The sequence below is a fragment of the Rhinopithecus roxellana genome, chromosome 15 (genome assembly GCF_007565055.1).
Source record: "Rhinopithecus roxellana isolate Shanxi Qingling chromosome 15, ASM756505v1, whole genome shotgun sequence".
Classification (NCBI taxonomy): domain Eukaryota; kingdom Metazoa; phylum Chordata; class Mammalia; order Primates; family Cercopithecidae; genus Rhinopithecus; species Rhinopithecus roxellana.
Window position 1 is genome coordinate 72,887,634 of NC_044563.1, and position 68,495 is coordinate 72,956,128.

General features: G+C 38.4%; 4 protein-coding genes across 10 annotated transcripts; 2 read left to right on the forward strand and 2 right to left on the reverse strand.

Annotated features, from left to right (window-relative positions):
* Positions 1-1,127: 1,127 nt before the first annotated feature.
* LOC104656372 (olfactory receptor 149-like) lies at positions 1,128-2,064 on the reverse strand. Its single transcript, XM_010355973.2, is given in 2 exon segments — positions 1,128-1,898; positions 1,900-2,064. Coding segments are annotated over 2 exon segments (936 nt in total).
* Positions 2,065-14,999: 12,935 nt separating this feature from the next.
* VWA5A (von Willebrand factor A domain containing 5A) lies at positions 15,000-41,943 on the reverse strand. 7 transcript variants are annotated; one of them, XM_010355972.2, is made up of 19 exons: positions 41,823-41,895; positions 40,621-40,735; positions 39,751-39,808; positions 39,430-39,632; positions 38,895-39,117; positions 38,599-38,774; positions 38,217-38,331; positions 34,198-34,367; positions 33,877-33,965; positions 33,527-33,671; positions 33,016-33,095; positions 26,820-26,934; positions 25,878-26,042; positions 25,503-25,603; positions 24,876-25,129; positions 20,300-20,443; positions 19,469-19,599; positions 15,709-15,835; positions 15,000-15,214 (listed from the first exon to the last, which is right to left on the reverse strand). In XM_010355972.2, the coding sequence occupies exons 3-19, from the start codon at positions 39,791-39,793 to the stop codon at positions 15,135-15,137; spliced, it is 2,361 nt and encodes a 786-aa protein (XP_010354274.1). In that variant the 5' UTR covers positions 39,794-39,808; positions 40,621-40,735; positions 41,823-41,895; the 3' UTR covers positions 15,000-15,134. The 7 variants fall into 7 exon arrangements, 6 of the variants coding, with proteins under 6 accessions (XP_010354274.1, XP_010354273.1, XP_030774246.1 ...); XM_010355971.2 differs by lacking the exon at positions 40,621-40,735 and having other exon boundaries at positions 41,823-41,901; XM_030918386.1 differs by lacking the exon at positions 15,000-15,214 and having other exon boundaries at positions 15,222-15,835; positions 41,823-41,943.
* Positions 41,944-47,316: 5,373 nt separating this feature from the next.
* On the forward strand, positions 47,317-48,249 carry LOC104656388 (olfactory receptor 148-like). Its single transcript, XM_030918637.1, is given in 1 exon segment — positions 47,317-48,249. A coding segment is annotated over 1 exon segment (933 nt).
* Positions 48,250-59,110: 10,861 nt separating this feature from the next.
* Positions 59,111-60,497, forward strand: LOC104656387 (putative olfactory receptor 10D4). Its single transcript, XM_030918638.1, has 3 exons — positions 59,111-59,136; positions 59,234-59,865; positions 60,157-60,497. The coding sequence occupies exons 1-3, from the start codon at positions 59,111-59,113 to the stop codon at positions 60,495-60,497; spliced, it is 999 nt and encodes a 332-aa protein (XP_030774498.1).
* Positions 60,498-68,495: the final 7,998 nt, after the last annotated feature.

The window sequence follows — 68,495 nt, forward strand, 5'->3', positions numbered from 1 at the left end:
CCTTTGCATCTCACTCACATGCTGCATCTTCACAGCCAGGGCCTGTTTCCAGGTCTAAGCCCGGCAGGCAGGGTTTGGAAGTGATACAGCACACTAGTATTTCTGCTTTACCCATAGGAGACTGCCTCAGGTCCCAACCAGAAGCCTTTCTCTTTATACAACTTCCTTATGGTTCAGAAGTAACAGGATTCTATTTAAATCAATTGGGATGCACCACCACCACCACCACCACCACCAACAACAACAACAACAAAAGAAACCCCACTTTTTCTTTTCTTTCTTTTTTTTTGAGAGAGTGATTTTTTAAATTGAGGTATAATTTACATAACAAAAAATGAATTATTTTAAAATGAACAAATCAGCGAAATTGTGTACATTCACATTCATATTGTACATAGCACGTTCACAGAGTTGTGCAATCATCACCTCTACCTAGTTCCAAAACATTTTCATCACCCCACAATCAAACTAAAAAAAAAAAAAAAAAAATCAGTTTCCTCTGTTTTAATGGATTTACCTGCTCTGGATATTTAATAGGAATGGAATCATACAATATGTGACCTGTTGTGTCTGGCTTTTTTTTCCACTGAGCATTAGCTTTTCAAGTTCATCCATATTGTAGGAGACATTCCTCATTCCTTTTGGACTGAATAACATTTTTAACAACTTGTAGATGAATAAAAATAAGGGCTTATCCAATGCAGGCATTTGAGGATATAGTCACTGCAGTCAAGATGAATAAATGTCACAGTGGGAGGGAAATGAAGAGGAGGAGGGGATGTAGGAGGATGAAGAAAATACAGATTGAGAAGCAGAAGCTCCAGGCTGTTCTGCCTGCTGAGAAGAGTTTCTCTCTCTTTCTCTCTCACTGTCTCTCTCTCTTTCTCCCTCAGTATGATTTTCTCAAGAGAGCACAGGCCCCAGAGTCACAAAACCAGCTCTAGAGTCCTCATTCTGCCATTCACTCCTTACATGTCCCTGGACAAGTTACTTTGAGTGTTAGTCTCCACGTTGTAAAATGGAAATAATAATACCTGTGCCCTCAATTTCAAAAATATTTGTGAGAACCAAATAAAAATTGTTATAAGCTATGAAGTGTGGCTGAAGTGGTAGTTACTTATTTCTCTCTATAACTGCTCAGGAAGGAAGCCCAGCTGATGTAGGACCCTCCTTAGTGATGATTTCACCTCCTTATTCCTGAGACTGTAGATTAAGGGGTTCAGCATGGGGGTGACCAGGTTATTCAGAATCTGAACAGTTGCATCCAACCAGGGGCTGGGGGTTGGTCTCAGGTAAATGAGGACCACTGGCATATAAAAAAGCAGGATGGCAGTGAAGTGGGCACTGCAGGTGGAGAAGGCATGGCGTCGGCCCTCGGCAGAGTGAATCTGCAGGATGGAGAAGATGATGCGACTATAAGAGGTGAGGATGAGAAGGAAACAGCTGAGGGGCATGAGGCCCACACTGATGAACCCCACCATCTCCGGGGCTGAGGTATCTGCACAAGCCAGCTTCAGCATGACTGGGATATCACAGAAATAATAGTCCACCTCGTTGGGGCCACAGTAAGGCAATTGGAAGGTGAGAGTGGTCAGAAAGGTGGCCTGAATGCAGCCAAAGAATGAGGTCCCCATGGCTAGGATGACGCACGCTCTGTGGCTCATGATTATGATGTAGCGTAGAGGGTGACAAATGGCAACAAAGCGGTCGTAGGCCATCACCGTGTACAGGAAACACTCAGTGCAGCCCAGGAAATGGTAGAAGAAGAGCTGGGATGCACAGCCTGCATAGGAGATGGCTCGACTATTCCCTGAAAGATAGCACAACATCTTAGGGGAACTCACAGAAGGGAAAAATATGTCAAAAATAGACAGCTTGCCCAGGAAGAAGTACATGGGCATTGTGAAGCCGAGTGGAGGAGACAATAGCCAGCAAGATGAGCAGGTTCCCCATAAGGGTGAAGATGTAGAAGGACAAAAACAGGACCAAGAGCACAGTCTCCAGACCCTCTGTGTGCGGGATGCCCAGCAGGATGAATTCGGACACCACCGAGAGATTCTTCATGACTGTGAAAACATCTAACCTTGAAAAGGTACCCAAGACACTGAAGTCTAAATACCAATGTCAAGTTCTCAAGCTTTTTGCTGATGAGTGCTTTGGCTATGTTTTTAACAAGGAACAATCTGTCTTCTTAGGAAAGGCAAGAGAGAGATCCATGTAAAAAAAATGTCAGATAGTAAGGAAATGCCTATTTTAGAGTCAGTCTCTTCAACTCATAGAAGGAATGCTTTGTAAAGGCAGATGGTTGTCTTCTACAGGATGAGAAGTTTAGAGGCATATTTAAAACACTTCAACTTAGGTTAGAAGCCTATGTACCACAGATTTATTCTTTTTGAGCATATTTACTATTTGAACTCTTGTGATGTCTTTACATAAGAAACTTCCACTATCCATTGTCCTCTGCAACGTAACAGAAAAATAATTATGTTAGAAACTGGAAAACTTAATATGAATCCTGGCCTTTCCATTTATTAGCTATACTTGTTAAAACAATCTACATGACATCTTTCATAGACTTAGTTTCATCATCTGCCAAATGGAAATCATACTTATTATAACATCGGTAACACAAATATCCTAGTATTAAAGTTTATGAAGTATCTGCTAAAATGTCTGGCAAAACTATGAACCCTAATGAAAAGTTTTTTCCTTTCTTCCATAAGTTATTGAGGTACAGGTAGTTTTTAGTCACATAAGTACGTGATTTAGTGGTGATTTGTGAGATTTTGGTGCACCCATGACCTGAGCAGTATACACTGCACCATATTTGTAGTATTTTACCCCTTGCCCCCCTCCCACTCTTCCCCCCAAGTCCACAAAGTCCATTGTATCATTCTTATGCCTTTGCATCTTCATAGCTTAGTTCCCTTTATTTTATATATCTTAAACTTAATTATTAAGTACCTTCCTTTAATGTTTGAATCCTGTAATTATTTGCAAAAAATATTTTATTAAATAACATCATTGAATAGATTTAAGATTACATACTCTTCAGACTACATCTTTCTAGACTTGAAAGGTCAAAGATCTCCAACTCTAATAAGAGATGCTGTTCTGGTTCTTCTGTTTCTAAGCCGACTTAAGATGACTGAAATATTGAGAAGCAGTATCAGCAAGGAAAGCATCCAATTCATGTTCCCGTAATGAAGTAAGAAATACAGTGATCCATGTAAAGAAAGAAAAAGAACAGCGCTAATGAGGTAGGTTACATAAGTTAAGAGCAGAGTATAGCACCTGAAAGATTCAGGGATCTCTCATTACTCAGTAATAATAATGGTAATACACACACACACACACACACACAGACACACACACACACACACAGACACACACACACACACACAGACACACACACACAGACACACACACACACACACACACACAGCACACACACACACACAGACACACACACACAGACACACACACAGACACACCACACACAGACACACACACACAGACACACACACACACAGACACACACACACACACAGACACACACACACACACACACAGACACACACACACACACACAGACACACACACACACACACCATTTAATGAATACTTACTATGTTCCAAGGCCAGGCTCAGCATTTTAAAATTTATTATTTATTTTTAAAGTTTACCTATAAAAAGAAATTACTATTATTACTACTGTTCTTAACTATAGATAGGAAAGTGAAGCTTTGAAAAATCAAGCACATTTCTTATGCTTAAAAAGCTAGTATGTGACAGATTTGTTTAATTCCATTTCCTGTGTCCTCAATCATCAGGAAATTGTGCCCTCTGTTTGCCTCTGCTTTCTAAGACAGCCTTGCTTGGAAAGGTACCCATTGCTTGGCAAGGACACTCTTTCCAGATACATTCACATCATTGCTTTATATTAAGGTAGGAAAAGTCTTCATGTCCTATTTCCTCCTGGTCATTTCCAGTCTTGACTTTAGAGCCCAATTGATAAATACCTCATTTAGTTTTAGAGATCACATAACAGGTGTTTTCTATCCCTTTAACACTAGACCTTAGTATCAGTTCCAATTTAGGAGCTTTCAAGTTGTGAAGCCACATTCAACATAGGGATCCCAATCATAAGCTGTGGCAAGTATCATGGAAAAGCACCTCTAAAGAGAATGACCAAGCCAAAATGAGTCACCCACATATTACCCAAGAACTGGGCAAAGTAAAGACAGTATAGAAACAGTGACATTCTGGGGAAGAAATGCTTCTGCAGTCTGCCCCTTGTTATTAATTCTAGCCACACCTGAATCGTCTCTCTGAGCAACACAGATTCTTGTGAGCTTTCATCTCTTTGGTCAGCAAAGGCAAGAGGGAGAGCATCTGGTTCTTGCCTATGATCAGAAACCATGATATCCTGTGATTCCATAATTTGATTTTTAAGTCCATTTCAGAAAGAAGTCACCAAAGACAAGGAAGATCTCCATGTGTGAACCCATTAGTGTGTGAGGGGAAGACGCTAACAGTGAGACATAGGTAGAAGTTTGAACACTCACACTGTCCACCTGAGAACACAGTCAAGTTTTCCAACTCTTATAACAAGATCTCACATTTACTTTTTCTCAGCAGAGCACAGTGTGCTCCAGCCAAAGGAGCCTTAATTCTCCTATTTATAAAGATCAAATCTCATAGGATTTGTACAATCAAGACCTGTACACACTCACTCTCTCTGGATTGCTTTCTTGAAATTTCTTTTCAGAACCCCTTAAGCCCTACTTGGGACTCAGTGATAGCTCTGAGGGAGCAATTAGTTTGTCAGTAACATTCATCATCCAATCATGAGATAACAATAATAATATCATTGGAAAGGGATGCTCTAAAGTGGGAAATATGTTCCCCCAAGACTATTTGCATAGTAGAAAAACACTAGTTTAACATTAGATCACTTGCATTGCTATCCCTTTGTTTGGTTGTCTGTTACACCTTCAAGTCTTTGCTCCAGTTCAGATCAATATCATAAGCTCACGATCTCATGAGAGTTTGTGTTACCACTTGCCTCATCACTTTTCAAATTATCTATATATGCATGTGACTATATAGCTAGCTCTAATAAACAACACTATTCAAGACAGAAGCCTAATCAGTAGTTATTTATTATGCATCTACTATCACGATGTATCTTCAGGTCATTACTCCTACAGAAAAAGTCTCACATACTGGACACATTGCTGGGAAGATGACCAGTATAAATAGAGGAGCTATAAACCAAAAAACAATCAACTAAACTATTATTATTTAATTAACAATCCACTGTAAGTACTTACCATAAACTGTCATGCTAATTTGTTTAATTCATTGTTACATTTAATCTCCAAATGAAACTTTAGGAAGTAGATGGTATTATTTGACAAAGAAACTGAACAACAGATTAAATAATCTAGAGATTGCACAACTAGAAAGTAAATGAGCTGAGACTGTAATTTCAAAGCCAATTCTTTTAAGCACTAAGCTATGCTGAATTGCAGAGATTTGAGTCTTGCACCAAAAGAAGAGAAAGAGATTTAATGTGGTCTTCAAATGCTTGCAAAGCTGGTGGGTAGACTTGATAGAAGTTGTTTTACACAGACTCAAGAACCATGGGCAGATGTAGTAGAAAGATAGATTTATTTTCAATGTAAAAAAGAATTGTTTAATTATTAGAAATTTTACATCAATGAAATAAGCAGCATTTTGATGTAATGATCTCATCACTGGAAGTATTCAAGAAAAGGTAAAGAGAACCATCTTTCAGGTATACCATTAAGGATATTCTCAATTTGAATGAATAACATGAATTCAAAAACCTTAAAGTTTTTTCTTTGTATGAAATTATTTGATTTTATTTCCACCATAAAAATTTTCAATGATTCTGACCTAACACAATACAAGTGGAGCTTTAAATTAATGATGATGATTCAACTAACCCCTAAAGCAAAAGCAATCATGAATATGACCATAGCAGTTACAAAAGTAGTTACAAAGGTTACAAAACTATTACCATTGTAATACCAAAGCTGTTGCTGAAGCATTTTTAAAAGAGGGGAAAAAGCAGGTTGTGGAGGGTGTACAGACACTGCTCAGATAGAGGCTCAGAGGATGAACGTGGTTTGTTGGGATGTCTTAGTAAGTACATCACATTTTAAATAATAGCTAACATTTTCTGTGGATTTGTTGTATACTGGAATTGTGATGAGGGCTCTGTATTTAATATCTCTCAATATTTACCAAAAATTTATTTCTATCTATTTTTTATAGTAGAAAACTTAATCTCAAAGACTTTAATTAACATAACCAAGGTAACAGAGTGGGTTGATGATAGAGTTGTATCTCAAATCCAGAATAATATGGCTTCTCCCTTTGTGTTATAAAGACAAATAAGTTTATTACTAATTTTGATTTTCAAATACTCATTAATAATTAATAGCACCTAACATTTGCAGTTGTTCTAGTTTTCCAATACTTTTATGTAGTTTTAATGAATTCTTAAGAGCTGTGTAAGGTGGATTTTCTTAACTCCACTTTACAAATAAGGACATTAAACCTCAGAGCAATTCTGGCTTTTCTAAAGTTAGATAGTAGAAGAGCCCAGGCATTCCCAGGTTTAGCTGTCTTTCCACTACATCATCACTGCTTCCCAAAGTGACTCTATACAGAAAGCAGCTGTCTCTGGATGACAGACAAATTATTAATAGATTCATTTGGATATTTGGTTAAGCCTTCTGTATAACCTTATGGTTATTACTGTTTTTATCGTGGATTCCCTGACAAGATTATGGCATCAAAATATAATGAGATAGGCTGGGCATGGTGGCTCATGCTTGTAATCCCAGCACTTTGGAAGGATGAGGCAGGTGGGTCACTTGAGGTCAGGAGTTCAAGACTAGCCTGGCCAACATGGTGAAACCCCACCTCTGCTAAAAATGCAAAAATTAGCTGGGCATGGTGGCACATGCCTGTAATGCCAGCTACTCAGAGGCTGAGGTGGCAAAATTGCTTAAACTAGGTGGGTAGAGGTTGCAGTGAGCCGAGATCATACCACTGCACTCCAGCCTGGTGACAGAGCGAGAGTCTGTCTCAACAATAACAATAAGAATAAGATAAAGCGTCAGAGAAACAAACAGAGAGAGTGAGGGAAACTTATTTAGCTCATGTTCTGTTTCCTAGGGAAAAAGTCCCACTAGAAAGTTTACTACATATTTCTCAGAAGAGGTCTCTTGCCATGGTATGACTTGTGGGGAAATTTGCATTATATTTCCATCATCTTTGTTTAAGTCTGCTTAATTTAATTCCTTTTTTTCCTACTCCAGGTATTCAAGTAAGTCAAGACATAGTCTAGCAACAACTGATTCCTCAACTAATCCTTCAGCAAAATTTTCTGTTTATAAATAGCAAGCTTAAGTCTAGGCGTTCTTGATCCAATGACAGGTGCTTTGTTGTTTCTTGGCAGGATAAGAGTCTGCGGTGAATTGTCAATCATGTTTCTTCCTTTATCTGCGACAACCCAATGGAGAAGAAGTAGGCTGCAAGCCCCAAATGGAAAGGAGTATAATGATGGCTATTTATTGGGTGACACATATCTGAAGCTGCTCTTTCCTTTTCTTCCTTTTGTTCTTCCTCCCTTCCTATCTTTTTCTTTTCCTGGTGGAAAAGTTCTTGGCATCCTAAAAATTTGATGGTTTCTATGGAAGAGGTGTGATCTATCTAGTGGAGGAATACAGAACTGAAAATTTTCTGCATTTTTACTGGGGAGAGATGGGAATGAAAGCAGTATCAGGGACTTGAATCCTTGGAAACTCTCTTGAATGATTTGGAATCCTCAATCATCACTAATTCCTAAACAAATTTCATGCTTCTATCTGATCCCACTCCCACTTTCAAAGCCTATAACCTGTTGGGATATAAGTCAGGTAACCATAACAGGTTAGAATACTAGACCAGTCCTTGGAATCAGATAGAGCAGTTCAATGTCTAAAATGAATCACTAGTTTACATCTCTTAATGGAAACGTAAGCCTGAAAGTATTTGGTGTCTCAATCAATATTAAGGCCATTTGGAACCAACTATCAGTTATTGGAGCTTCAGAAATTATTGAACCAAAATTCAGAATCTATGCCTTTAAACGTCACACCATGTCCTTTGATCATGCATTCTAATAGATATAGTTATAAGAGAATATTTCGATATATTCCTCAGATAAATCTGATCCGCCTGAACTACAGCTTCATTTTACAATATCTTCTGTGTTTAATGTGTGTCTATTTAGCCATGGACATTAAGAAATCACAACAGTAGATGTGCTAATTTTTAGTCTATCATAACCGATAGGGTTGTTTTGAATGTGTGCAACTCTATGTATCTTGGACCAGGGTGGTAGTGTCATTCATATATTTATTTACACCTGAACATTATGATAAGATGATTATTGTTTAGAGTAAAGATTTGGTACAAAAGTGGAAAATATATAGCTGTGTATTAATTATATCTGTAACATTCATTTTAATAGTTTTATGTAATAGTGATTACAGATTCTCCCAAAACCAGATAATTCAGCTAATTTATTAATAAAGTATTATAATTTTTGTTCTTAATATTCAAAACAAGTAGCTATTCATATTTTTATTTTTAAAAGTAAAAAATAATAATACTTTCAATCATAGAGTCTTTGTATGCAGTTGTAATTGCTATTAACTTAAAACAGATGGTTTTAACTACAAGATATTTTTATGAAAGTCTTAAGATAACCACAAAGAAAAGTCTCAAAAGATAAAGGGAAAATAATCAAACAAACAAACAAAAAAAATCAAATAAAGGAAGAAAGCAAGAGAAGAACAAGCTCACTGCAAAACAAACATAAATAATTAAAATGGCAGTGATAAGTCTTCACTTATCAATAGTTATTTTAAATGTAAATGAAATAAATTCTCCAATCAAAAGACACAGACTGATCATTTTTATTTGTCTATCATACCTCAGTAAAGCAGAAAACATGCTTGTAAACTTAAGTGTTTTTACCCTAAAAATCTACTGAATATTATAATACTTCAAAAAATGACTAAAGTGAATGAATGGATTTTACAGTATATGAACTACACTTCATTAAGCTTTTTTTAAAAAGGTAAAATAAAGGCTTAAAAAAGCATGGATTCCAAACTCCATACAGAGCTTGATATCTGACAAAGGTTTTAAATATATATATATATATATATAATCTCATGAAGCCTGACTGTATTCCTATACAATTCCACTTTCAGCTTTATGACTATGCTTACTATTATTTAAGAAGAATTGCCTAACATTATACCCTCATCCCTCCCTGAGACTCTGTCTATTTACAGACTCTCACTGCATTACTGAGCTCTTCCCCACACCTCACCTCATTTTCACATCTCACCATTAAAGATGCCTGTTTGTTATATCACTTAGTAATAAAAACTGGTTTATGTGCAAAACAAACACAAACTTTTAGCTTTAGATAGACAATAGAAAAAAAATGTTTTCTACCTTGTAAGTTCCAAAAAGTACAATTCTGTAAATGAAGGGTCAGTAAAGTGTGGAGATTTGGTAGATCAGACTACATGGAGGCCAGTTTCAACTATAACGTGCAAAGAGTTTGGAAATCACCACTTTCTTCATTACCACAAGAAAAAGCTGGACGAACATGATATGGTTTGGATTTGTGTCCCCGCCCAAATCTCAGGTGGAACTGTAATCCCCAGTGTGGGAGATAGGCCTGGTGGGAGGTGACTGGATGATGGGGGTGGATTTCCCCATTTGGTGCTGTTCTTGTGATAGAGTTCTCATGAGATCTGGTTGTTTAAAAGTGTGTAGCACCTCCCTCCTCTTTCTCTTCTTCCTACTTCGGCCATGTGAAGACACCTTCTGCTTTGCCTTCCACCGTGATTCTAATTTTCCTGAGGCCTCTCCAGAAGCTGCTATGCTTTTGGTATAGCCTGCAGAACTGTGGACCAATTACACCTTTTATTTATAAATCACCCAGTCTCAGGTTTTCTTTTTATAGCAATGCAAGAATGGAATAATACAAAACTCATTTCTTTGTACCCTTTAGAAACTGAGAACACAGGCACATAGTCATCCCGAAATCCTGAGAGAGAGGTGACTTCAGAGTCACTGTTGACATTTACAAACCTGGAAGAGAATCTTTGGAATGGAAGACAGACAAATAGAAACTTCCTAAATTTAAATGTAAAGATAGATACAAAACCAAATTAGAAATAGACACATTCACATGGCTATATAAAGAATCTTTGGAATGGAAGATAGACCAATTGAAACTTCCAAAAATTAAATGTAAAGATGAAAACAAACAAAAAATAAAAAACAACACCTAGGAAAAACAGAGCAGAACATTCAAAACTTACAGGATAATTTCAAAAGGTGTAACATGTGTAATTGAAATACAAGAAAAAACTAAGCAGAAAAACAGTTGAAGTAATAGCCAAAACTTTTCCAAAATTAATGAAAAGCACAAAATTACAGATTCAGGATGTTTAAATAACACCAAAAGGATAAATACAAAAGACCCTACATTTACTACTATAATATTCAAACTGCAGAAAACAAAAGACAAAGAGAAAATCCTGAAAGAAGTCTGCGGGGCTAAAGAACACTTTACCTATAGAGGAAAAAGAATAACAGCATATTTCTTGCCAAAAACTATTCATGCTAAAAGAGATTGAAGTAAAATACTCGAAGTGTTAAAAGACAAGACGGCTGGATGCGGTGGCTCACGCCTGTAATCGTAGCACTTTAGGAGGTCAAGGCAGGTGGATCACAAGGTCAGGAGATCGAGATCATTCTTGCTAACATGGTGAAACCCTGTCTCTACTAAAAATACAAAAAATTAGCCAGGTGTGGTGGTGTGTGCCTGTAGTCCCAGTTACTCGGGAGGCTGAGGCAGGAAAATCACTTGAACCCAGGAGGTGGAAGTTGCAGTGAGCCAAGATCGTGCCATTGCACTCCAGCCTGGGTGACAGAGCAAGACTCTGTCTCAAAAAAAAAAAAAAAAAAAAAAAAAAAAAAAAAAAAAAAATTGACACACACACACACACACACGGAGCTATATGTTCAGCACAATTAAGCTTCAAAAGTGAAGAAGAAATAAGAACTTTCCCAGACAAAAAGAAAAACTAAGGGAATCCATTGTCCACAGATCTGTTCTACAAGAAGTATTAAGACAAATTCTTCAGAAAAAAGAAAAAGGATACAGGTAAGAAACTCAGATCTATGTAAAGAAAGGAAATGTCAGCGAAGAAATAAATAAAAGTGAAATGCATATTTTCATTTTCTTATTAATTGATCTGAAAGATAACTGTTTAAAGTTATAATAGTAACGATTGGGTAGTTAAAATGCAGACATAAGTGACATTAATGGCAGTGATGTCACAGTGGATGGGAAGAAGGACTTAGGAATGCTCTGTTATAAGGTAACTGCACTACATGTAAAGTGATATAGCGTAACTTGAAGGTGGGCTTAAATTAGTGATAAATGCGTATTGCAAACTCCAGAGCCACAGCTAAAAGTATTCTTAAGAAATACGATGGATATATTGAGTGGAGATAAAATGAAATCGCATAAAATGCCTGGTTAAAGTGAGAAAAGACAAAAATAAAAGTCAAAGCAAAAAATGCAATAAATAGTAAACAGTGGACAAACATGGTAGATATTAACCTAATTTTATCAATAATTACTCTAAATATAAATGATATGGGTAGATAATTTAAAAGTAGTGATTGCCAAAGTGGATTAAAAACAAACAAAAGGGCCGGGCCCGGTGGCTCAAGCCTGGAATCCCAGCACTTTGGGAGGCCGAGACGGGCGGATCACGAGGTCAGGAGATCGAGACCATCCTGGCTAACACGGTGAAACCCCGTCTCTACTAAAAAATACAAAAAAAAACTAGCCGGGCGAGGTGGCGGCGCCTGTAGTCCCAGCTACTCAGGAGGCTGAGGCAGGAGAATGGCGTAAACCCGGGAGGCGGAGTTTGCAGTGAGCTGAGATCTGACCACTGCACTCCAGCCTGGGTGACAGAGCGAGACTCCTTCCCAAAAAAAAAAAAAAAAAAAAAAAACAAAAAAAACAAATAAATAAGACCCAACCATATCTTGTTTCCAAAAATCCACTTTAAATAAAAAGACTCATATAGGCTAAAAGTGAAGGGATGGAGAAAGATATACCCTGCCACAACCAAACAGCAGAAATCTGCAGTAGTTATGTAAATTTCAGACAAAGCCAACTTCAGAACAAGAACAACAATCAGGGATAAAGTTGAGCATTAAATAATGATAAAAGAGTCAACTTTCCAAGGATGTATAATAATTTTAAATGTGTGTGCACTTAGGAGAATATCAAAATATATGAGGCAAAAACTGATAAAATACGTAGTTCATTGCATGGGTTTTGTTTTGTTTTTTTTTCTTGGTTTTCTCCTGGTCAGTCGATACTCCAGAAAGCAGATGGACTGTTTTTAAGGAAGCAACTGATGTGAGTTGGCAGAGGAAGAGAAGACGCTTAGTGACCCTGAGTGGGACTGTGTTCGAGTTGGGGAAGACAGGGGATGAATTTCATTAATAAGTCTGTGTAGACCAGAGAAGCCTCCAGGGGAGCTCCTGGGCTGTTTGAGTGGAAGAATCTTGAGGGAATGGTATCTGCCACCTTTCCTGTGCCAAGTCTGCTGCTGTGGGGAAACAAGTCCTAGATAAAGGCAACCAATGGGAGATGAGAACAGCTTCTCTCCTGGGCTCCTTGCCTGGACCACCAGTTTCTGAAATTCCAGATGGTTCTTCATACTTTCCCAAAACATAAAGCATCAGGCTTGAAATGCGGTTTCAACAAATGTGCCAAAATGCCATTTGCTGATTATGAAGACTGACACTTGTTTAGATTCGAGGAATTTACAGTTGGCACAACATTTCATTGTGCAGGAGCCCAAGTGGAAAAATAAAACCATGCCACTTTAGAACTGTAGTTGTCTTATTTTAAAGAGGACAAAAGACAGGTTGATAATTTTTTTTGTTGTTTCTTTTGGTTCATTTTGTTTTTTGTTTTAGAAGGCCCTGCACTAAGTCCTCAAGCCCCAGTCTGGAAGCTGAAGGGTGAGAAAAAAGGAGATAAACAATAAATGCTCTGCATAATAAATGTAAAGTTGCAGCACTGCGTACACAGAGGTTAACTATACAAGTTTCATGGTCCTTAGGAAACTATTTTCTGAGATTGCATAGGTAGGGTCTATCTAGATGGCAGACTTGGACACAAGCCTATTTCATGAAAATACTAAGCCTTTACTTGTCAAACTTCAATGTGCACGCATGCTATCTGGGAGCCTTGTTAAATAAAGTAGTTTCTGGTATTGACTAAAATTCTGCATTTCTAACAAGCTTCTAGGTGGTGCTACAACCCTGTTCCACAGATCACATTCAGCATAAACAAACTTGACGAAAGACTGAGAGATTAGATTCCACTGTGCTAGTCACACAAGTCTTCCTAATACCAGGTAACTCAACAACTTAAAGAAACTCAGGCCTAGTCTACCCATTTTCTGAGTGAAAAGGCACTGATGTTCCTCTAGGAATTCTGAGTGGAATTCAAAAGTGTTAATAAAGTTCTAGTTTAATCCCTTAGTTTTACAGATGAGGATATTAAGTGCCTGAGGGTGAAATCATTTGCCCATCATCACATAACTATTTAAGGGTATGGTCAGGATTCTACAGTGGTTTTCTCATTAGTATCCTTTACTTGCTTCATGTAAGAGAAGTCAGCCTACAACAGAAGAATAGAGGGACAGGATACCATGGGAACAGTAGAGGCATCAGAAAAGCTGGGACAGAAAACAAGGGATAATAAAACTAACGTAAGTTCAATAAATGAATCTATGGAAGAGTAGACCTCTTACTAAGCTTTTTTTCCCGACTCTTTAAAGTTGTATTTCACTAACTTCAGGTGAAATTTCCACGACTGTGTTCTGGTCAATTTACTATCCTAGCTTAGCTTCCCAAAATGGCAGTAGCAAAAGATTTGTGGGGTAGGGAGACGAGACCACTTTAAGAACCACAGAATTTACTCATCAAAGGGTAGAAATAGTCATTTTAATATTGATACAAGTTATTTTAAGGGACAGCATTGATATGAGTTATTTTAAGGGACAGCATATCAAATAGGATCATTTCCACTAGGATAGGGTATATGAGACATAAGGGTCAGGAGCGATCATGGGGAGTTCCTTTCTTCCTAATGTGATAAGTGCTCCAGGTTCAGGTCCCAGGCAAAGCTCCCATTAAGCCCACCCTTCCCTTTACTGCACTAGATCAGGGCCTGACTTAGAGGACTCATAGGTTCAGGGTAGGACTAAGGATTGCATTATAGACTTCTTCCTAAGGTGTTTCATGATTAAGGAGGAACATTTCTCTCCAACAATTATAGTTCAACCCAAGTCTTTCAGGCAGTGGAAGAAAAGGCAGGTAGGTTGTGCAGTCTAGCAAAGCCCAGGCAGAATGAATCAGGAAGGTCCCCAACAGTGCCACCTCTCACAGTGGACCCCTGGAATGTCTCTCTTTGTGATCTTGACATTACATTGATCCAGATGTTGGCTTTCAACTTCCCTCTAACTCCTCCTACACATAGAAAACTTCAAAGCTTACCAGTATGGTCCTGACAAGCATATAAGATAGAAAGTGAACAGACGAAGATAATGCAGAAAATTCTCTAATTCAGGCATTCCCTAACATCAAGGCTGCAATCTAGTCTGTAGTTCATGTCACCTGTTTTTCATGTTGTTTCCCTGGAAACCCTGGGAGGAACATTACAAGCCTATGCATGGTTTGAACTCCTTCAAGAAAGGGAATAGGTTCTGGGACCACTGTCACTTTTCTGAGGGGATATGTTGGGAAAAGAAAGATCATATCCAAAGTGAACCTGGAGCAGAGAAGCAAAGTGGAGTAAGCATCCTTTACTTCTATGGCAAAAAATAAAGAGTTATAAAACACAAGAACACATTATCACAGAAGAAGTGATGATAGAGGAAATGACAGTAGCAAATTAAAGGCACTTCTTTTCCTGAATGGTATCTTCAAAAGGCAAAGATAGCAGGATCCACAGATGACTTCAGGAAAGTAATAGCAGCTTTCACAACCAAAGGCATGGTGGAGCCTGTGGTGAGGAAAAACAAGAATCAGGGATGAAGGATCGCAGTGAGAGGCTCCTCCAAACCTCCCAGATCATCTACGCTGAGTTGTGCTTTTCTCTGTCCTCAATATCCCTGCTTTTTCTCCTCTTACTGCCCAGATTCTCCTTGAATCTTCTCTGGCCCCAGATACACTCAGCTGCAGTGAGGTAACAAACAGACGGGAGAAAACGCTCCAAGTCTAGTCTTCTACTCAGCTTGGTACTGAGACAGTAAGGAGAATCAATGCCACTTATCCTTCTCACAGTTCACACTCCCCATTCGTGTCCCTCTCCCTCCCTACTCACCCGCCTACCTTGTCCCCAATTTAAGATTTCACCCTTGTCCTCCCAAGAAAATAACTAGCAGGAAGATTAGTAAAGCAGGATGGTGGAGACAGGTGACAATGGGACTCTCTTGTGGTAACCTTCTGCCAGGCCAGGGAAGGGGAAGGAGACAGGCCTTAGGATTGTGCTCCTACCTGCATGGACACGCATCCAGGCCATGGCCTTCCTTTCCAGAAGCTCCCATTCACACTTCAAGTCCTTACCATTGCCATGCAGCCAGATCACGGCCAGGATGGTGGCCCAGCCTGAGGAATCCACAAGCTGCACAGTAGACAGAGAGCTCCAGTTGGCGCAGGAAGTCCCTCAAAAGGACGCAAAAAGATTCACTCCCTCCTCACTTAGTATCCTTCTAAATGCTACTAGATGGAGTTACCTGGTCTCTCTTTACCTCCAGATACTACTTGCAAGGCATAATGCCGGGCTTTAAACCTCAGGGCAGCAATCCACTGAGTCTCGAAATAGAAAATCCTAAGTTTTAAATCCAGTGTAACCACCAGGACAGTTCTGGAAACCCTTAAGACAAGGCTTACCCAGCTCTAGTAAGAGAAACATAGGCAAAATTATTTTATAGTTTATAAAGTACCTTCATAAGTCTTTTTTTTTTTTTTTTTTTTTTTGAGACGGAGTCTCGCTCTGTTGCCCAGGCTGGAGCGCGGTGGCCGGATCTCAGCTCACTGCAAGCTCCGCCTTCCGGGTTCCCGCCATTCTTCTGCCTCAGCCTCCTGAGTAGCTGGGACTACAGGCGCCCGCCACCTCGCCCAGCTAGTTTTTTGTATTTAGTTTTAGTAGAGACGGGGTTTCACCGTGTTAGCCAGGATGGTCTCGATCTCCTGACCTCGTGATCCGCCCGTCTCGGCCTCCCAAAGTGCTGGGATTACAGGCTTGAGCCACCGCGCCCGGCCCATAAGTCTTTTTAATTGTAACCCTTATACCCCCCCCAAAAAGTCATGAAAAAATATCAATAAACATTTTTAAGAAAGAAAACTGATTTCATACAGAAGTATTAACAAAATGGTTTGCCCAAACTTAGCCATCTAGCAAATGACAGAAGTGAGACTAAAGGCCAAATATTCTGATTCTAGTTGTATTGCTCTTATTTCTCAATAGAAAATCTCAGCCATACAGTAGAAAATTGTCTCCCATGAGTTTACACCCACTGCTCCCAGCTTCAGTTTTTAGAGTCAGGAGATCAAGGGAAATTCCTATTTTATATCATGACCTTTAAAACTTGGAAATGGGGCCGGGTGCAGTGGTTCACAACTGTAATCCCAGCACTCTGGGAGGCCGAAGGGAGCGGATCACTAGGTCAGGAGATGGAGATCATCCTGGCTAACATGGTGAAACCCTGCCTCTACTAAAACACAAAAACAAAAAATTAGCCGGGCTTGGTGGCAGGCACCTGTAGTCCCAGCTACTTGGGAGGCTGAGGCAGGAGAATGGCGAGAACCCGGGAGGTGGAGCTTGCAGTGAGCCGAGATCGTGCCACTGCACTCCAGCCCGGGCGACAGAGCGAGACTCCATCTCGAAAATAAATAAATAAGGCCGGGCACGGTGGCTCAAGCCTGTAATCCCAGCACTTTGGGAGGCCGAGACGGGGGATCACGAGGTCAGGAGATCGAGACCATCCTGGCTAACACGGTGAAACCCCGTCTCTACTAAAAATACAAAAACTAGCCGGGCGAGGTGGCGGGCGCCTGTAGTCCCAGCTACTCGGGAGGCTGAGGCAGGAGAATGGCGTAAACCCAGGAGGCGGAGCTTGCAGTGAGCTGAGATCTGGCCACTGCACTCCAGTCCGGGCGACAGAGCAAGACTCCGCCTCAAAATAAATAAACAAACAAACAAACAAACAAACAAACAAACTTGGAAATGGTTATCATGTCCTCTCTGATTGGTCATATTTCACATTAGAATTCTCAATTACTCCATTTCTTCCTTAAGAGGACTGCTTAAGTCAAAGCAGTAAACATCCCCACGCTTGTTCTCCTAGTCTAAAAACAAACAGCATAATGATTTCAAAAACGTATCTCCTTAAACGGTCTATATGGAGGTAAATGTACTTATAGAATTCTACAATCACAGCCCAAGAATACGGTAGCATTTCAGGTAATCCTGCTGTCCTCCATTACTTAGTTAAATATTCTGACTCATATAGTTGTAGTCATCTAAAACCTCTGATTTTCATGTGCAAATGTTCTCTTCTCTACCTGTAGAGTTGGGAATTTGCAACTCAAAACAGTACTTAGCTTTTGTTCCTACTATGTTGTTTTTCTTTTTTTTTTTAATGAAAAATTGCAACTCATTATTCAGAGCTTTTTTGGGATCCTGATTCTTTTGACTGATAGTTTATCTCCCAGTTTTGTCATCTACAAATAGGAAAGCCTTGGTCTTTATCTTCATCTAAATCTTCATTGAAACTGTGGATCTCCAGAGAATTCAGAGCCTGGTGGGTCTAAAAATCTGTTTCAAGTTTGAAATCAATTCATCATTCAGTGCCATGGGTTTTCAACTAGTTTGTACTTGGTCCATGTTCTCCTCATTAAAAAAAAAAAAAATCAAATTCCTTACTGAAATTCAGACATACCAGGTCTGTTGGTTCACTTGATTCCATTGGCCTGGATACCATTCCAAAGAAGGAAATGTCAGTCTGATGTTTTTTTGTTCCCAGTGCATCTAAATAATCCCTGTATCCTCTTCCAAGTGTGTATGAATTATCATCTTAATTACTTTTTCTAGAACAGCATTTTCCAATAAAAATATAATGCTAGACACATATGTAATTTTAAATTTTCTAGTAGCCAAATTTTAAAAAGTAAAAATAAAGAGGTATAATTACTTTACTGATATATTTTATTTAACCCAATCTATTAAAAAGTCATCATTTTAACATGCAATCAATATACAAATAATTATTGATAAAATGTTTTATTCCTTTTTATATAAAGTCTTTGCAATTAGTATGGATTTCCCACCATAGCACCCCTCTATTCAATTAAAAATTTAGTTCCTTATTTGTATTAACCACGTTTCAAAGGCACAATAGCCACATGTGACTAGTGGACACTGCATTGGACAGTGGAATTGCAGAATATCTTAAATTTATTTGATCTCTTTCCACATTTTGAAAGTTTAGAATGATATTTGTCCTTCAGGCTTTTTGCATCTGTCTCATGCCTAACAACTTCTCAATGAGTGTTAGAAGATTTTGCAAGTTACCTTGAAATTCTGGAATGCAATTTATCCTCATCAGCATACTTAAATACATCTGAAACAACTAGGTGGTTCCTATTAACAACACTTCATGTATCCTGACTTCAGTTAACTCTGCCAATGTCTGGACCACTTTCATCAGTATGAAGAGAAGCAATAACGAGGTTATTATTGGGAGTTCTCAAGACAGTCTTAGAACTGAATCTGGCTCTGCCACTGATGGGCTAGGTAAACTCAGACACCTTTTTAGACCTCCCTAAACTTCAGTTTCATCTATAAACAGCAACACAAATGGGATCTACTTTATTAAATTAATGTGTGAAATAAATAAGCTCACAAATATTAATTGCTTAGTACAGTGCTTGGCACAGAGTAATTGCTCACTAAATATTAGTTATATAACCAAGATGATTGGCTGGGAATACGATTAAAGTGGAGGAGGATGTTGCTTTCCCTTTGTCATCCATGAACAAAAAACCATCAATTCCTACTAGCTTCCCCATTAATCCCTTGCTCTTTCCGCTCTAACATGACCAGAAAAACCTTCAGCCTCTATTTATTACAAATTAATTTACTCTATGGCCCCCTATATTTTCCTTCCTCAGATAGGTCCTGAATCACCTCAATTCTCAATGACGACCTCTCTCTCTCAAAAACATACATACTCTTTTTTCCATTGAATCTTACCTCAGCAGGGTGTGCAGCCGTTATTTCTTCCAAACTCACACCTAGGACCTTGGCTAGATCTTCATTCAGATCCCAGGAACCATTTGCATTTTGGTGGTAAATCAGCTGCACAAGATGATTCTCTCCAAAGCCTTTGAGGAGAAAGAAAAGGGGAGGATGAGAAATTATGGAGCTATTGGCCCCTCAGCATACTTGAATTTAGGGCTGCGAAATTCAGAGACAGGCCATAGCAAGAATGCAATAGAAAGAAAGTCATCAGACAACATCCAGAAGATCGGTCTTCAAACCCTACTTGTGAAAGGATGACCAGTGGAACAGGGGTTCACAGAGGGTGGCAGCAGGGCTCTGCCGGGGGGCGGGGGCAGCCTGCAGGCAAGCCGTGTGAGCTGAGATCGTCAAGGGAGTTTGTTCAACTAGGGGTCACCCTAGACTCCACTGAGATAGCAGGTTTCAGGGTCCTATATGATACACTAATGAAGCTACCTGGGCTGACCCTGGGAAACATAGGGGTGGAACAAATCTGACCATCTGCCCAGTGCTTTTCAAACAGATGACCTCCTGGGTAAAGAAAGCCAGAGGCAGCAGAACATTGAAGGTTAGTTTGTCAGTCCCGATAGATGGGAGGGGTGAACCAAGGCCTGCCTCACCTGCATGGTAAGTTTCCAAGTTGGTTCTGTGGGTGGAGGAATGAGTCTTTTCCAACAGACAGGGCAACTTTTCGAGAGACATCCATGGCTTGTCATAGCTGTAACTACAAGCTTTTAGCTTGCCTAGTCCTATATGTGTGACAGAAAAACACTGTTGAGAAAATGTTCCTCTTAAGGTACTCACCTGGACTGTGCCGGTCCTTGTGATTTATCAACCCACAGAGACTGTAATTGTCCATCTGGAATGAGACGGCCTCACAACACATAACTCCCCTTCTGGGCTGAGATGCAGATGGAGGATGGTCGGAGGATAAGGCCTTTCGAAAACCTGAAAAAATCCATACAAACATTAAGACGGTGGCACTCCCTGCTCTCTGCAGTGGACGAAGGACCCTGACAATTCGAGATACCCTCCCATCCACATGGGCTTCAGTCACCACCCCTACTGTGCTATTTTTCTCTCACATGTCCACCTCCTGTACAAACCCTCACCCTCTTTCTACTGTGTCCTCTGGAACTCCTGACACATGCTAAACAATTTTTCCTGCATCTTTAGTTTTACTACAGGAGGCTTCTGCCAGCTAAGTCTCAACTTAAAACTGAATTTGTCCTCCCAAAAGACCATTCTCCCTCCATCACTCTCAAATGGTTGTTGCTCAATGTACCACACTTCAAGTAGGGAGGCAGGGTTGGCAACGTCTTCAGTCCCTCATGCTGCATCCAGATCATTAAATGTGGCTTACCTTCCACATGTCGTCACTATTGTCTACTTCTAATTCCTTTGTTACTTCCAATCATTCACTAAAGTATCTGAAAACTAGACCATAGACTTCCACTCCATTGAAAGGCCTACCATCATCTTGAGAGATTTCATCATCCATGTAGATAGCCTATCCGATACCCTAATGCAAAGTTTCTTTGACTTCATCACATCCAATGACTTCCACTTCATTCTACTACTGCCACTTCCTCCCAAACCATGAAGATCTTGTTATTAGAATTGTCCCACTCATAGAAAATAAACTGAAAAATTGAAGCTGGGTACAGTGGTTCACGCTTGTAATCCTGACCTTTTGGGAGGCTGAGGTGGGAGGATCACTTGCGCCTACAAGCTTGATACCAGCCTGGACAAGGTAGCAAGGTCCCATCTTTGTAAAAAGTTTTAAGAATTATCTGGGCATGGTGACATATGCCTACAGTCCCAGGCAGAAGGATCACACAAGGCCAAAAGTTTGAGACCAGCCTAGGCAATGTAGTGAGAGACCTCATCTCTAAACAATATAAAAATTAAAAATTAGCCAGGCATGGTGGTGCATGTCTAGAGTCCTACCTACACGAGAGGCTGATGTGGGAGAATCACTTTAGCCCAAGAGATCGCGGCTGCAGTGAACTACAATCACACCACTGCACTCCAACCTGGGCAGCAGAGTGAGATCCTGACTCAAAAAAAAATTTTTTTTTTTAAATTCCTAGTTTTAAATACAATATCTGATTTTTCTAGTTTTCTAACTTAGAGATTTCTGTTTTACCTGATCTTTGACCTCATCTGGACTAGTAAGTTCTTGACTTCTCTACTTTTTTTCCTATAAGTCAGCTTGCTTCCATCAAGCTCTCTAGTGTTACCCTAAAAACAAGCTTCCTAGCATTACCCTGATACCAAAACCAGATAAAACAACAAAAGTAAAATTACAGGCCAATATCCTTGATTAACACAGACGCACAATCCTCAACAAAATACTAGCAAACCACATTCAGCAGTACATTAAAATGATCATGCATCATTATCAAATGGGATTCATCCAAGAGATGAAAAGTTGGTTCAATAAACATAAATTGATAAACATGGATCGCACTAACAGAAAAAAGGACAAAAACATATGATCATTTCAATAGATGCAGAAAAAGTATTAAACAAATTCAACATCCCTTCATGATAAAAACTCTCAGCAAATTAGGTACAGATGAAATGTACCTCAACATAATAAAGACAGTTATGGCAAACTCACAGCTAATATACTGAAGAGGGAAAAGTTAAAAGCATTTCCTCTAAAATCAGAAACAAGACAAGGATGCCCACTTTCACCACTTCTATTCAATATAGTACTGGAAGTGCTAGCCAGTGCAATGAGGCAAGAGAAATAAATAAAAAGAATCTAGATTGGAAAAGAGGAAGTTAAACTACCCCTGTTTGCAGATGACATGATCTTATACATAGAAAACCGTGAAGACTCTATTAAAAAAAAAAAACTGTTAAATATAATAAACAAACTCAGCAAAGTTGAAGGATATAAAGTCAACATACAAAAGTCATTAGTGTTTCTGTACACAAATAGCAAGCTCTCTGAAACAGAAATCAAGAAAACAATCTCATTTGCAATGGCTACAAAATAATTAAAACATTTAGGAATAAATTAACTGAGGAGGTAAAACATCTCTATACTGAAAATTGTAAGATATTGATGAAGGAAATTGAAGAAGACACAAATAAATGTAAAGATATCTCACATTCATGGATTGACAGAATAAATATTGCTAAAATGGCCATAATACCCAAAGCAATTTACAGATTCAATGCAATCCCTATGAAAATATCAAAGACATTCTTCACAGAATTAAAAAATTGTAAATTTGTATGAAATTATAAAAAAATAGTCAAAGTAACCTTGAGAAAACACACACACACACACACACACACACACACACACAAACAAAATGCTGGACGCATCACACTATCTGACTTTAGAATATACTACAAAGCTATAGTAATCAAAACAGCCTAGTACTTGCATAAAAACAGACACAGACCAATGGAACAGAAATTGAGAGCCCAGAAATAAATCCACACATGTACAGCCAACTAATTTTTGACAAAAGTGCTAAGAATACAATAGGTGAAAGACAGTCTCTTCAATAAATGGCATTGAGAAAACTGGATATGCACATATGAAAGAATAACATTAGACCCTTATCTCTCATCACATAGAAAAACCAACTCAAATGAACTAAAGGCTTAAATGTAAGAGGTGAAACTATGAAACAACTAGAAGAAACCATAAAAGAAAATATCTATGACATTGGTCTGGGCAATTATTTTTGGATATGAGCTCAAAAGCATGGGTGACAAAAGCAAAAATAGATAAATGAGGTTACCTCTTGTGTATAGCAAAGAAAACAACAGGGTGAAGAGACAACCTATAGAATGGGAGAAAATATTTGCAAACCAAACATCTGATAAGCGTTTAATATATGCAAAATACACAAGGAATTTAACTCAAAACCAAGAAAGCAAATAACCCTATTTAAAAATGGACAAAAGATTTGAATAGACCATTTCTCAAAAGAAGACACACAAATGGCCAATAGGTATATGAAAAAATGTTCAGCATTACCAGTCATCAGGAAATTGCAAATCAAAACCACAATGAGCTACCACCTCATACCTGTCAGAATGACTACCACCAAAAAGACAAAAAATAACAAGTACTGGTGAGGACATGGGGAAAAGGGAATGCTTGCACACCATTGGTGAGAATGTAAATTAGTATAGCCATTGTGGAAAACTGTGGCTCCTTAAAACATTAAAAATGGAGCTACTATATGATCCAGCAATCCCACTGCTGGATATATAGCCAAAAGAAAGGAAATCAGTAATATCAAAGAGATATCAGCACTATTCACAACAGTTAAGTCATGGAATCAACCTAGGTATCCATCAGTGGATGAATGAATGATGAAAATGTACTATATATACATAATGTCACATTATTCAGCCATAACAAAGAACAAAATTCTGTTATTTGCGACAACATAGATGAACTTGGAGAACATTATGTTAAGTGAAATAAGCCAGCCACAGCCTGGGTAAAATGGCAAAACCCCATCTCTACGAAAAATACAAAAAATTAGCTGGGCATGGTGGCATGGTAATCCCAGCCACTCAGAAGGCTGAGGTGGGAGGATTGCTTGAGCCTGGGAGGTTGAGGCTACAGTAAGCCATGGCTACAGCAAGCCAGTAAGCCATGATTGTGCCACTACACTCCAGCCTGGGCAACAAAGCAAGACCCTGTCTCAAAAACAAAGAAGGAAAATAAGTCCAGAACAAATATATAGAGACAGGATAGGCAAATATATAGAGATAGAAAGTAGGTAAGTGATTACTGGGACTGGTGGGGAGGGGAGTGGAGGAGAAGATAGGTGGGGTCAGGGAGAGAAATGGGAAATGTCTGTTAATAGTTATGAAGTTTATTTCTTAGTGATGAAAATGCTCTAAAATCGATTGTGGCAATCAACGGTTGCACAACTCTGTGAACATACTAAAACCCATTGTATTGTACACTTTAAATGAGTGAATTGTATGATATTTGAATTATATCTCAATAAAAAAGATATCTATATATATAACTCAAAACCAAGAAAGCAAATAACCTTATTTAAAAGTGGACAAAAGACTTGAATAGACATTTCTCAAAAAAAGACACACAGATTAGGCAGTTTGGTTACTCAGTGTTTACCTGCACTTTCTACATTTTAATGTTTGTTTTTTTGTTTTCTCTTGGATTATTTTAAATCTCCTTGCCAATGTGATGCATTCTAGTTCCCTGGGACAGAAAAGTTTAACACTAACCAGAAATCCTAGATGTGGAGGTAGAAGGAAAACAAAGCAACTAAAGAACATTTCACAGCCTTTTCCTTTAAATAGTGTGCTCAGATAGTCAGAACCTTTTATTCTATACGAGTTTGGATGCAATAAAACTCATTACCTGATTGGCATCTTATCTTCAATGGGGCAGAAGCACGCAACAGCATTGGCCTTGGGATGTCCCTATGAGCCAGAGGCCCCTGAACTGGCTTGTTGAGCTCCTTATTGATAGCAATGAAAGCTGTGAAGGAGCTTATGATACCAGACTCAAGGCTAAGGTTCAATGCATCTTTTTTATCACTTGCTGGAGTATCCCTGAGGCCCATGTCCTTGGTCTGGAGCAAGGACTTGGCAGCAAGGCGGTGAATGGTGAAGCTGAAAGGAAAAAATTAAAAAGTACTGAAATGTAGGGAAAGACACCCATATACCAGTTTCTCAGGGCTCCTAAAAGTTAGGAATAGAAGAGTTAAGATAAAGTCAGATAAGGGGAGAGATAAGACTTGGGTGGTTTAGAAATAAAAAATGATTGTAGGGAAACAATTACAATGAAGCCCAGAATTAAGAGAAGAAATCTAATCCCCAAAGATGGCAGAGGAAAGAAGGAAGGAAGGAGGGAGGGAAGGAGAGAGGGAGAAAAAGAAGAAAGGAAGGAAGGAAGGAAGGAAGGAAGGAAGGAAGGAAGGAAGGAAGGAAGGAAGGAAGGAAGGAAGGAAGGAAGGGAGGGAGGGAGGGAAAACTGAATTCTCACTTGACATCAGGCTTGGGTTGTACAGGAAATGTCACTTTATCCTCAAAAGTCTTGCCCTGGAGTGTGTATTTAAGGCATACTTTTCCTGTTGTCTCTGCTGCCTGCAAATTAGAGATGAGTAGAAATGATGGAAGAAAGAGATCATCCATGGAAGGATCAGAACAGGGGCAGGTACCCAAAACAATGAATTAAAATATCTGATGAAGAATCAGGTAGCCTAGGAAACCAGAGACTTGAAACGATGGGAAGGAAGTAGGCTAGCTCCACTTGGCAAGTGCCATCTCTGGCTGAGATTGAAATCCACCTACCAGCTTTAGTGAAATGGTCAGTGTGGTAGCTCTGTGACTAGAGGAACAAACAAGAATGGGAACTCACTGGCATCCTCCCGGTCAGTTGGGCATAGATGATTAATCTCTGACCCCTAAAGATGACGGTCTGTTCTGGGGAAAGCATTTTAGCAGACAGACCAGAAGGCAAATGCCAGCTCAGAGAGACATCCTCTACCACAGGCTGCAGAGAGCGTTTCAGAGTCCTGAGAGCCTAATGGAGGGAAGAGAACAGAATAAACACAAATTATACAGACAATGGCAGCTACAATTAACTGAACAATTATGTATCAGATGTGATACAATATAATACATGTCATGTCTACTCCTCAATACTATTCCAGGAGATGGGCTTTATATATGAAGAAGCTTTACATATGAATAAGCCAAAGCTGAAATATTTAGTAACATAAATGTAAATAAAGGAAATGTTTGAGTAACGAGACTCTTGGAGAAGGGGATTAGATAACAGGTGGCACCAACTGGGAAAGAGGAGCTTAGAAATACCACCAGAGGGGTCTTCTCCTTGTGCAGAAAGATGAAATGGAATAGCAATTTACTACCTCTTCCAATCCATTAGACATATCACAATTATTCCTTCTCCTTTTCTTTGTATAGTTTGCGCAGGATGCAGGTAGTACAAAAAGAGGTTCTAAAGCACAGACCTAGAATCTCAGTCACAAATGACAGTCAAAGCTCTTAGTTTGTCTGTGTCTGGTCTTAAATGCAAAGGCCCCGATCCCTTTCAGCATCTTGTCTCTGAGCTTGCAGCTATTGGGACCAGATGTCATATTTCCAGATACTACAGCGGGCTTCTCTTACATGAGGCCAAAAGTAGCCTGACTAAGTATACAGCCTAAGGCCTTGGGGATATAGGAACAGGTATCCTGGAGGAAAGTTGCTACCCCTGCCCTTGCACAGTGTCCCCCACCCCATTCCACTTTGGTCTGGATTGCCACCTCCGGACAGACACAGCCAGTCTGTCCCTCACCTTGGACTGCATCCTGTCTTTGCCTGTGATAAATTCTGAGGTGCCGCCTGATGCCCGGGCAATACCTTTTATTAGGCTGGTGGAGGCACCTTCTCCGATACCGAATGAGAAACACCTGCAATTGTAAAAGGACAGAGGTTAGACGCAAGCATTAAAGAGTAAAAATAGAAAATTAATACATAATGGCCAAAAATACATAAGGAAATAGTCTACTTTCTTGACCAAAAGTGTAATAGCTACCATTTACTGAGTATATTCTATATTTTAGGAGGTATAAAAATGCCTTAAATCAATGATTCAATTTAATCATCACAAAACCCCTAAAAAGCAGGCTTCTGCTTCACTTTGCGGATAAGAAACTGAGGCCCAGAAAGTTTAAGAAATCTTTCCAAGATCATGCAACTACTAAATGATAGCAACGTCACAGGAGCACTGATCTATCTTACTGCAAGATCCCTCTGGCAAACTAACAGAAAGATAGAAACTAACACCAGTTCCTACCTAATGATGTGCTGGTGCCGTATCTCCCCTAGCAAGATCATTCTTAGGGAAAGGAAGTGTGCCTCCTGCTCTTCTAACTGGAGAGTTCTTGCCCTGCCTTAGTCCATGTGCACCAAGTAACTTCTTAAACATAATGTGATTTCCCAAATAGAATTATATATAAACAAAGAATATATTGGTAGTACTAGCACAGGTGCTTTTGGAAGGCATGTCAGATAGAGTTTTCATTGCAAATTAATACCCTGCAATTTTGGTTTATGTATCAATCTCTCTTAGATTAGTGTGAGTCATCATCTCCAAGTCTAGTGGCATCAGCATTAGGATCAATGCTCTATACTTGTAAGACTCAGGAACAGACTTCTAACTGGACCTACCTGTAAGGAGACCTCCTAAATACTATGACTTGACAGCATCTTCATATCACAACCTTTACATTTCTAACATGATCTTTGAATTGTAGCCTATGTTATAAAGTGCTGTTTTTTTTTTAAGGTCTTTTGTATAAAATCAAAACTCAACAATTTTGGCTGGGTGTGGTGGCTCACAATTTGGGAGGCCAGTGCCAAGAGTTCAAGAGCAACCTAGGCAACAAAGTGACAGACCCTATCTCTAAACAATCAAACCACAAAAAGTTGATGACTAACTAGAACTCACGACAGTGCTACATGTGGATGATAATAAAAATCAAAATATTACAATAATAGCAAAAGTTTATATAGCACTTACTTTTTGTCTAGCCCAGTTCCTAATACTTTCCCTAACATTCTCTTTTAACCATAACAATAAATCTGTAAAGTGAGTACTATTAGCATCCTAATTTTCATGTGAGGAAACTAAGGCATAGAGAGATTAGTTGATTTATCTTCTGCAGGCAAGCAGAAGACCTGTAACTTAAATCAATAACTTCTGACTTAAAATACAACACCCTAGGAAAGTTCTGCTCACAGCAATGCCACTGTAAATTGTTTCAGGCCAGCAGAGAACGAGGAAAGCTGTATACAATATTTACAACAATTTGTTTGAGAACATCAAAGGTCTACCAAGATAAAAATCTATGGGCCAAGACCTGGGAGAGGAGAGAAGCCGAGAGAAATGAGCCCAGCATCTGATGTTCCTTGACCCTTTGAAGCAAGAGCCAAGTACAAAGACAGATGACTTAAAACCCAAGCAGTTACACGCAGGCGGGAGGAACAAAATAGCAATTTGCGCTTTTCATAGCAAAGGTATTCTTGTAAACACCTAAGAATTGAGGATACAACCCTAAAGGACTACATCCCAGAGGTAGAGGTGAATCCGAAATAGACCAGCCATCACTGTGACTGAAGTTCATCAGACCCTCACTGGATTAAGATTATCTGTTCCCAGTCTATCCAGTGACCATTCAGAAGCAAAGAATGAAAAGAATGGATCCTCTCAGAGGGAAGATGTCATCTAGAGGATCATCTAATTTCTATAATTTTTTATTTGACAACTAACAAAAATACAAAATCCTCAAATATTGGGAAATTAGGCACTGTACTTATGAATTATACAAGCTTAAAAATCATAATGATAATTGGAAAATATTCTTAAGTGGATGACAATGGCAAATGGCATATCCACATTTAAAATTCAGCTACAGATGTGCTTAGATCTATGGCTCTGAATACACAATTAGAAAAGAAAGTCTAAAAATCAACTATCAAGCATCTTTCTCAAGATGTTAAAAAAGGATGGCCAATAAACCCAAGGAATGTAAAAGAGAGAAAATAATAAAGATAGACAGGAGTAGATATTAATGAAGTAGAAAACACTTATATGATAGAAAGTACCAACAAACACAAAGGTGCTGGTGTTTTGAAATTATTATTAAAACTGATAAATATTCAGTGCAAGGAAAGAAATATTAATAGAAAAGGCACAAATAACCAACATTAGAAAAGAAAAGGTAATATCACTACATATTCTACAAAATTTAATAATATTATTAGGCAATATAATAGACAATTTAATGCAAACAAGTTCAGTAAAATATACAAACTTTTATAAAAAAGAACACATAAAATATGAATAGTTCAAAACAAATACTTTCTCAAAAAAATATCCAGGCCAAGAGAGCTTTGCTGGCAAATTATAATAAATAGTTATGAAAGAAAATCTTTTGGAGCAAGGAAAAAAGGCAACCTTTACAGCTCATTTTATGATACTAGCATAAAATTGATATCAAAACCTGACAAGACAATATATGTCAATATTTCCCATGAAAATAGATTCAAAATCCTAAAAAATGTATTATCCAAAGGAATCAAAAAATATATGAAAGAGATTAATATATCACAACTACTTTGGGTTTATTCCAGAAATTCAAGGTTGGTCTAACATTTAAGAATTATCATTAGAATACAGACTTTAATTTTGAAGAAAGGATAAAATCATACATTCATCTAAACAGATGCATAAAATACATTTGATGAAATTCAACAATCATTCATTATTCAAAACAAAACAAAGAAAAGAGAGAAAAGAACCCTCAAAACAGAAACAAAAGGGAATTTCCTTAATCATAGAAAGGATAACTAAAAAAAAAAAAAACCCTTACAGCAAACACCATACTTAATTGTGCAAAGTTGAAATATTCCCTTTGAAGTCCAAAATGAAATAAGGATATGATCATTTTGATTCAGATTTCTACTAGAGGTTCTCTCCAGACTAATCCAGAAGAGAAGAAAAAATTTTTAAAAAACAAGAAAAAGAGAAAATTTTTAAAAATAAGAAAAATAAAACTGATATTTTTTGCAAATGTGATTCTTCATAGAATATCTAAAAGAGCCTGCAAATATATTATATTTGCAGACTCTTAAATTAAAATATAATTTAATTAATATCTAAATTAATTAACATCATTAAATACAAGTCAAGTAAAACAAGCTATAGAAATTCATTTCTAAATAGAAATAAACAACCAGTAAATAAAATTATTAAAAAATACTATTTAAAATAGCATCAAACACCTAGGGAAACAATTTAATAAAAAAATGCATGAAGCCCTCTACACAGAGAATTATAAAATATTACAGAGAGATTTTGTGTGTACAGAAGGCTTCCCTTATCTGCAGTTTTATATTCTATAGTTTTAGTTACCTGCGGTCCACTGCAGTCCAAGCATATTAAATAAAAAATTCCAAAAACAGACAATTCATACATTTTAAATTGCATTCCATTCTAAGTCGCATGATGACATCTTGTGCCATGCTGCTCAATCCCACCCTGGACATGAATCCTCTATGTCCAGCGTCTCCATGCTGTCTATATGACCGTTAGTCACTTAGTAGCAGTCTCAGGTATCAGACAGATACATGTGGTATCGCAGTACTTACGCTCAAGTGACCTTTATTTTACTTAACTGTTCATTTTATTATTAGTTATTGCTAATCTCTTCCTGTACGTAATTTATAAGTTTAATTTTATCATAGGTATGTATGTATAGACAAAAAACATAGCTGAAACAAATGTGGTAAAAGGTTGACAACTGGTAGACCCGGGTGAAGGGTATATGGTGTCCATTGTATTTTTTTTTTTTAAGATGGATTCTCGCTGTGTCACCCAGGCTGGAGTACAGTGGTGGGATCTCAGCTCACTGCAACCTCCATCTCCCGGGTTCAAGCAATTCTCCAGCTTCAGCCTCCTGAATAGCTGGGATTACAGGCACACACTACCATGCCCTGGCTAATTTTTGTATTTTCAGTAGAGATAGGGTTTCACCATGTTGGCCAGACTGGTCTCAAACTCCTGACCTCATGGTCTGCCCGCCTCGGCCTCCTAAAGGGCTGGGATTACAGGCATGAATCACTGCAGCTAGCCCATGCCATTGTTCTCCATTGTTCTATTTTTGCAACACCTCTATATGTTTAAGGTTTCTTAATAAAATGTTGGAAACAAACACTTCGAGAAATCAGAGACCAAAGTAAATGAAAGGATATACTATGTAAATAGATTGGAATGCTCAATATAGTAAATAGTCAGTATTGCTTAAATAGATCTAGTCAATGCAATTCTGGCCAATATACCAATAAGTTTCCTTTTTTGGTAAAAACTGACAAGCTAATGCTAAAATACAAATACTAACAGTCAAGTGTAACCAAGACAGTCTTGGTTATGAAATGAACAAAACTGAGGGCTTATCACTATTGGAAATCAAGATTTATCATGAACTTGTACTCATTCATATGGTGTAGTTCTAGCACACATCTAGATGAATAGACCAATGTAATGGAACAGAGGATCCAGAAACAATGTACATGTGCATAGATGCTTATTGCTGACAGAGATGACACTGGGCATTAGTGAGGAAAGGACAAACATGTCCATAAATGGAATAGGGTCAATTTGATATCCACATTACAAAAATACAAAACCTTGGATAGGGAAAGACTTTTTAACAGGACACAGAAAACACTAACCATAAGGGAAAAGACTAAAAAGTATCGAACTACATTAAAATTAACAACTATTACTTGAATACATTCTGAAGCTAAGAGCAAACTATAGAGTATTTCTAGAACATACAATCAACAAAGAGCTTGTATCCAGACTACAGAATGAACTATAGATCAATAAGAAAATCAACCTAATAGGAATAAATAAGTAACAGGAAAAAGACTTGAAAACACATCACAAAAGAGGACATACAACTGGTGAACAAATACGAAGTAGTGCTAAACTTCATTCATCGGCAGGAAAATGTAAATTAAAACCATAATAAGACACCACGACACACACACAAAACTAAAATTTAAAGACAATATCATGTTTTGGATAGGAAATGAGGCAATTGGAACACTCCTACAATAAAGAATTAAATTAGTACAATCATTTGGAAAAATGTTTGGCATTCCCTAGAAACTCCATAACTCTGTCTACTCAGAGAAAAATCTACATATATAAATATGTATGTATGCATATACACGTGTGTGCAAACCAATAATGTACAAGAATACAAAACTGTTCACAGCAGCATCATTTCTAACAGCCAAATCAAAGTCCTACAGCATTAAAATCAATAGATAAATTATGGCATAGTCATTTTATGGAATACTATACATCAGTGAAAATTAACTACGGCTATACTCAAAATATATATGAATTTCTCAACATATTGCTGAAAGAAAAGAAACAATATACACAGAAACAAAAACATATTGTATAACTCATTTATTTTCACTCAAAAACAAGCACGAATAACGCATGATGTTGTAAGTCAGGAAAGTTTTAGTGTGTAGTGACAGGGAATAAGACGTGATGGAAAAGGGTACAGATGGAGAGGCCTACTACCATTCCAGGTTTTACCTATGTGGCGATGACACAGTGCATTCACTGTGATAATTTATCCAGTTGTATACTTATAATTTTTGTAGTTTTCTGCATGTTTTACTTCCCTAAAAATGTTTATAGTAAAAAAAATTAACATCTTACTATTCAATTCTCGTGTCCATTGTAGTTTAGAAAGAATAAGAAACAATGGTTTTGCTGTGTTGTTGATGTTATTTGGAAAACTGTCTTTACTTTTTATAGGGAGAAATAAATTTTCACCTTCTAAAACTAAATTCTGAAATCATTTGGTCCTCTTTAAGGAATGTCAACAGTGGCATCATGTAGCACTAGAGTCTGTATGCCACTACTTAGCTCCGATTACCCAGAAATCACATTTTCTTCATACCTGTGTTTCTGTCTGTTGATCCTAACTTCTTTAATTACACTAAATGTGTCTGTAACTTCTCCATCTGTAAAGACAAAAAGCTGTACAAAGAAAGAAAATGTTCATCAGATCTTTGTCAAGTTCATTTCAAGAAACCAGAATTTGCCCTTGAAAAATCCACCTATTTCATTGCAGAGGCTCTGGTACCTCTTCAAAGAGGCATGAAATCTCTAATGTTTCAGTCACTAGCACCACATTCGCACATGATCTGTTCAGAACCCAGGGAATTTTTAGCATCTCCCCTCCTAGCTGCATCTAAGTTATTGTGGCACTCCATAAAAGGCCTTCCAGTGTCCATCGCATGGAGTTAAGGAAGAAGAAAAATGCATCGTCTTTTTTTTTCTATTTACTATATGATAGAAGACTGTGAATTACAAACCATATTTGAACATACTGCATGAAGCTCAGGGGCATAGATTCTTAGGGATTTCACACTTGCAGTCTCTTCTGTGAGCTCTGCTCCACTTCTTACCTGTAGGGGGTGGCCTGGGATGGAGGGTCCCCTGTAAATGTTCTGGAGTGGTGCCAAGATTTCAGTGCCCCCTAGGTCGGCCTGCATAAGCTTAACTCTCCCCAGAGCCTCCTCCATCGTTTGCTGAGTGTACTTCACACTCTTCCTGAGAAAAACAAACACACCCAGTTACATGAGGGCTACTTAACTTTGCCCAGTATAGAGTCCCTGAATTGAGAAATCCCCATGAAAAGACAGTCTTATCCGAAACCCCCAATGCCAAAGTCAACTCCGCAGTAACCCCTTTAACAATTTAGTCGCTTTCTTTAAAGTCTCATTTTGTACTCCCTATTGTCTTTCCCGAAACTTACGGAAAGTATGCCTCATAGGAAGAGCCAAATCCATAGATGTTGAAATAACAGCCCATAGGTAAACTCTTCAGCAGCAAAATCAGTGTTTCCTGAAGGTAAGAGAGCATGAGGATACAGAGTGAGAGAGGCTCGTCAAAACACACGGGCCCTGCCAATCGACTCTGGAGGATGTAGGCCATCACCCACCTTGTGCCTTCTTACATTCCAAAGCTAACCTCGGGGTCGTCATGCTGCTGTCTCAGGCTCCAGATAGACCCTAATTTAACCCCTCAGATTCATCCTCACTTGAGCATGTGACCCAGAAGAGGAAAGAAACTTTACCTTGGCTGCCTGGATGCGCAGCTGAGATGTATCCTGGCTACTCATGGGGCTCTGCATACTTCCCGAGCGGTCCATGAGGAAGACAAACTCTCCACAGGTATTTGATGGTTGATCTTCCGGGATATTTGGATAGAAACTCACCATTGCTGATGGATCTCGCATCAAATGACCTGTTCAGAAAGGATAAAGCCACTGTAAGACAAAAAGGAACTCAAGAATCCTAGTACCTAAGAATCAATGGTAGTGAATTCAATTAAGAGCTAAGAAAACTGAAATCTAAAACACTGTGATGATTCGTATACCATAACTGCTTGCAACGGGGTCGAGGTGAGTTATAAATATATAAGACAGACAAAAGCAGAACAGATACGAAAAAGAAGAAAGAGGATAGAAATTAGTAGACACAAGCAATAGTTAAAACATTATCACTGATTACTAGTTTCCTGGGAGCTAGGCAAATGAATGAAACACATTAGGTTAAAATGTTCCAGCATTTGCCAAAAGAATCAGACAAGTTTATCTACAGAATCAAACCTTTTCTTCAAATCAAATAAATGGGAAATGTATCACATGGGCCTTAAGTCTTTATAGCTTTGAAAAAAGTGATACTCACATGGACAATTTTTAGGTTGACAATTTACAAGAGTTGAGAGTATAAGTATTATACCCACCAAGGTAAGTCTGTCTGCTTTGGCTATGAATAACTCGCTGATAGTCCCCAGAAGAAAGGGAAACACTGAGATATGTGTTGGATTCTATTAGCATCATCCAAACAATGGTGTGGGGGTGACCACAGGAGCCCAGTCTATCTGGCCATGTTGTCAAAGCCATAGCTATGACTATTTTTAGAAGCAAATGAGGGCTGATACAGGAACTGAAATGCTAGTATTGAGATAGTGATGCAATGAGAATGGCTGGGTTAACTCCAACTTTGCAGAAAATATAAGAGGCTATATAATTAAATTCCATTATCCCGTTTTTACAAAGTGGTTCCAGGATCATAGGTTTATATTCTCAGTAGTCCCGGGATTTGGTATGTCATTAGAATGTGGCTCAGTTTAATTTCTTTCCCATAGGATATGTCAATCACCAAACTGGCTTCTGAATAAGATGGGTGTTGCCCATCAAATATATGATAGGACATTGGTTCAAAAATAACATTTATACAATCCAGATGTCTGGATATATGACAGAGGAGGAGCTTTTTTGGTGAGCAAGGTTCCTTTCCATTCTCAGAGACAGCTGGTTTAAATGGAGATGGTGCTACACTGAGGAGTCAGAAAGGGTGGCATGAGTATGATATGGGGTAACATATTTAACCTGTTCACAACAATGCCAGATGAATTGTAAGTGTTATATGTGAATTATCTACTATAATTTTAGCCTGGCTCAAATTATTTTCACCTCCATGAGTCTCAGCTTCTTTGTTTTCAAATGAGGCATTTCAAACTTTAGCTCCTCTGCTTGCTAGCCTCATGTTTTCCTCTAGCCTCATGTCTTCCCCTGAAAAACCAAGGTAGTAACACCTACGTCAAGATTATTTTAAGCAGGGGTATCCAATCTTTTGGCTTCCCTGGGCCATATAAGGAGAAGAAGAATTGTCTTGGGCCACACATAAAATACACTAACACTAACAATAGCTGATGAGCTTAAAAAAAAAATCACAAAATAATTTCATAATGTTTTAAGAAAGTTTACAGATCTGTGTCAGGCTGTATTCAAAGCTGTCCTGGGCCCCGTGCGGCCCCCAGACTCTGAGTTGAACAAGCTTGATTTTAAGAGTTAAGTAATATAATATACTTAAGGAACTCAGTTTAGGGCTCAACTCAGATTAAACCCGTAATAACAATATTATTAAATTATTTCTAAATTGTATTTTTACACACTTTTTAAATTAAATTATAAATTTAATTTTAGAAAGACATTATGTTCTTAATATCGTAAGTACATCTGTTGTAAGTTCGTAAAAAAATAACATACTGTGTTTTTGTCATATAGCTGTAGGTTTCATTTGGCAGAACTCTAAATGGTTTTAGTGAGCCAAGCTGCCGCTTAAAGTTGTCATTTGCTTCCTTGTGTGGATGAGAACAGCAAGTCATCTTGACTAAATATATGACCTGGGAAGCAAAACTTGAGCAGTCCTGCTGGAAGGGATTCACAAGACTGTAAAGACTGTCCCTGATGTCCGCCCTTGGCCTTCAGAACTGGTCATGGGGACTAGGTGAGAAAATCTGCATAGGGACCAAGGGAACTTCTTAGAAAAACAGGAACTGAGATCTCAATGCTTACCTTTTGAGATCCAACTGTATGGAACTTTCTCTGGTGAAGACAGTCCTTTAAAATAATCTTAACTGACAAGTAGGTCACTGTGATGGGAACATTTCATGGACACCCAAGGAAACAGTCACCATAAGGAAAGGAAAAAGCAGAACACTAACGTACAAAGACAGAGCATGGAGCTTCATGGAAGAGGAGCTGGTTACAGCAAATCTGGTGGAAACTGGGAGCCCGTTGAATGACCTTAGCATGGAGAGCTGGCCCTAAGGAAGAGTGGCTGAACAAGTGAGGGAAAACTAAAAAGTTCAATTTGTGAGCTCAAGTATGAAGCTACTTTGGAAGCAAACATTAACAATGAAAGAGTAGGGTACTCTGTAGAAAAACAACTACAGGGTATTTTCTTGATAACAGTTATAATTGTAAAAGCAAGAGCCTAACTCAAGTCGTCCCACTTTGAATATGATTGTCACCAAGGACATGTCCATTCCACCACGTGTAAATGCTTCAGAAGTCGCAATAGCACTCCAGTCCTGCGTCATTGAAACCCAGGAGCATGGCAGTCCAGGAAGCCCCCAAGAACACAGCAAACTGACATGGGTTATACCAATTTAAATTCCAAGAAAGAGTGTGTATACATAAAGGAAAATTTCAAAAGCAAGAAACATTAAAAGAAAACAAGAAACTAAAGTTATTAAGAAGCTAAACTTAGTCTTAGGAATTAAAAAGCTGGGGCAAAACAAAAAGTTTTGGAGATGAAGGGTGATGATGGCTGTACAAAGTGAATGTCCTGAAGACCACAGAATTGTACACTTAAAAATAGTTAAAATGGTCAATTTTGTTATATATATTTTATCTCAAAAAAAAAGAGAATAAAAACTTCAGCTGACACTGCATGTAGCTGTGATGAATCGATCAATAAAAATTATTTATTAGATGAAAAAGAAATTAAGAACTAAACTTAGTCAATCTAATCACAATTACTGCTTGCATTCTTCCTGTGTTTTAAAATGTTTTTCCTAAAGCACAGATTATTTTATAGTGGTAATCTGTCTATAACTTACTTTTCTTTTACTTAACATTCTTTGGAGGTCATTTTTCCAATTACTTCAATCTGTCAGTGTACATTATTTTAGGAGCTGCATAATAACTCATGAAGTATACCTAGCATAGTAAATTTAGCCACTAAGAGACATTTTGATTGCGTACTAATACTTGATATTATTAAAATGGTGGGGGACATCTCAGTGCATATTTTTACTTACATCTAGATTTATTTCCTTAGGCAAGATTTCTAAAAGTGAAATTAGGAAAGTTAACATTTATTTAACACATATGGCCAAATTTATCCTCAAAAGGTTAATTCACCACACCTTTTAAAGCATGAGGCATCAGATTTGGAAATCATTGATAATTTGAAAGGTGAAAATGTCACATGATTATTTGGATTTCTGTCAATACTGATCATTGCCACATGTTTATAAACTGGCCATGTTTTCTCTCGTAAATTATCTGTTCCTGGCTTTTGCCCAATTATCTACCGATCTACTTAAATTTGCCTACAAGACATATCACATGACAGTCATTAAACCTAACCATTTGGCATGACATAGTGTAAACTATTTCAGTTTTCACACGTATTAACCACCACTGGAGGGAAGGAAAGAAAAGAGGGTAATTTGACAGTAATTCCAAGACAGGGAGGTGCCCCTTAGAGAATTACTACAAAGGAAGAAAGAAAATACCTGGCTTCATTTTAGGCATCCCCATCTCCAAAACCACACTGGGGGTATGCACCTCACTGTAGTAAATCAGGAGTTCCACGTCCCGATCAAACTTGTGTCCAGCAGCCAGGGAAACCTGAGTTGGGGACAGGTAAAGGAGCCATACTAGAATCATCACTGCTTGCTTCTTGGGGCTGAGGTCAGGGCTATAGTCCTCCTCCATGAGAGAGCATGACCAGGAACAGAGGTGAGGCTGGAGAGAAGGCTCTGGAGATTAAATGAGGATATGGAAGGAGCATGTGGGACCCCCTCTGGGTTACCATTTGGGAAGAACTGGGTGGGGACCAAGTCAAGACTTAAGCAACAGAGGAACTGACAACAGCAGTATTCTCTCATTAACTACCTGAGCAGAAGTCTTGTCCTCTCCTAGGTACTCAGTGGGACTCAAGGGGCAGTTGGATTGGACCTTCTCAATGCCATGCTTGGAATCTATGGTGGCGACCATGCTGAGTGTGTAGGGCAGGTCCTCCACAGGGATTATAGGAGTCTTCACATTAAGGCAACTGTCCTTTGACGACCCTATAAAAAGTGACCTAGTTCTGTTTTCCTTGCCAACACTTTTTACGACACTCTCAACCTTAAGAAAATTTCCCCATTTATGTCACCCACCACTAGTATTCAAAGGGGAGAGATACTCACCAGAGAACTGGTATCTAGGATTCAGGACAGCTGGGAGGACAAAACGCAGAGCCCCATCTGTTTCCAGAGGCAGCTCCTGCACATACTTCAGGGTGACTGCCGCCTTCGACCCAGGTTGGAGGTTACCCACATTGCAAGAGAAGACATCCCTGGAGCTGCTGTCCTCCTCCAATAAGAAGGCCTGGTGGCCCTGGGAGATGGCTTTCTCGTAGTTGGTGCGGGCCTGAGAAGAACAGGGTAAGGGATGGGAAAGAAAGGGAACATCCAAGGTGACATGGCTGAAAAAGAGACGAGTAGTGCAGAGTGACTGTGATGGGTCTTGTCTAATCACAGCTATACTTTGAATGCCTCTGATTGATTTTTTTCCCCCAAATGATTTTAGAAAAATGGCAGTCAGAAAAGAGTGGAAGAAAGAGCTTTCAACATCAGCATGTTTTGTGAAAGTACATTTAGTAGAGATCATAAAGAGTATGCGTTAAGGAAGTAAGAAGGGAGGAGGTAATGTAATAAGAAGGGAGGAGGTAATCTCTACTACCTTCATCTTGTCTTGTAATTCTGCTACAATTTTCTTCCCATCCACCAAGGCCTCAAAGCTGTAAACAGCAGAGTCTTCATCCATGGGGAACAGAAAGACGGCCTCCAGAGGAACTTTCTCCTCGTTCTCATAGTTCAAAGTTGCAGACACATCAGCCACAAACTCGTAAATGGACACGCTCACAGAGATACTCTTCAGTGGCACTGGAGATAGACCAGAATTCAAGTTCATCAAGCTTCAGTAAGATGCTTCCTTGTAGATCAAGCCTTGTGCTAAGTGCCGAAGATTCAATGGCAAGTAAGAGTCACAAAGTAGGCTTACCTGGCTCCCGTTGGAGGGTGAGTAGGCCATAGAAGTGCACCATGGTGATACAAGATTTCTGCAGAAAAGACATATCACAAACAGGGAGACATGTTGGAAGTTATCTGTTCAAACACCAGTACTTTATGTGCTTTTCTCTGGCATAAGAATACAGTCAAAGGGTTAATGTTGGAGTTAGGAAGTTGGAACCTTTAAAAAAAGGAGACAAAGATTTCAATCAAAAGGCTCCTTTTAAATGGCAGTTCTAGGTGGGGAAGGTATAAGATTCACTGGTATCTACTAAACAGGAAATCTCTGAAACACCCTGAGGCTGTTTGAAATACCAATTCCACTTTCTCAAAAGTGTGTTTACTTTTGTAAGTGTGTTCACCACTCCTTAGGCATATGGAATAGGTGTCACTAACCCCTCTGAGTCTCAGTATTTTCTTTCTAAAATGAGTAGCATAATATCCACACATCATATATGAATTAATACATGTGAAGTCCCTAGAATAGCACATGGCCCATAGGAGGCATTTATTCAATGATGACAGACATCACTATTGTCCCTATTATTGTTGTAACTGTTAATCAATAAACCTCTGCCGCCATTCACTTTGGATCATGGCATTCATGTGAGAAGCTGTGTGATCCAAGATGGACTCCTGTCACAGGCCATTTACCTTGTGGCTTTTCTTTGGGACTCAAAATTAAAAGATGCAAGTATATTTGTTTGTATCCATCCAAGATATTCTAATATATATAAATATTATATATGCACATAGCCTACATTTGCACCCCAACTAAACAGCACCAGTAAATCAGGCTTTTCATTCCATATCTGTTATTTTGAGAAATTGGATAAAAATTGAGTGTGGCAAAATGACTCACAATTTGACAGCAATGCAGAGGACAGTGGCAGGCGTGAGGAGAGGAGAGGATGCTCAGGAAAGGGCTTCTACACAGACCTCTGACCTGGGCAAGTTCTCTGGTAGAACAGGCTGGGCTGGGGGAGGGAAGAATTTCTAGTAACTCATTAAGCAGACAGCCTAAAGCAGGAGACTCACACAGGAGTAAAACAGCTGAAAGAGAAGCTCTCAGGCTGAGCAATGCTCACCAAGGGTGGCTTGAGTAAATGAGAGAGACGCAGAGGGTGTCCCTTACAAGGAAATAGCCTTCACTTCCCCATTCTAAGCTCAGAAAAAAATCCTCCGTTGAGGAAAACTTGCTATTCTGCACCCTTGCCCCCACTCTTCCCAGTACAAACAAAACTAGTTTGGGTCAGAATTAGTTCTGTCTTTCAGGATGGCACTTCAGAAAGGCAACTTGCAAGACTTAGGTAGAGACCGGCCACCAAGCTGAAAGCCTCATTGAATCTGAGGCAGCTGGGAGAATACAAGTCTTCTAGCCTAGCCAGGTAGCTGCTTTGGGAATGCAGACCCAGCAGGGGCTGCTCAGCAGCTAGAGGGGGGTGGGGGAGCTGGGTGGCACCACCGGCCACACACACCCCTGCGACCTGTGGCAGGGGTTGAAGTGGAGAACCCGGAACCAGACAAGAAGGAGATTTGGGGTAAGAAGTGGGGCTTGGATAAAATCAGAGATTGATTTAACCTTTCCATTTCAGTCCTAGATTTCCAATGTCCACGTATTTACAGAAGGGACTGCGTCAGTCTCTTACGTTTCTATATAGAAGGGCTTAGAGGCTGCAGTTGATTGGAGTAGATAGCGGCTTACAGCCTCATTCCTCAGTTTACACTATCTTGAAATTCAGAAAACATCAATTGTCTATATCAAAGAAAGAAAGGGGGTAAAAAAGTAAAGTAAAAAAGAAGGAAAGTAGGAAGAAGGGCCTTGAGATTAGGAGATGCCTAAATCCCTCCTTCAGCCTCCAAAAGATTCCCCTAAACTACCAAACTTGCAGGAAACCTTCCTGGGGTTCATACATCAGGATGAAACCCTCCACCCGTGGGGCGTGCAGTTCAAGGAGCCCCTACAAATTTGGGCACTGGGGAAAGGGAGCTAGAATGCGCAGCCCTCAGTCTTCCAGCGCAGGGGATGGATCCAGGCCCTGCACCGACAGCTTGGTCCCCTACCTTCTTTTCCTGCAGTCCGGTGTGCTCTGAGTCACAGCGGAGTGAAAACAGCTGCGGTCATAATTTCCGGAAAGAACCGCCCCTTTCTAGGGACCGTTTATAAAGTAGGGACTACAAGACTAAGGGATCAACGGAAAATTATTAAACAAATAATCGAACTTTCGCTTGTTTGTATCAAAGGAAAAGTCTTCGACTTCGGAACGTTTGCTTTTTTTATTTGCTCTTTGCTAAGGAACAATCAGAGAACCGGCAAAGAGAGAAAGGGAAAATGCTGCAACAGGAACAACATCAACAATGACATGAAAAGCTGCATATTTCTGTAAAAGCTTAATTGCCAAGGGCTTAACTGTGCCCTGGGCCCTGTTAATCAAAGCTTTATGGACATTATATCATTGACACCTTATCTCTAATGTGAGTCATTTTTCCCCAAGTTGCACCTTCCCTACAGCACGGGGAAAGATAAGGAGATAGTGCAAGGCACACACATCTGCTCTAATGAGAGAAGCTCTAGCCAGGGAATCCCAAGTCTTCCTGTCATGGGTCACTTATGGGACCCTGAAACCAAATGTTTGGGTTAACAATGTAAGTAACTGAGAATGTCTATGCTCATTTACCTGGCTAAAGGACATTAGAAGTTATCAAGGTCCCCATGGCTTCTCTATTTCAAAACAACCTATTAAATCTGGGACTTAAAGTGTCATATTGCTGTAGAGAAACTATAGGGTAAAGAATACATGATACATATGGAAAACACAGCTTGATTTTGGTCTCTGTGGTGTATTTTTTGTGGATATGTTACTCTCCCCAAGTTATTTGTTCTCTCATCTGAAACATGGGGATAATGACATACCTCCACTGATTGTTTTTTTGAGATCTAATGAATCTTAGTGGCTATAAAAGTTATATATATATATGCACACACCCGCATTTATATACATGCATGTGCATGCATAGATGTATATATGTGTATGTATGTACACCACACATGTATATACAGTTACATGCATGTAATAGATGCATATATAGTAAAGCATAACATAAGCACCAATTCTATTTTATCAGTACTGGGCCCTACAACCATGGTTTTTACATGTACTGAACTAATTAGGAGAGGAAATTATCCTTTTCTCTGGAGAGAAATCATGTCTGGTCTTGTTCCTTGTGACTGTGCCTTCTTTCCGTTGGCTGAAACATCTGAGCAACAGAAGGGAGGAGCTGGAAATGTGGGCAGCGCTCATCATCTGATCCTGCTGGGCTTAGAGCTTAGCACTAAAAGTCTGCCACAGACCAGGCATGCAGCATGGTTAGAGGGCACTGAATCAGGAAACGCACAGAAGATGCTGGTTGTTGAAAAGAAAACTATGTGAAAATTCCCATCACCGAGCACAATATACACAATTAAATCGATATGGATGAGGCATCTTCACTTAAAAGTCTGTCCTTGTGCCTTCAGTGTTGCCAGCCATTCCTCAATCTTGAGGAATTCCTTCTTTTTTTTTTTTTTTTTTTTCTGTTCTGGTTCGGAACAGGCTTTCAATAAACTCTTTTGCTCATTGTCTCATTTCTGTTATTCTCTTTCCTCGATGTTCTCTATCTTTATCATCGTGGAGAGTTTTAAGTGTACAGTTCTGCTTATTGTCTCTCCTCTGATGTTTCCATAGTAATTCATCTAAAACTTCCTGCTGTTCTTACCAAACCTGAGCCCTTTATGTGCTCTTAAAATTGTAAACCTTTAAGAAAATAAGTTTTTAAAATGCATGAAGTTATTTGGTTAATTAATAAATACATATAAATTCCGGTGGTTGAATATACGCTTAGGCCTTGTAATTGCAATCTACTATCGATATTGGAGAATAGATTTCAAAAGATCAAATAACAAATGCTCAGACATGTGCACAAATCTTATAAGCATTTATTACGTATTGGTGATAACAATTATAATAATAAGTATAATTTTCATAAGATCACTGATAACTTGGAAATTTCGTGTTTGAAGATATCACATACAACCTGGGCTCAGCAGAAACTTATAAATGAATGGATAGGTAGGGTGGATTTACAAATATGTATAGTACTATATATTGAGTTCCTACTTGAAACCAGTGCTAATTATTTTACATAGTATGTCAAATTACATTAATTACAGACAGGAATAATGCCAGTCATCACAAATCACTTAGTTGTTTGTCAGAAATTTCTTGGATGATGGTGACCATTGCTTAAGAGGAGCAATTTTCATTGATTACAAGCAAATATGCTCCTGACAAACCCAAAGCACAGATAAATGCCAAAGGGGATAGGCAGGATGCAGCTCAAGGGTCTAAAAATCTATGAGGGCTTGTAAAGAACATACGTTGCTCATCCAGAGGTTCGGAAAATTGTAGAGAAAACAAGAAACCAGGTTCTAATTTATCAGGATCAACTTGGCTCTGCCACAGAATTGAGTCTGTGAGCTTCAGATTCAGTCTGGGGCTTAATTCCTACCTCTAGTACTTAATAGTTGTATAATCATGAGAAAGCAATTTAACTACTCTGAGTTCATGTCATCATTTGTCATAGAATGTAATACTATTCTTATTTTAAAGATAAGCAAATTGAAGTCATGGTAGAGTCACAGAATTAGTAAGTAAGAGCGTAGATGTAAAACAAAATCTGCCGGGCTTAAAATCTTGTCTTTCCTTATCCATGTTGCCTTATTGGCTCCTCTCATCCAAGCAGAGAACAATAGAATTCTCTATCTTTTTCAAGGTTATGTCAGGAATATCATCATATGTAATCCTTACACAATTGTGTGAGGTAAGTATTATCTCAGTTCGTCAAAAACAAACATTAGTGGATACTCACTATATACCAAGCACAATATAAGAACATCCCACATTTGGGCAATATTTTCCCATTCACTTGATCTTGATTTCCAACATCTAACTACTTTTGCCATTTATCCCCTACATTTTCTTAGTTTAAAAGTCACATAGTACACTCCACTTTTTTGTACTGAGTTATTAAACCTCTTTTTCTAGGAATATGTTAAAATAACTACACAGCAGTTAACTCTATTTGCCCTCTATTCATTGAGCCTAACTGAAATTGTTCAGAAACCTCCCAAGATACCTATGTGAAGAGATGACTAATCCGGATCTTGGAGGCCACCCAGTGGCCATGCACTTGTTCTTCAACAACTAAGGCAAACATACAAACTCATTTCAGGTCCAGATGATCCCCCAGAGGAAGCAGACGAAAGGATCCTGGGGTGGGGAGGTGGGATACTGGGGAGAATGAAGAATAGTAGCTTTCCCCCAACAAGAAACCCCAAAGGACCCCAAAATTCAAAGAACTCAATACAATAAACAGAATCGCTATAGACTTGATGCCTTCAGACAATAATAGAGTACATCAATTTCATTAATATCTTGTAATAACACTTTTCCAGATTTGATTATCACATGATCTAAGACATATGATCTAAATCTGGTACCTAAGATTGTGTGAATAATTTTGTCCTATTTAAGATATTTTTGCAATAATTCCTTTTCACATTCTTTAGTTGTTGCTGTGATAGAACTTTCCACTAATCATAATTTTGTTCTTTTCCTTCTCTTCAGAAAGGTCCATTTGCCTTCCTTAACTCTCCTCCAGCAAGAGGTAATTATGAGTTACAGCAGTTTTGAAGATATTCAAAGCTCATCCTATCTCTCCTAGCTCAGCAATTAGGTACTCTACATTTCAATGAATATCTAAATTCCTTTTACTAGGCATGGTATCTGAAGACTAAAGTAGGCTGACTACAACCATTGTTGGCTGGGGTTAAGAAAAAAGACTTAAAATAGTCGAAGGACCAAAGGAATAATTCTAGATAATTTAAAAATTTGATCGAAATAAACACACTTGTTGGGTGCTGCTATTTCTTAAATCCTAGTGATACGATGATGAGCAAGAACAAACATGGTCTCTTCATAGAACTCGCAGTCAGATAATATCCATAAATTCATTCGTTCCTCTAACAAATATTTAAATTCCAGCTATTCAGAAGTACTGTGGTACGTGCTGCAGATTCAATGACAAATTATAGCCCCTACTTTCAGGGATCTGATAGTCTAACACAACCTGAACTAAATTCCCTCAGTATTTCCTGTGTATATGTGGATTATATTCATCTATCTTACTACTTCCATATTTTTATAGGCTAAATTATCAATCAATAACTATTACTTATAAAGAGGATCAGAGAAATTGACCAGGAATTGTAAGTAGAGATAAGGGCAATTATTAGTTTTCATATTTGGGAATATCAAAAATAAATATATCAAAAAAGTAAAAACTGAAAATGAAAACATCCTTCTTGGATGATTCACAAGAGCCTTTATATTCAGGCACTGTCATACCCCAGTGGCAGTTACATGTTCTCAGCATATACAGTTACCTCTTTCCCTTAAAATAAAACAGTCAAATTCATGGAAGCAGTGAGCAAAATGATGGTTGTCATGGGCAGGAAAGAGAGGGAACTGGAGAGTTACTAATCAATGGCTCTAAAGTTTTAGTAATGCAAGATGAGTCTAGAGATCTGTTGTACAATATTGTCCCTATATTGTTAATAATAATATTGTATTGTATTCTATACTGAAAATCTGGTAAGAGAGTACTTCTCATGTTAAGTGCTCTTACACAACAAAAAAATAAAAAAATTTTAAAAGACAAAAACACACAAAAAGCTTCAGAATTGAAATATTTTAGTTTCATTATTCTAAGGATTCAAAAATTCCAATTGTTAGCAAAGATGAAATATTTCATATCTGCATCTTTATATATGATGTGACTTCACTCAAACCTAAAACTAGGATATGATAATACATCTCAGCTGCTAACCTCTAAGCAATTTAAAACCCCAGAGTAACAACAAAATTAGTCACTGTTAGTGTCTTTTTAGACAAATGAATATTTCCAAACAAGAACGTGCCAAAGCTAAAAAGTTTACCTATAATTAGAATGCTATTAACACAATCCAAATCTTAACGCTCATTGCATTGTATCTCAGTCCATCATTCTTATTAGATATGTCAATGACAAAACTGACTTTTGATGAATAATTAGGGCATCTGATCACATCTTCGAGTAACTGTAGAAATATTCTGAAGAGGAATCAGGAGGAGACTTACAAGTTGGTCTTTTTAGGACATTCATTATTGTATCATTAGTTGCGGACATTAATTATGTTCTCTGTTCTCTTAGCCCATCCAACATTTCACCATATTAATGTTTCATTTTGTTTGCTGTCTATAATCACGAACAAATATATCTCAAGATGTGAAGGCATATGCATGCTTTACTAATCCCTAAATGTCTGCGGAAGAATCTCTAATTCTTAATTTCAACATCAACTTAATGTTTAAACAAAAATTGGTGCCAATGAATGTGTTGGTATTGTATTTATCCCAATCTGCCTCCACATTCATATTTTCACATATTTTGTGAAAACCGAGACTACCCTTCCATGAACATGAGGAATCACACATTGCTGAATGAGTTCATTCTACGGGGAATACCTCAGACAGAGGGACTGGAGGCTGTACTCTGTGCTGTCTTCTCATTCATCTACCTCTTCACCCTACTTGGAAACTTACTCATCCTTGTAGCAATTGTTTCTTCCTCTACCCTTCACACGCCTATGTATTTCTTCTTGGGACTCCTGTCTATTTTTGACATATTGTTCCCATCTGTAACATGTCCCAAGATGCTATTGTATCTCTCTGGCCAGAGCCCAGTCATTTCTTACAAGGGATGTGCTTCACAGCTCTTCTTCTATCACTTATTGGGTTCTGCCGAAGGCTGCCTCTATTCTGTAATGTCCTATGATCGCTTTGTTGCCATATGTCACCCACTGAGGTATATGCTCATCATGAAGCCTGGAGTCTGTGTCAGCTTGGTCGTGGTAGCCGGGTTGGTGGGTTGTCTTCACGCCACCATTCTGACCTCCTTTGCCTTTCAGTTGTCCTACTGTGGCCCCAATCAGGTGGACTACTTCTTCTGTGACATTCCTGCTGTTTTACCCCTGGCTTGTACTGACAGTGCCCTGGCCCAGAGGGTGGGTTCCATAAATGTTGGCTTTCTGGCTTTAACACTTTTGATCAGTGTCTGTATCTGCTACACTCGCACTGGGATTGCCGTCTTGAGAATCCATTCAGCAGAGGGCAGGCAGAAAACCTTCTCCACCTGCAGTGCTCACCTCTTTGCAATCCTCTGTGCCTATGGACCTGTAATCATCATCTATCTGAAGTCCACACCCAACCCCTTGCTTGGTGCCATGGTGCAAATATTAAATAATATTGTCTCACCCATGCTGAACTCGTTAATCTATTCCTTAAGGAACAAGGAAGTGCAAAGGTCCCTGAAAAGAGTATTCTGAAATGTTTTACTTACTGTCTGTGAATAAATTATGAGATATTATTGGGAATAAATGTTATAATTAACATTATTCTTTGTCTCTTAATTCTGGATAAGGAATCCAAAGGGCATGGCAAGCACTTGGAGACAGATTTCTTGACCCTATAATGGGTAGCCAACTTTTCCTGGTTGAGGACAGAGAGGATCTGCAGCAGTCCAAGAAGTACCCTTCAATAGTTCCTCTCTGTATAAATCAACATTCAATTTTACCTTATTTTTTTGCCCTAATTAAAATGTAATTGTTCCTCTTTTCTGCCTATAAGCATTTCAGTTCTTCCATCTTGCGAAGAAGAAGGTTAGCTAACATTCATAGAGCATGATCTGTCTTCTGGGCATTGTGATGAGCATTTCATATACATCATCTTATTAAATCTTCACCCCTATAAAGTAGATTTTACGTAATGTAGAAAAGAGTTTTGAGGATTAAAGTCTTCAAATAATGAACCCAATGTTACACATTAAGCATCAAATCAGACCTCAGACTCAGCTCCAGTTAACTCCAAATCACCTCCCTGCTATAGATTCCTGTACCACATAGCTGCCCTAAGTGACCTGCTTGGCAATTTACTCATCCTAATTACTTCGCTCATGATACAAATAAGTTGTTCGATAAATAACTGGTAAAATAAGTACTGACAGAGGTTACGTCTATATACAGTCAGCCCTCAATATTCATGGGTTCTGCCTTTGTGAATTCAACCACTGCGATTCAAAAATATTCAGAAAATAAATTTTACAAAAAACAAAACTTGAATTTGCCTCATGTGAGTACTACATTGAATTATGTGCATGAAATGGTAGTAGGGATCGTACTAAGTATTACAAGTAATCTAGAGATGATTTAAGGTATACAGGAAGATGTGCATAGGTTATATGCAAATACTACACCATTTTAAATAAGGGACATAAGCATACTTGGATTGCAGTATTTATGGGAGTCCTAAAACCAATCTCCTAAGGATACTGAAGGACGACTGATTTGACTTTATTATTATCTCCACTTACTCTATTCTATTACCAATTGTTCCCACCTGTAGATGGTGGTACTGAGATACAGCAATAAGTGTCTTCCTTGTGTACTACATCTAGTTATGCTAAAGCCAGCCCTAGACCCAAGTCCTCTTAAGTCCTGCTGTGTCATCGTTTTCCTACTGCACCGCACTGCCAATATATCAAAATACTCTTTAGTGTGAACGCAAGGGGAAAGTCTTTCCATCCAGTGTTGTTGAAGAGAAGATGGTCTAATTATGGGGCTTAATTAGCATGCTCATTTGATTCTCTCAGCAAGTTACATTTTGTAACTTCCAACAAGACTGAAGTTGATAACTGTTTCTCAATTTTCTCAAAATCTAAAGTGAAAGAAAGGGTACTATTAACTGGGGATCCCACAGACATGCCAGCTCCTAGTTTCCATGACATTTTAGTTATTTGTAGTTCTTCTATTCCATTTGTAGTCTCCAAAGTTCCCTTCCTATTTGAAACCAGTAAACAAAAACAAGTAAAAATCTCTAATAAAAATGCTTACCTTACAAATAGCATGAAGCTAAAAGGATAAAATGATAAAGTGAAGCTCCTTCAAGCATAGTTAAATGGTTTTAGAGCACTAGAAGGATTCTAAGGCTCCTCCTAACTTGATTGGCAAAAATCCAAGATGCCACAGCATCTTATTCCCACACATTGGGGATGCCTATCAGAGACGATATGCTGGATTCAAATAACCCTAGTGTTAGTTTGCAGGATATTTGTAGAAGAATCTACATGTCATGATATCTGGTAAAGCCTGACTAGTGTTTAGGGACAGATATTCAACACACTGATACTTCTATAATAGATTTGTTTTCTAGACAATGGAAAGTTTCATAAAAGTAGGGATTATGTGTGCTTGCTCATCACTGTATCCACAAGACACAGCCCAGTGACATAGTAAGCTTCCAGTGTAGGTTTGTTGAATGAATGAATGGATACCTCTTTACCTATTCAAATTATGATGCAATTGTATATTTATTGATACAGAGGAATATGTGTGAAATAATTAAGATACGGAATAATACTATGTCTGAATTTAAATATACATTCATGTTTAGGTAAAATTGATGATATATAAAAAACAAAATCTGAATGACCAACTTTTTGGCTTTTTCTAAATTAGTGTTGCAATGACTGGCACTGAAAACAAACACTAACCATTTAAATCTTTCCTGGATCTAAAAGCACTCAACATGAGATTTTATTTAAAACACAAGTGCACACATACATAAACACACACAGACACACACAATCACTTTTTAAAATCTTACCTCATTAACAACAACAGCAGCAAAACCAAACCACCTGATTGGAAAAAATGGATAAGGGACTTAAATAGACATTTATCCAAAGAAGATACACAAGCGGCAAATAAGCATATGGAAAGATATTCAATACCACTAAGCACTAAGAAAATGCAAAATAAAACCACAATGACATATCACTTCAATAAGGATGGCTACTATTTTTTAAATTACCATAGTAATAAGCTTTGGCTATTATGTCAGAAATTGGAACCCTTGTACACTAATCATGAGAATGTAAAATGGTGCAGCTGGTATGGAAAACAGTATTGTATTTTCTTAAAACAGTAAAAATAGAATTACCATATGATCCAGCAATTCCAGCTCTTGGTATATATACAAAAGAAATAAAAGCAGGGTCTTGAAGACACATTTGAATACCCACATTCCTAGCAGCGTTAATCACAATAGGCAAGGGCTGAAAGCAATCCAGTATTCACTCAATGAATGGATACACTAAATGTGGTATATACATACAACAAAATATTAGTCAGACTTAGAAAGAAAGGAAGTTCTGACACATGCCACAGCATGGATGAACCTCAATGTTGACATTATGACATTATGCTAAGTGAAATAAGCCAGTCACAAAAAGACTATATAAATCCAGTAATATGAGGTATCCAGAATAGTCACATTCATGGAAAAAGAAACTAGAATGTTGGTTCCCAGGAGCCACTGATGTTGGAAGGAAATGGAGAAGTTGTTTAATGGTTATAGAGTTTCAGTTCTGCAAGATGAAAAAGTCCAGGAGATTAGTTGGGTAACAAGGTAAACAGTTGAGCAACAATGGAAATATACTTAACATTACTGTACCAGATATTTCAAAATGGTTAAGACGTTAAATTTTATGCCTTGTGTATTTTACCACAATTTTCTTTTTCTGAGACAGAATCTTGCTCTGTTACCCAGGCTGGAGTGCAGTGGTGCAATCATGGTTCACTATAGCCTGGACTTCCGCGCTCAAGAGATCCTCCCACCTCAGCCTCCAGAGTAGCTGGGACTACAGGTGTGCACACAACACCCAGCCAATTTTTGAAATTTCTTTTAGAAATGAGATCTCATTATGTTGCCCCCAGGCTGGTGTGAAACTCCTGGGCTAAAGGGATCCTCCCGTATTGGCCTTTCAAAGTACTGGGCTTACAGGCATGAGCCACCACACCTGGCCTACATTTTTTTTTTAAAGGTTGCTTATGCAGTTTTCACACATTCTGTGGTTTATTAGTTATCTCCTTTTTCCTATAACTACATCTACTTTAGTTGAACCCTCCCAAATCACTGTTTCTTTATATTTTATACCTCCACTTGGTGTAGGGAGAGAGTTTGAGAAATGTAGTCAAAGGTAGCTTTTCAGAAGATCTGCCTAGAGTAATAATCATAAGTTACCATTAATTGAGTCCTTACTCCTTACCAGGCACTGTGGAATTGCTTTTTATGTATTATCTAATGTAATCTACATACGAGTTTTGTGAAATCATTTCACAGAAGATGAAATGAGATTCAGGGATGTCAGGTAATTTTCTTCAAGCCACACAACTAGTTTGTGGATGTAAATGGGCATCTGTCTCAGATCTTCATGCAGCGATGCACAACACAGCAAATTTGTTGAAACTTTAGAATAAACATTTGGCCTTCCACACCCCCCCAAAAAAACTTACCCTAACTATTTTTTGCCATTCAATCTCTCAGATGCGTGAAAGCTCATCTGAGAGAAAACTCATTTGTAATAAAATATTCTTTTTTTATTTTTTTATTTTTATTTTTTTTGAGGAGTCTCGCTCTGTCACCCAGGCTGGAGTGCAGTGGCCGGATCTCAGCTCACTGCAAACTCCGCCTCCCGGGTTTACGCCATTCTCCTGCCTCAGCCTCCCGAGAAGCTGGGACTACAGGCGCCCGTCACCTCGCCCGGTTAGTTTTTTTTTTGTATTTTTTTAGTAGAGACGGGGTTTCACCGTGTTAGCCAGGATGGTCTCGATCTCCTGACCTCGTGATCCGCCCGCCTCGGCCTCCCAAAGTGCTGGGATTACAGGCTTGAGCCACCGCGCCCGGCCTGTAATAAAATATTCTAATCCCACAGAGTGGGGTGCGATTATGCTCCTTCCTATCTTGTTACTATCCTCTGTTGGTTCTAATCCTCTGGGTATTCCCAGAAGATACCTGTGTGGGACCTTACCTGATAATTAGAGTTAAAGTATGGTTCATAGTGCACATTCAGGTATAGAAACGTAAGCAGAAAATGAAGCTTTGTTCTGACATTGTCACATGAGGCTAAAGCAGGGCCTTAATCTACACACATTCTCCGTAGCATTTCTCTGCCCTAGTGACTATCTTTCCTCTTTTTTTCCTGACCAAATATCTCAAAATTCTAGAGCCCAGTGATCTTCCTTATTTGTCTCCCTGAATGTGTTCTTGCTCCCCACAACTGCTCTCCTGACTGTAGCTAGAATTATCTTTCACATTCTCTCTTCCACAATGTACCGAAAAGCAATGCTGCTTAAAACTGTCTTACATTTTCTTAAGCCTCCTAATGTAGAGATTGCAATCTTTAAGGAGCAGAGCCTTTAGTCATCATGTGCTTTTCTGCCTCTCAAGCTTTATCTCAATTTTTTCCCTCTCTTTCCTCAAGTTCTTCAAATATACTGTACATCCTTCCAGTGAAGGCTTTGCATATGCTCTTACCCCTGCCTAAAAAGGTTTTGGCTTTCAAATCTCAGCTGGGATAACGTTTTCTCAGGGAAGTTCTCTTCTGCCTTCAAGGAACATCAGTTAGCCATATAAATCATGATGTGAATACAAATTTAATTTACTGATCTGAAAGGGAACATGAGTAGGATACAAATACTCTGCCACAATAGCTTTTCAATCCACAGCACTTCTTCCTAGTCCTTACCACCTTAAGTAATTATCATTTCTGTATGTAGGATTATTTGATCAATGCCTCTCTTCTTCTACTAGACTGTAAGCTCATTGAGGACAGAGACCACAGCTAGTTCCTGTTCAGCAGAACATGGCTGTTTTTGTGTATCATCGTAGCTCTAATAAGTTTTTGATCTAATAAAGGCCAAAATAACCTCAATAAAATCTCTAATTTGTTCACATAAACTTTTCTCCTCTTATAGCCTTTTCTTGCCTTTGCCTTTGCTTAACTTCTTATCTGCTTCAGATTTCTTAAACATTATTGTAATTAGTTGTAAATTACTAAAATCCTTCCCTCCATCATGTCTTCCTGCCCAGTCTTCAGTGAGCTCACCTGCCTGTTCCATTCATGCACCCACCCTGCTATGCTGTTTTAGAGAAAAATCACAAACCAAGCAGGTCAGCAACCCTACAAATTTGTTATTATTTATCTCAAGTGTTTGCTAGCAGTTTTATTACTTTTCTTCTACAGTATTGATCCTATTTCTTACTAGAATGCCTCTTCATGAGTTTGGGGTCTCAAACTTCTACTTAACTTGTAGGCTCTCACTCACAAAGAACAAAAATCGAAATCACCAGCAAATGGAGAATGAAAAGATCAGCAAGATCTCAATATTCCAAATCACGAAGTTCTCTGGGAAATTGAGTGGAAAATGTAACTTAAACCAAGCCTAAGTGGAGACTCTTCTTTCTAGGCTGAATTGGAGACAGCAGGACCTGCGGCCCAAGAGCTACCTGATCTATTCCACCTGTCACAGGGGGAAAGCTGAAGCCAGGAGAGAAAGGAAGAATGATGGTATCCCCCACTAGTTCTCTGTACTCTTTCTCTGTCCAATATTGAGAGCCTAGGTCAAGAACACCATGCCATCATTTAGTTTTCTATATGACTTTTACTGTTGAGCACAGTGCTCTATGCATTGCAAGGCTTTGTGAATGATTATTCGCTTTTAATAAATTAAATTTCCTGCTGGATAATTTTTTTACATGATAACTTTCCTAATGTAACCTTCATCTGTTGAAGAAAATTGAAATCCTGAGTACATGGTTTTGCTGTGTAAAATTAAATGAAACAAAAATTTAAAAATTTACATTTCTTTGCAATCAGTATATTGAAGGGATATCTGCTTGCTCGTGTTCATTGCAGCACTATTCCCAATAGCCAACCTTTCAATCTCTAAGTGCCCGTGAGTGGATGAGTAAGTACAGAAATTGTGGTGTATCTACACAATGGAATATGAATGGAATATGATTCAACCTTTTTTTTTTTTTTTTTTTAGACGGAGTCTCGTTCTGTCACCCAGGCTGGAGTGCAGTGGCACAATCTTGGCTCATTGCAACCTCCTCCTCCCAGGTTCAAGCGATTCTCCTGCCCTAGCCTCCTGAGTAGCTGGGATTACAGGCGTGAGCCACTGCGCCTGGCCGATTCGTTTGTGATAGTGTAGATGAAACTGACGGATATTATGTGAAGTGAAATAAGCCAGGTACAGAAAGACAAATACCACATGATCTCACTTTTATGTGGAGACTAAAAAAGTGAAATTCACAAAAACAGAAGAGTTGAATGATACAATAGTTACCATTACCAGGTGGGATGGGGTGGATGTTGGTGAAAGATACAACATTTCAGTTAAACCAAAGGAATAAGTTCAAGATATCTAATGCACAACATGGTGATTATAGTTAATAATGTACACTTAAAAGTTGCTAAGAGAATAGATTTTAAGTGTTCTTAGCACAAAAAAAAAGTATGTGAGGTAATGCATGTTAATTAGCTTGATTCAGCCATTCCACAATGTATACATATTTCAAACCATCATGTTGTACACTGTAAGTATATACCAGTTTTATTTATCAGTTAAAATAAAGTTAAATTTTATTAAATATAAATATTTAACATGTTCAAGACACATATAGAATCTACGTTTAACACGAAAATTGATCAAACCTTGAAACTTGGATTTAAAATGCAGACAAAATACAACTTGCAATGATACTTTTGTTGCTTATGATAATTGAACTGCAAGCAGTAATAAGAAAACTTTTTTTTTTTTTTTTTTTTAGACAGAGTTTCTTTTTTGTTGCCCAGACTGGAGTGCAATGGCGCCATCTTTGCTCACTGCAACCTCCACCTCCTGGGTGCAAGCCATTCTCCCGCCCCAGCTTCCCACGTAGCTGGGATTACAGGCATGCGCCATTACTCCCAGCTAATTTTTGTATTTTTAGTAGAGATAGGGTTTCACCATGTTGGCCAGGCTGGCCTTGGACTCCTGACCTCAGCTAATCCATCCTCCTTGGCCTCCCAAAGTGCTTGGATTACAGGTGTGAGCCACCGCAACCGACCAGAAAACATTTTAGTTACTGTATTGAAGTCTTTCCTGCCATGATCTGATCACTATTTCTTCTGTAACAGGTATTGTCACTGAGAACATTTGACCTTTGGGAACGTAGAACATGAGTGTTTTTACTGTGACCATCCCATTAATTTAGCAAGTGCCACTTTTATTCTAAAACATTCTATTTGGAGATCTAAAACAGTCTGTGGCATTTGACTTCCCTGAATACATTTTTTACCAGACTGGGTAAATTTCATGAGATATTACTTGCTAGTTAAACGTTTATTTCCTTTTTTTTTTTTTTTTTTTTTTTTTTTTTTTTTGCACACAGTATTTTTTCAAGTTAGTCATGTTTCAAAACATTAAAGATAATCAAAGATAAATAGAATGGCAGAATTACTGAATATTCTACTCTCATCGTTTGCTAGATGTGCAGCAAAACAGTTTTCTTTTCATATAAAAATTCCAGATGTATTTGGAATAGTGTAACTACCTAAACATTCCTTAAACACTGAAACTTTGTGAACAAAAGTCCTAGAGAATACACCAAGTCTAAACTCCCTCCAGGTTAAGAAAGTGATTTAACTTCTTTGACCCTTACTTTCCTCATCTATAGAGGACTTCACCAGAGTTTTGAGGTTTCAATAAAACTGTAAAATATATTTTTCTGCCAGATAGCTTACATGTTTTTTGAGCAGAGAGACAATGTCTAACCCACCTCACCTACCCCCAACCTTTCTCCTGGCAAATAATCAATGCTGACAGATGATTGGCACTCAACATTTGTTAAGGTAAATGTATACGTAAATAAACAAATGAAAGAATGTATTCAATGAGGAAGTTTGTATTCCACCTCAACCCCTAATATGTATTGAGTATTGAAGGTATTTAACTCGGAAGCTTTAATAGATGTCGGAAGTATAAGGACAGATACTTCAAGTGCTAGCTTAGCATTCTTTTTGAACTCCCAGCATATTTCTTCCGTCTTTCTTTTTTTTAGGATTTTTTTTTTTTTTTTTTTTTTTTAGTTACGTTTTAAGTTCTATTGTACATGTGCACAATGTGCAGGTTTGTTACACATGTATACATGTGCCATGTTGGTGTGCTGTACCCATTAACTTGTCATTTACATTAGGTATGTTTCCTAAGGCTATTCCTCCCCCTCCCCCCTCCCCAAAATAGGCCCCGGTGTGTGATGTTCCCCTTCCTGTGTCCAAGTGATCTCATTGTTCAATTCCCACCTATAAGTGAGAACATGCGGTGTTTAGTTTTCTGTTCTTGTGCTAGTTTGCTGAGAATGATGATTTCCAGCTGCATTTCTTCTGGCAACAGCCCCTTTCACTCCCTGCTGGAGAACTGCCCATCTCCATCCCACCGTTTAGCCTGTACCCTGCTCACAGAGATCGGCATGTGACTCAGCCAAGGAAGTCAGATTCCAATCTTGGGGTGAGGCACACAGGAGCAAAGGTAGCTGAGGCAGAACCAGCTGATGGCGATGTCCTGAGGCTGCTCCATGAATTCTAACAGCTAAGGTCCCTCCAGCTGCTCTACTTCCCACCCTTCCTGGGCCTAGTTTTCCATTAGTTTCTTTAGTTCTCTAAGCTACCCCAGTTACTGTTGCTCACAATAGTCAATTCTGTCAATACTAGGTAGGAAAATAAGGTATAATTTATTTATTAAAAAAGTATGCACACATGAAACGCAGTAAATATAAAAACACACAACAAATATGTGTGATATATGTGTCAAAGGAATGTTTAAAAATATTCTTCCACAGAAGTATATTTTACAAAGGAAATGATAATAATCAGGCTCTCTCTCTCTCTTTCTCTCTCCCTCTCTCTCTTCTCTTCTCTCATTCATTTCTAAGGTGTAATTATACCAAGCAGTTAATTGCTCCCTTGCTCAAAAGGTTCCCTGAGTTGAGGGATTAATACCCCAGGGAAGACCAAGGTTATTTAAAATGTCCTGTATTGAGGAATGATTGCAGTTCCTAGAGTTAGACAGGAAATTACTGTAAGGCAGCTGATGCATATTTAGATTTGTGGCATTCTATTTGAAAGTGGTTGAAAAGAAAAAGAATTCAAATCACCTACTTGTAGACTCTAGGCTGATTGGGATTTAGGGACAAACTTCTTCCTTCTGCTGGGGAAGGAAAGGAAGACAACACTCACAAGCAGCAGACAATTATGTTCCCTGTTTCCCACGTACGTAAGTGCACACACTTTGTCCTTCACTTTTTATCTTGGCTTTCACTCTCTTTCTCCCTTCACAATCTCCAGGAAAAAAGAGAGAGAGAGAGAAAGGGAATCATCCCAGGTAATAGAATATATGAGTTGATCTATAATCTATAGATCTCACTGCCGAAAAAAATTAAAACAAGTAGAAAAACATATTCAATTTTTTTAAAGTATGAAACTGGGAAAGGAAAGGAGTCTTTACTACTGCTACCCCTGTACCTTCTGCTGCCACAAAATTGGGATGTGGCTTAACTTGGGTCTGGTTAGACAATTACAGACTTTGGAGACAGAAATGAAGTCTATCGGTTACTCATGTGCACTGAATTCAGGTGACTGCAGAGGATAAGGAACTTGTGATTGTAATTTTCTGTTCAGTAAGCGCTATCTGAGATCCTTCTTTTGAATAATTTCTCACTGTTGACCCTCATGGCCAGGGAGACAATGAGGGAAAGATACTCTACATTTTGTATACATCTTACAGAATTATAAATAACTTTTGGAGAGTTACTGTAAGCAAATTGTCTTGGATGAAATTTGGATGAGACTTTGTTTGTTATAAAGACATTAAGTATTTACATTTGTCCTTTTAGAGCATGTATAATTTATGCTATTTAATGGTAAATATGAAGAATGGCAGCTACGAGACTAGTCATGCGAGCCTTCTTGGTGAAATTATTAAATGAGAGGCATCTGCAATTAGAAACTGCACTGCAGTCTTCTCACTTATAAGTGGGAGCTAAACAATGGGCACATGTGGACGTACAGAGTGGAATAACTCTAAAAGTTGATTTGGGTGGGAGGGGGTAGTGAGGGAAGAAAAATTACCTATTGGGTGTGATGTACACCATTTGGCTGATGGGTGTGCTATAAACCCAGACTTCAGTACTTGGCAATATATCCATGTAACAAAATATATCCATGTAACAAAAATGCACTTGTACCTCTTAAATCTGTAAAAATAAAAAGTTACAAACAAGAAAAGAAACCACTGCAGAATGATATCCAGTACAGAGCAAAGCAGGCAGATCAAGATGATTCTACCAGGAAGCATTCCTCTGTAACTATCTAGATCTCTTGCTTCTTTTCCATTTCATTGATCTAAACCCAGGTAATTTACATGCATATTAAATTTAACCACCTATTTCTTTTCACAGACACCCAAGAGTTGATTCCTCCCTAGGAATGAGAAATCACACAATGGTGACTGAACTCATCCTTCTGGGAATCCCTGAGACAGAGGGCCTAGAGACAGCCCTTTTATTCCTGTTCTCCTCATTTTATTTATGCACCCTCTTGGGAAATGTGCTTATCCTTACAGCTATCATCTCCTCCACTCGGCTTCACACTCCTATGTATTTTTTCTTGGGAAACCTCTCCATCTTTGACCTGGGTTTCTCTTCGGCAACTATTCCCAAGATGCTGCTCTGCCTTTCGGGGGACAGCCATGCTATCTCATATGCGGGCTGCGTGTCCCAGCTTTTCTTCTACCATTTCCTAGGCTGTACCGAGTGCTTCCTCTACACAGTGACGGCCTGTGACCGCTTTGTTGCCATATGTTTTCCTTTGAGATACATGGTCATTATGAACCACAGAGTGTGCTTTATGTTGGCCACAGGGACCTGGATGAGTGGCTGTGTCCATGCCATGATCCTAACCTCCCTCACCTTCCAGTTACCTTACTGTGGTTCTCACAAGGTGGGCTATTACTTCTGTGATATTCCCACAGTGTTACCGCTAGCCTGTAAGGACACATCCTTAGCCCAGAGGGTAGGTTTTACAAATGTTGGTCTTTTGGCTCTCATTTGCTCCTTTTTTTTTGAGACGGATTCTGGCTCTGTCTCCCAGGCTGGAGTGCAGTGGCCAGATCTCAGCTCACTGCAAGCTCCGCCTCCCGGGTTTACGCCATTCTCCTGCCTCAGCCTCCCGAGTAGCTGGGACTACAGGCGCCCGCCACCTCCCCCGGCTAGTTTTTTGTATTTTTAGTAGAGACGGGGTTTCACCGTGTTAGCCAGAATAGTCTTAATCTCCTGACCTCGTGATCCGCCCGTCTCGGCCTCCTAAAGTGCTGGGATTACAGGCTTGAGCCACCGCGCCCAGCTCATTTGCTTTTTTCTCATCCTTGTTTCCTATACTTGCATTCGGATTTCCATATCAAAAATCCGCTCAGCAGGGGACAGGCAACGAGCCTTCTCCACCTGCAGCGCCCATCTCACTGCAATCCTTTGTGCTTATGGGCCAGTCATCATTAACTATCTACAACCCAATCCCAGTGCCTTGCTTGGTGCCATAATTCAGATATTGAATAATCTGGTAACCCCAATGTTGAATCCACTAATCTATAGTCTTAGGAATAAGGATGTAAAATCAGCCCTGAGGAATGTATTTCCCAAGAAAAACTTTGCTCTGGGAAATAAATGAGACAATTTAAAGCTTTGCCGGATTTAAGATTTTGATTACATTTTAAAGTTTGATTCTCCATTCCCTAAGGATATTTCCCATCTACTGCGGCCAAGGCATGTTGAAATGGAATGTACTCTGAATCAATCTACTACTTAACCTCGCTATTTTAAAATATATGCCTGTTGGTATATTTCCCTATACTTTAGAATTATTATTATTATTATTTTTACTTTTGGAGGGCTTAAAGAAATAATGTGTAACTGCCGCACTCCAGGCTGGAGTGCAGTTGCGTGATCTCAGCTCACTGCAACCTCCGCCTCCCGGGCTCAAGCGATTCTCCTGCCTCATCTTCCCGAGTAGCGGGGACCACACCCGGCTAATTTTTGTATTTTTAGTAGGGCCGGGGTTTCACCGTCTCAAACTCCTGGCTTCAAGTTATCTGCCCACCTTGACCTTTCAAAGTACTGGGATTACAGGCATGAGCCACTAAGCCCAGTTTAGGATTAAATATAATTAATAGGGTAATTTAGCAGACATTGCACATCTTTCTTTCTTTCTCTCTCTCTTTTTCTCTTTCTTTCTTTCTTTCTTTCTTTCTTCTTTCTCTTTCCTCTTTTTTCTTCTTCTCTCTTCCTTTTTTTTCTTTCTTTCTTTCTTTTCTTTCTTTCTTTCTTTCTTCTTTCTTTTCTCTTTCTTTTCTTTCTTTCTTTTCTTTCTTTTTCTTTCTTTCTTTTCTTTCTTTTCTTTTCTTTCTTTCTTTCTTCTCTTCTCTTTCTTCCTCCTTCCTTCCTTTCCGTCCTTTCCTTCCTTCCTCGTTCCTTCCTCTCCCTCCCCTCTCTCCCTCCCTCTCCCTCCCATCCTCCCTGTCTCCCTTTTTCCCTCTTCTCTTTTCTCTTTCTTCTTTTTTCTTTCTTTTCTTCTTTCTTTTTTCTTTCCTTTTTCTTTGTTGCAGGTGCTTGCTCTGTAACCCGTCTGGATCACAGGGTGCAATAGTAGCTCTCACTGCAAGCCACATGGGCTCAATCTTTTGTGGTAAGGATCTGTTAACACCATGGACACACACCCTTCACCCCAAACATTCTTTGTTCTTTAAAAAACCTTTGAAAGAGTTAAGAGACACATTTGCTTTCTCCTGTCGTAGTCACAGTTAAAAGTACATATATATAATATAAATATATTTATATATATAATATAATCTATATATTATAATAAATCTTATTTTATATATTTTTATTATATAATATATCTATATTTATATTATATAATCTATAAAGGAGGGGAGAATGAAAGAAAAGAAATCAGAAAATCCTACTTTACTGCAGATTATAATCTTTAATTTTCTGCCAATCAATATTAAAACTCAAAGTAACTTAAGTGGTAATCCTTCTAGTATTCAGTCTTGTGCGACTTCAAGATTTTTCTAGCATACAGATTCCTTTGGAATGTATATATTTTCCTTGTATTATTAAATCCCTGGAGAGCTATGTGTACATTTTTTCTAAAAAAAAAAGTATTTTAATTTAATTTAATTTAAAAAGGAATGTAGATGTATTTCTATGTCTGTCATAGAAAGCCCATGTTAGAATTGTCATTGAAATCCAGGTAACAATAATAAGTTGTACTTTAGAAAACAGCACTTTCTTTTTGTTCTCATTACCAAACAGCCTGATATCGTTATTTTCTTCTTCTAATCTCTGTGTTCCATAATGCTGGGAAAAGTGTAAATATTTTGCTAGGAAAATGTGTCACATTTTATAATGTATGTATTCTTGTTTCTCTTTTCCTGATTTTGTTTTCTGTTTCTTTTTATATTTTACTTCCAAGTTGTCTGCCTTTTCTTTTAAGCTATATTAGGTCCTTTTTGTAAAGAAGCAGACAAAAGGAAAGATGGAAGGAGGGAGTGAGTAAGGCATGAATGGGTGTAGGCGATTAGCACCATAGTAGACTAAATAGGTAAGGACATAACGAACTATTCAGAATAAAAAGAACTCCGTCATCCCTCCTCCCTCCATCCTCCCCTAAATCCCGATCACTCCACTACTCCCTCCCCCCGCCTACACCATCCGACCATACACTTCTCCTTTCTTCTAGTTTCTTTCATCCCGTCTTTCCTCACTTCCGTAACTTCCTGCTTCTTTTTCTTCTTTTTCGTTTCTTCCCTCCCCCCCTCCCTCCATCCTTACCTCCCCCCCTCCCTCCCTCCCGCCCCCGGCTTCTGCCCTTCCTTCCTGCCTTCCTTTTTTTCTTCCTGTTGTCGTTCTCACTCCCTCCCCCCCTCCCTCTCCTCCTGTTCTATTAACATCCATCTCATTTAGAGCTCCAACTCGTTATTATCCTGTGGCATGCTTATTACCTTCCTTCTCTTACCTTCAATTCCTATCAACGCAGGTGATTGAACATCAGCTCTCCAAGTGGAAACTATAAGACATCACACTGAGCATGCAGTGAGCTATTAAAAGATATTAAATGAGCTCCAGTGAAGGCACACTGGTGGCCAGTGACTTGTGATGTGCTATGTAACAGTCTCTAAGATGAGTTAACCATAAGTGTACCTCACAAGCAATCAGGTAGTCAGTTACTCTATCTAGAAATAAAATAGACACTAATTCAATTTCAAGAAGTCTTTGTAACACTGAAGTTCCTTCCAGATAAGTAATAATTGGATTGTAATATTAAACATGTCACATATTAAAAGATAAAATGTAAATAATGGCTTTATTTCCCTTTCTCTCTCTAATATAAACATTGAAACAGGTAATAACTATCCATTACAGCAAGGTTGTTGTAATTTTAAATGTTCTGTTAACCAAGACACATAATAGTCACTCCTATCTTCAGTGTCCATGTTTTCTTTCCTGGCCTTCTCTTTTTGGCAGGCAAGTGCTGAAACAGCCATATGCTTCACAACTTCCACTCTTCTGTCTTTTAACACACACATGTGCACACACACACACACTTCTGTTTTAAGCATGTCACCACTTGTCACTACAAAGAAACAGATGGCAATACTAAAAAATAATAATCACTTGTAAAGTTACAATGGTTTAGAAAATCTCTTTGAATTTTTCCCTGACAGTTTCCTCTAATGTACGTTAAAATGTCATTCCAGCTCTTCTCTCCAGTTACTTCACTTTTCATCCAAGGGTCTGGTTTACAGGCTAAGCACTTGGATTCAGAAATTTCTTTAGTTAATCGAAGAACCACAAGTAGAATCCGGGGCTTCTGATTTTCAGTTCAGTTCTCATTTTACTTCACAAACTTATAATGCCAAGTGAGAAATTTATGGATAACCTTGATACAACATAAGTTTAATTAATCTTTGCACAAGTCATAACAGCAATAAATATACTAAATAAAAATAAATATTTTATTGTAAGAAGGTAACTTTATTGAATCAGAATGTTTATTTCTTCTAATACAAAACATTGAAAGTTTTTTTTTTTAATTTAACACAAAAGAAATAATTTCTAATTCTTCTGTTCTGAAAGAAGCATTTCTAGAAGTTTCATCAAATTGACTTTTAAAGATTTAAACAATTTCAGACTTACGGAAAAGTTGAAAAAGTAACATAAAGTCCATATATATTTGTTACTCAGATTCCCAATGTCATCAGCATATCGTATTTATTTCTTCTCTTTCTCATTCTCTCTCTGCCCCCCTAATATTGTGTGTGTGTGTGTGTGTGTGTGTGTGTGTGTGTGTGTACATTTTATTCTGAACGAGTTGCAATCATGTGGTCCTTTTCCCTGTATCTTACTTAAAGTGTATTTCCTAAAACAAAGGGTGTCCCCTGATATAACTATAATATAGTTATCAAAACCAGGAAATGAATATGGATACAATACTATCATCCAATCTACAGGTATTCTTTAGCTTTTCCCAATTGTTCTAATAATGTTCTTTATAGCACAAAATGTCTAGGATTATCTATTGCATAATGTTATTTATCTTTTTTTTAAATCTGTAATAGTTCCTGATTCCTTTGTATTCCAGGACATTATTGTTTTTGAATATTTTAGGATGGTACTTTGTAGAACATATATTACTTTAAGTTTGTCTAATGTTTTCTCCTGATTAGATTCGGGTAATGTGCTTTTTTTTTTTTTTGCCAGTTCTTCCTTTATTTTATTATTATTATTATTATTATTATTATTATACTTCCTGTTCTAGGGTACATGTACACAACATGCAGGTTTGTTATATATGTAATGTGTTTTTGACAGAACCAACTCCAAAATGATACTGTGTTCTTTCTAGTATATTATATCAGGAAGTACTTGCTGTGAATTTGTTCCATTAGTAGTGAGGTTAATTTTGATCATTTGGTTAAGGTAGTGTCTGTCAGACTACGCAACCATAAAATTATTATTTTACCTTCCTAATTAATAGTGATTTTTTGGAGGGATAGAAACTTTGCAATTATGTACGTATCCTATTACTTCTCAATTTTACCTGCTAGTTTTAGCATCATAGATGATTCTTGTTATAATTGCCAAATAATAACTTTCCAAATTAATTATTCTTACCACATTAGGTAATTGGTTTTCTACTATAAAGAAGATCTTTATCGCTCCCTCTATTTGTGTCAAAATGCCACTGTAACTAACTAAATAAAGCATGCGATACCAATCTTTTTGCTCTGTCAGCTGGAATCATGGAAAAAGATGATTACACTAGGACATTATCTCTTATCGGAGGAGAAACATCCCCTTTTAAGAGAGGAGATGTAAAAAAATATTAAAGGGAGATCCTTCCACTAAACTAGATGACTTTTAAGTTACCTTCCAACTCTGAAATACTAATTCTGTGATTCCATATGGCTGTCTCATAACTGTAAAATCACTTACGTCGTTGGAAAAATGGAAATATAGACAGAGGAAGAAATGGCATATGGGAGGCCTGGGAGGGAGGGGTGTTAGGAAGCCTTTGTAAATCAGCCAACAAATAAAAAAATTCCTCTTTCACTTGCTTGGCATCCGCCAGTTGTAAATATTAAATATTAAATACTAGGCAATAATGGCAGTCAAACAAATAACAGGATTTATTTGTTTTAAGAAGAGACATGATCAGAATATATTACAGACAGATCACCAACATTTTTCAAGACAGGAACTGCAAGTTCCCTGGACCAAAATCTCGCCATGGAACACAGGGCTGTTCATGAGAATAAAGGAATGAATAAGTTTACATTAGAGCCTCTGGAAACGCCATTCACTCCCTTCAGAGTGTACATTAGAATATAAGGCTTGACCATTCCTGTATGCACGTGTTGCCGACTACCTCAGCCAGGAGCAGTTATACCTCATTAATCTCAGCATTATACGAGTACACAATACGATTATAGAATAGTGTGCACAGTAAACTCAGATCGTGACAAAGTCCTAAACCACTGCTTTCAGTCTCTGCGGTCTACAGTATTTGCTATGAAAACATTTCTGAGTTAGGTGCTGCAGAATTAGAAAATGAACCTGTTTCCCAGAGTTCTTGGGAAATCACATCAAGAATTCCATCGTCCATCTCAATCAGGACTTTATTTCTATCTATACTTTTACATCATCCAAAGCTGTTTAAAAGTTTCACAGTTTCTACAAAATATAATTGTCTTGCACTCTATACTAGTCAAAAGGCCTAAGTCAAGTGCACTGGGATAGAACACTTTTTTTTTTTTTTTTTTTTTTTTTGATGGAGTCTCACTCTATCGCCCAGGCTGGAGTGCAGTGGCGCAATCTCAGCTCACTGCAAGCTCTGCCTCCCGGGTTCACGCCATTCTCCTGACTCAGCCTCCCAAGTAGCTGTGACTACAGGCGCCCACCACCACGCCTGGCTAATATTTTGTATTTTTAGTAGAGACAGGGTTTCACCATGTTGGCCAGGATGGTCTGGATCTCCTGACCTTGTGATCCGCCCACCTCGGTCTCCCAAAGTGCTGGGATTACAGGCGTGAGCCACCGCGCCCGGCCCAGAACACTTTTAAAACGTGATTTCTTTGTCCATTAAAATCTTAATAAACCTTTATGGTTTTCTGTAAATTATCACCTTCAGCACATGATATGAAATAACTTTGTCTAAAACCCACTTACGTGGGCAATAAGTTAAATGGCAGAACCCTAAACGGTTTTTGGACATTTGTAAGGGATGGGCATTGAGGAGGCTGTGATACAACCGAGCGTAGAGCAAATCACCTCTGTGAAATGAAGAAGATTTTGTCTGGAGAGAATGCAAAACCATAAACATGGCTTGCAGAGTTATAAATGTAGGGTCCCCTGATCATAAGATGAGTTAGAATAACTCTACTTCATTTATAATCGCTGTGTCAGAAACACAGGCTCAAAAGGAATGGAAATTAATAGGTTAAGTATATACTGAATTGTGTGTTATTATTCAGCACTTATTTGTTGACATACTCTGTACAATAGTTAGGATCTTCAGGTACAGAGGTGAATAAAACTAACATGGGCCCTACTTTTAAGAAACTTACATTAAAGGAAGAAGGGAGCCTTAAGTAAAACTTGGAGACTATGATATCACCACTGTAAATTTCTAAATATTTCATGAATACAGGAATACCTGACATTTCTTTACCAAAGAGAGAAAGAAGTATCTATCGGCAAATTATTTCCCAGGATACGGCAGGCCAATAGCACATGAATCTCTCAATAAGATATTACTGGCAGTTGAATTCTAAATCCAGACTCACTGTTCATGGATTCCAGGCAACCTGCACAGACTGTACCCTGACAGGATGACATCAGGATTTTTCTCCTTTCTCTCACATTGTCTCTGTTTACACTCCTAACTTCCAGACCACTAGTTCTCTCATATAATTTTTGCAGTAGCAGTTGGTTGAAATTATACCATATCCTGGGTCCTGGGAATGTTATTTTGCTTGAAGCTTGAAATGTTACTAGGATTTTTTTTATTGGTTTTTACTATTTTAGGTACTGGGTTGGTATTGTGAAATTCATATATTTCCACCTGGAAAAGCAGAAACTAACAAACAGCCTCCTAGTTGGAGCATTCAAATTTGGAAATACTAAAAGGAACCTCACCCTATTTCATCAAGAGAAAGCCCAGAGGTTAGCCACAGAAGAAGGACCTCCGGCCTCAAATAAGGCACTCAGCCTTAGAGTAACATGAATATAAAATTGTGGAGGGAGAAATGTTGGACTTGTAATTATTTGGACTTTAATATACAACAAAAGGATATTTCATATTTGTATTTTAATTTCTTTCTGAAAATTTAATAAGAAAAATTCATATTCAGAATTGATATTTGTGTGCAGTTTAATTTTGTTGGCATTATATTATTTGGCATATTTTAACACTTGTGAATGTTCGTTTTACAGTTTTTTCTTTGGGGCTATATTGAATGCCATGACTAGACAATTTGTGATGAGAAATAGATTAGAGAATGCATTTTTGGCTGAGAGTGAAGTGTGTCCTTGATATTAAATCAATGTACACTGTGTTCTGAAGAGAGCCAAGCAGGGCATCCTGCTGGCTGATTCCTGCAGCTCTCCCCGGGTTGCCTGGCAACAAGCTGGCTGAAGTCAGAGTCGTGCTTCCCCCCAGCAGTGGAGAAGGCAATCTGAGATGCTGCTGGTTCCAAGGCTTTAGAAGAAGAGAGATACGATTTTCCCTTGCATTCTTAATCCAGTTTTATCATTAATGATACTAACATTTTGCTCCAATTGGATCTTCATTTCTATTTATCAATGTTTGGTACACAGAGACAAGGAAGTGGGCAGAAAGGTGACTGATTAGGCTCCCTCGGCATACGTTATCACATCATTCTATTCCCAGGTCGCTATGGCGCTTCCTACAATCCAAGTTGCTTATAGGCAAGGGAGTGGATTTATGAACCAGAATTCAATAACCACGTTTAAATTTCTTCCTAACCTCAGCCTAATATGTATAATGAAACATCACAAATACTCTGTAAAGTGCATACCAAGCTAAGCTTCATGCGGAACACACTACAAAGAAGGTCATCTATCAGTTGTCAGAGCCTCTTAA

Coding starts and splice junctions, on each gene's coding strand:
- VWA5A (XM_030918386.1), bottom strand. CDS start 39,793: ATGGTGCACTTCTATGGCCTACTCACCCTCCAACGGGAGCCAG. Junction 33,672..33,876: donor TCCTATGAGGCATACTTTCC/GTAAGTTTCGGG, acceptor TGTTTTTCTCAG/GAAGAGTGTGAAGTACACTC. Junction 25,604..25,877: donor AACTGACCGGGAGGATGCCA/GTGAGTTCCCAT, acceptor TCTAATTTGCAG/GCAGCAGAGACAACAGGAAA.
- LOC104656387 (XM_030918638.1), top strand. CDS start 59,111: ATGATTCTACCAGGAAGCATTCCTCT. Junction 59,137..59,233: donor CTACCAGGAAGCATTCCTCT/GTAACTATCTAG, acceptor TTCTTTTCACAG/ACACCCAAGAGTTGATTCCT. Junction 59,866..60,156: donor GGTAGGTTTTACAAATGTTG/GTCTTTTGGCTC, acceptor CTGGGATTACAG/GCTTGAGCCACCGCGCCCAG.